Source organism: Muscardinus avellanarius (genome assembly GCF_963383645.1).
Source record: "Muscardinus avellanarius genome assembly, chromosome: 8".
Lineage (NCBI taxonomy): Eukaryota > Metazoa > Chordata > Mammalia > Rodentia > Gliridae > Muscardinus > Muscardinus avellanarius.
This window is the reverse complement of record NC_137794.1, coordinates 50,344,038-50,416,126: the sequence shown is the minus strand read 5'-3', so window position 1 is coordinate 50,416,126 and position 72,089 is coordinate 50,344,038.

Here is a 72,089-nt window from a genome sequence, read left to right as displayed (position 1 = left end):
TTTCAAGTACATAATTCCTTAAAGCATATTCTGTTTGAAACACCCAGAGTTCTGACTAGAATGATTAATCCATTTCTGACAATTCTGCTCTGATACAGTAATATAGTATCTTGAATTCACATATGTAAATTTGGAGACATTTTAAGATTGAGTAAGTAGAAATGAAAACATAATTTGTGCAATCAGTAGTCATAAGCAATCAGTTTCTCCAGGATTTTTGTTGTTTTCCACAGAAGAGTTCTGCTTATAGAGTGCCTGAGTCCTTCATTATTGCCCTTTGACTGCCACAAGATGGACAATGAAGAACTGCCATACTGATAAGTAGATGAATTTTTTTCCAACCTTCTTGCCAGAATTTATTGTTACTTGTATTCTTGATGATAGAAATTCTAACTGGAGTGAGTTGAAATCTCAGTGCAATTTAAATTAACTTTCTGGGTAAATATAATAACATTTGTACCTAAAACTATATATTGGATGATTGTGAATATGGAAAAGCAGGATTCTTAGTTCTCTTAATACGAGTGGTAGATTATCAGTATAATGGGAATAAATGATAGAGACAAGTCTTCGTTAAGATCAACATGAGCAGGATAGCTCATGGAATACTAAATGAAGTCACAAATTATTTCTTGCCTTGACAAAACATTAATAAGGATAATATATATATAATATACATATATATATAATGACAACCATCAGAATTATAACTACCTTTGATAATATCAAAGAATGTTTGCAAACAATTGGTACTTCAAGTGACTTTTCAGAATTTATTAAGTAAAAAGATTATGAGCTAAGCAACTAGGGATCTCCATGATGTTGGGAGCTTCCATGGGCAAATATGATAGGAAAAAATTCAATCGAAATATTAATGGAAAGGATAATAGGGCCATTTACAATACTCAACACATGCCATGGCATCTCAGGGAAACTGGGTGTGTAGGAGTAAATGCTCTACCAGGTTTCATGTCACACTTTAATGAAACACGGATATCAAGCAAAGTAGCAGTCAACATGAGTGCATTTTGCAGATTGAATTGCAGAGGAAATTTGAGTGTCTAGATGTAGTTTACATAACTTAACTGTTTTGCTTTTCTGCTAAATTAACATCTCAATGTCATATATGACAAGTGCTTGTGCCATATCGAAGTAATCTCATGAATATACAACCCCAAGAGAATTTCTTTAAGAGAAGAATGTATTTGAAATGACATAAAAGTTTGTGGAGGAAATGTTTTCTGCTGTGACTTTGTAAAAGCATATATAACTATAGGCAAGGATCTTGACATTATGCTAAGTGAGATTAGTCAGTCACAAAAAATAAGAAATTGGATGTTCTCCCTAATATGCGAAAGCTAGGAGAAATGGGTCATAGGAGAAACTCTAGATGAAGAAGAGATGAGCAAATAAGGCAACCTGAGGGGAGGGGAGGGGGAAAAAGGAAATTCTCTAATGTACATGAAGTACATTAAGAAACACACCATGTTGATCACTAAACCAAGCATAAGAAGGAGGGAGGGGGAGGGAATGGGGTAGGAATTGGGTAAGAGCTAATTGGGTGATGTGTGTATGCATGTCTCCACCATCTTGTATCTCATTAAGATGTATGACTATAATGCACTTATACAAAAAATTTAAAAAAAAGCCGGGCATGGTGGCAGGAGGGTGATGACGCAGGTTCGAAGCCAGCTGCTCTAGCTTCAGAGACCCTATTTCCAAATAAAAATATAAAATAGTTCTGGGAGTGTAGCCCGGAGGTAGAAGGGCTTCCAGGAACCCCAGTACCACCAAAATAATAATAATAATAATAATAATAATAATAATAATAATAATAAATAATAATAATAATAATAATAATAATAATAATAATAATGGCTGGGGATGTAGCTCTGAGGTAGAATAAATAAATAAGTAAATAAATAAATAAATAAATAAATAAATTTAACACTTTGCAGTGGGAAAAAAAAATCTTGTATTAAAAACAAAGATGATAAGCTGATTATTGTGTAATCTGAGTACTTGGGAGGTTGAGACAAAAAAATCTCATGTTTGAGGACAAATTCAGCAAATAGCAAGCCTTATCAACCTAGTGAGACTCTGCTTAAAAAATAAAATAAAATATAGCTTGGAAATAAAATATACCTCATTTTAGTCCTCAGTACACACATACACACACACACACACACACACACACACAACACACACAACACACACACACACACATACACACACACACTAAATAATTAATTAATTAATTAATTAAGGTTATTTAGATGTATATTCATCTTAGTGATTTTTAAAATCTGTTATTTTTATTCTATATCTACTTTGAAAAGGGTGAGCATGATTCTATTTTAAAAAGGATAATAAAATGCTGAATATTTTAGCTTTCTAGACTACTCATTAATGATGGCATAATCAGCATTAAGTTCTATTTTTTATTCTTATGTTATATAATTATTTTATATTATGTAATTCTCTTAACAACCTATAATTAAGTTCACTCTTTCACATACTCATTGGTTTCATATATTACCATAACCATGTTTTTAAATTTCTTTATACTCAATAGTTATTAAATATCTTTTATTTTTATTAAGAACTTTAATATGAATATTTGGGAAAATAGAAATTCACTCACAGCAATTTGAAATAGTCTTATTATCTGTATATAGCAAAGGTTTTATTTTGCTTTAACTTTAAAGCATATGCTAGAAAAGTCAATCTAATGTCTAGTTTTGAAATGAGCTCATAAGCCATTTTGTATTTTTTAAACCATATGGCTTTGTCTTTAAATATAGTTATTTTCAGTAAAAAATTAGTATAATATACATAATATTATACACTAATATTTAAGGCTATAAGAATATGAATTATAAGTTTTTAGAGGTTTATTTATATATTTTCTGCTTAAATAAGTATAATTATATATACAAATGCTGATTTTTAGTTGAATATTTGGTTTTCTAGGAAACAATACACAAAATACAATGTAAATAGAACCTTCATCTATAACCTCCATAATAAAAGTGGAAATGACTAAAAGTGAGTGAGAAACAAAAGGGAAAATAATTTCATACATTTATAATATTTTCAAGAAATCCAATAGTCAAAAGAGCATACAAGAAATCTGGGCATACATACAACTGAATAGCAATTATGCATGAGATGTTAAAATATTCAGAAAGACTTTAGATAGTAGTTTGGGAATGATATTATAAACTCAATAAGGCTATTAAGAACAAAACATTTTGGGTACATACCCAGAAGTGATACTGTTGGATCATATGATAAATTCATTTTCATTCTTCTGAGAATCCTCTACACTGTTTTCCAAAGTGGTTGCACTAAATTGCAATCTCACCAACAATGTATTAGAATTCCTACTTCTCTACATTCTCACCAGTATTTGTTGTTGTTTGTGTTTTGAATGTTTGCCATTCTGGTTGAAGTTAGGTGAAATGTCAGGGTAGTTTTGAATTGCACCTCTCTGATTATTAATGATGTTGAGCATTTTTTATGCATTTATTGGACATTTAAATGTCTTTTTTCATGAAGTGTCTAGTTCACTTACCCATTTTTGATTAAGTTATTTAATTTTTTAGTGCTGAGTTTCTTAAGTTCTCTGTATATTCTAGATATTAGTCCTCTAAAAGAGGAGTAGGTGGCAAAAATCTTCCATTCTGTTGGCTCTCGATTTAGGTTCTTGGCAGTTTCCTTTGCTGTACAGAAGCTCTTCAGTTTAAGGCAATCCCACGTATTTATCCGCCTTTTAGTTTCTTGTGCCTTTGGAGTTTTGTTGCAAAAGTATTTACCTGTGTATATGTGTTGCAGTGTTGGACCTATGCCCTTTTAAAGGAGCCTCAAGGTCTTTGGTCTAATTTCCAAGTCTTTGCTCCATCTTGAATTGACTCTTGTGCAGGGTGAGAAAATAGAGTTTATTTCCATTTTTCTGCATATGATATACCCAAAAGAATAGAAACCAAACTACCAAACTAATACATGCATATCTATGTTCATTGCTACACAATTCACAATTGTCAATCAACAGATGTCCATCAATAGATGAATGGATTACAAATTAGGGGATATATGTACACAATGGAATTTTACTCAGCCATAAAGAAAAACACAATTATGTCATTTATAGGGAAGTTGATGGAACTGGAGAACATTATGCTAAGTAAGATTAGTAAATCACAAAAAATAAGAAATCAAATGCTCTCCTTAATATGTGGAAGCTAGGGAGAAAAGAAGTCATAGGAGGAGCTCTAGATGAAGGAAATACTATAGATGAGCAAATAAGATGACCTAACTGAGAGGGATTTGAGGGGGGAAGAGGGAAATTTTCTAATGTACATGATGTACATTAACAAACATATCAAAGTCAATCACTAAGCTAAACATCAGAAGGAGGTAGGGGGAGGAAATACGGTGGGAATTGGGTAAGGGCTAATTAGGTGATGTGTGCATGTATGCCTCTACCATCTTGTACTCCATTAAAATGTATGACTACAATGCACCAATGAAAAATTTTAAAACAAAAATTTTGAAAAGAATTTTTGTTCTTTCAAATAAATTCAAGAAATCTAAGAAAATTCAAGAAATTCAAGAGATTCAAATAAATTCAAGAAATCCAAATAGTATTTGAAAATACTATTTTAAGTAGAATAACTATTTTAAGTAGAAAATACTATTTATAAGTAGAAAAACTAAATAACAATGAGGAAAACAATAATAAAATAAAACTATTAACAATTAACTGATCAAATAAAGTTGATAAATTGAGACAAAAATGACAAAAACAAGGAGAATACGAGAAACTATATAAATAATAATAATAACAACTTATGTTTCACGCACACTGACTCATTTAATGTGTCCAGCAATCTGCAACATAGAGAGCAGTGTTATTCTCACTTTGCAGAAATGGCTGGCCAGGGTCCCACAGTGAGGCAGAAACTGAGTTCATGGAGTTTGTTTTTAGCATCCTTTTTCTTAACAAGAATGTACTGCACCACTGAATAAACAGACATTGCTTATAAAAAGTGTTAGAAGATAATAATATAAAACAATTCATGCCAATAAATTTTAAATTCTACATATATAGCCTCTTGTGGTCAGTGAATGTAGCATGTATAATTCTAACTTTCATGATAAGACATTTTTCTTTTTTGTGTGGAGGTTATAAAAACCCTTTTTATTTTTATTTTTTATTTTTTTATTTTTTTTATTTTTTTATTTTTATATGCTTTTATTGCTGCAATATAGTGTCACACCATAATGTAAATTATGTTGACAGTGATATACATGTGCACAGCACTTGGTGGTCCCCCTGTCCTGCCTCCTCATCTCCCCCTTTCCCATAGAGTACTGATATTGACATTGAAAATACATAGCTAATGGTAGTAATACCTTCAATGAACCTCACTTCTTCCCCTCCCCTTCCCTTATATCACTTCCCTGGCTCCACTGAGGTTTTCCCCCATTATCTGGAGTCCTTCTGGTATCCCAGTTACTCCCCAGCTTCTGCATATTAGACAAAACATGTGACCCTTCACTTTCTGTTACTGGTTAATCTCACTTAACATAAAGTTCTCCAGGTCCTTCCATTTTCCTGCAGACTACATAATTTTTTTTGTTACTGACTATAATTCCATTGTGTGGATATCTCATAATTTTGTGATTCATTCATCTGTTTTGGGGCACCTAGGTTGGTTCCATAATTTGGTGATTGTGAACTGGGCTGCTATGAATATGGGTATACATATATTACTGTAGTTCTCTGATTTCAACCCCTTTGGAAAAATACCCAGGAGTGGTATAGCCAGATAAAATGGTAGATTCATTCCTAGTTTTCTGAGAAATTGTGCTGCTATCAACATGGGTATGCATATAGTACTGTAATTCTCTAGTTTCAACCCCTTTGGAAAGATACCCGGGAGTGTTATAGCTGCATCATATGGTGAATCCATTCCGTTTTCTGAGAAATATCCACACTGATCTCCATAGCTGCTGAACTAATTTGCAATACCACCAACAGTGTAGAAGACTTAGAATTTTCCCAGGTCCTCACCAACATTTGTTATTTTTTGACTTTTTTAATATAAATTTTTATTGGTGCATTGTAGTCATACTTCTTTTTTTTTCTGATTGTTGTTTGGCCTTTATTTTTTTTTAATTTTATTTTATTGGTGCACTGTAATCATACATCATAGTGGGATACAAACTTTTGTAGACATACATGCACACATCGCCCAGTCAGCCCCCACCCGATCCCCACCCCATTCTCTCCCCATCCCTCCCTCCCATGCTTGGCTTAGTGGTTGATATCTAGTATTATAGCAATTTATCCAAAATTAAAAATGATAATCTCACATAACAGTTTCATTTGTCTGATACCAAGCTTTTGATGTCTTAAAGATAACATTTCAATATTTCTTTTTGCTTTCTTTCTTACCAGAGAATATTTTTTTCTTTTTTTTAGGTGAAACTATCATATATTTATTTTTCAGAAAAAAATCTATCCTGATATGGAATATGGACTCTAGATACCCAAAACAATCTCAAAGCAAAAACAAAGCTAGAAGATGTATATTTTCTGATTTCAAACCATATAAAGCTACAATAATTGAAACAGTGTAGTATTGTTCTAAAGGCAGATATATAGACCATTGGAGTTAAATACAAGCCTAGAGCTGACTTCTTCCCTATATTGTCAAGTTATTTTTGACAAGGTTTCCATGAAGATTTGGTGGTGGAAATAAAAATCTTTTAACTAAATATTGTTGAAAAATAATAATTACATGGAAAAGAATAAAATTGGACCCTTACCTAATCCCACATACAAGTATTAACTCAAACTAGATAAAAGACCTAAATATAAATCTTAAGACTATAAACTTTTAGGAGAAAATCTGGGTCATAAAACCTCACAACATTGAAATTGGCAGTGATTTCTTGGATATGATTTCAATGGCACAGGCAACAGAAGAATATACAAACTCCCTAAAAAATAAAAGAAAATATTGTATATCCAAAGACAATGTAAACAGAGTTAAAAGTTACTAATAGAATTGGATAAAATATTTCCAAATGCTATATCTGAAGGTATATTAATATTCCAACTAGAAATCCTAAAAATTAACAACAATAAAGGCAAACAATACAATTTAGAGATAGGTAAAAGACTAACATAAATAATGAATCTCCACAGATAACCAATCTTAGTTGTCTGTTGGGTGGAAACTCTTGTTTCTCTGGTTCTGGTGAGTGTTACCTATTTCTTCTTTGTAGTTAATCTCTTTGAGTATTTTCTCTAGCGCTGGTTTTGAAGACATAAATTCCTTCAGTTTCTGTTTGTCATGGAAGCTTCTTATTTCTCCATCTAATTTGATAGAAAGTTTTGCTGGATAGGAAATTTTTGGCTGGAAGTTGTTTTCTTTCAGAGTTTGGAATATGTTACTCCAAGCCCTTCTGGCTCTCATGACTTGGTTTGGGAAGTCTGGAGTGATTCTAATTGGTTTGCCTCTGAATGTCACTTGGCCCTTTGTTTTTTTTGCCTTTAAGATTCTCTGCTTGGCTTCCACATTGGTCATTTTGACAATTATATGGCGTGGGGATCCTCTTCTCGGATCCTGTCTAAAGGGAGTTCTATAAGTTTCCTGGATCTGTGTATCAACCTCTTGCTCTATATTTGGAAAATTTTCTGCTATTACTTCCTTGAAGAGATTGTTGATCCCTTTGGTATCACTTTCTTTTCCCTCCTCTATTCCAATTATTCTTAGGTTAGCTCTCTTAAGATGGGCCCATATTTCTTCAATGTCAGATTCCTGCTGTTGGATATCTTTTTCTAGATTAGAAACTATGCATTCATTTTTGGATTGCTCATCTTCTAAGAGCGAGATTCTGTTCTCCATGTGGTCTAATCGGTTGTTTGTGCTTTGAATTGAGGTCTTTACTTCATTAATTGCATCCTTTATCTCTTTTTGGCTCTCTCTGAGTTCTTTTCGAAGCACCTCTATTATTTCTACAGAAATAATATGACCGAGAAATAATATGACCGAGAAAAGCGGGGCTTAAGAGTCCCGCTAACAACCAATCTCCATTACCACAAAAAGAGCGCCTTTCATAGCCAGAAAACACCATCACCAGAAAAACAAAAAAACCACCAGGCTCCAGAGAGAAAGCGGACTGAGAACAGAGCTCAGGGCCACAGAGGAGACACACGCGCCCGAGGACGCGGCAGCAGCGCCATACTGCCGGCGGCAGCGGTGAACTCAGCGGACGGCTACAGCAAGCCGAGGTGAGCCGATGTGGAACAGCCAGGCGGGATCTTTCGGTGCAGACAGCATTTAAAGCTCCCAGTGGCTGAGCTCAGCACATGCTGCAGGGATTCAGAGTGGAAATCAAAACCAGAGAAGAAAAAATACGCCAGCCTCATGGCCGAGGGCGTGGCAGAGGCGCCATATTGCCACCGGCGGCGGCAGCAGCAGTGATTTCACCGAGTCCAGTACAGCTACATCTACGTACTCAAGAACAGTGAGTCAAATTGCGGGCCACAGAGGAGAAATCCCAGTATTGTGCCTCCTGGGACTTGACCCAGTGAGGGAGTGGTGGTGGCAGAGATATCACACCATAGGAGTGCGTGCAACCTGGCACCCCCCATAGGTTAAAGCAGCCTCTATCGACTCCCCCATAGGTTAAAGCAGCCTCTATCGACTCCCTGGGTGGGAGACTCTGTGATACAACCCAGTAAAGGAGTAGTAGGGTCTGAGATAATACAGACTCGAGATCCAGAGCACCTTAAGTGAAGCCATAGTGACCCAAGGGAAGAACCCAGAGAAGGCACAAACCTCCGAAATCATGGGAAAGAGGAATAACACTGAAGTAATGAATGTGCACAACCCCACAACATCAGAACCTGATAAAACAGAAAATCAGAGATTTCTAGAAGATCAAATCAGGAAAATAACTATAAAAACCCTTTTTAAAAAGCAATTTTAAACAAAACAAAAAAGTTTATAAAAGAAAAAAAGATACAGAAAAATAATTAACTTGCTTTATATATCCCCAAAAGAAAATAAAATGAAGGGACAATGCCAACACATTTGACAATAAGGATTTCATTTTAATCTTCTTTTAAATACAAAATACAAGCAAAGGGTACTCATACATAAAACAAAGCTCAGGAGCAGACAAGCAGTCTTGGAAACCCTTCCTTAAAAGCAAAGCAGGAGTTTTTTGTTTCTTTGTCTATGTAGACACATACAGAGACTGGAATATGTAAAAATTATCACAAGACCATCATCACTCGAGTCTACCAATACATGTTGCATCTAAATCACAAATATTGTCAATAAAATTATGTTCACTTCAACTCCATTTCATTTAAATTAAATAAAAAAAAACTTTTAGTTAAAATGGTTACATTCGAATTTTAACTTCCTTATGCTGCATATTTCAGCACTGTTAAGGTATTGCAAGAATGCCCAACATTCTGGATTATGTATCTAGTGATATTTCAGTATGAAGAACGGGATGTATAGGTCTCAGCCTGTGAACTGATTAATACATTTAAGCAGGTTTTTCTCTTTTAACCTTGATGCTCAGAACATAAAATATTAAGGACTAAAATTAAGGAAGATCAGGAGTTTTAGAGCTGGCAAAATGAAGTCTAAAAAATGTATCAAGGCAAACAATTATTAAGAACTTGGCTGCAGCTTAACCTTGCAAGTCTTAGTCTTCCTTTAAATATGAAGCAGATAGTAGGTGTATAAGTTTTGCTGCGACATGTTCATGGTAAACTAAGTAGAGCTCTTATTTACAAATCTTGTAACTAATATTTCTGGAAGAAAAAAAAAGAAAAGAATTCACTAATTTTTAGAAGACAAAGATTTAATTGCCAGACATATGCAAACACACACTCACACATACATCCACACAATACTTCAGGATTTTTTATATATGTTGTTTTAGGGCATTTACTCTGGTTTCTCTTCAAGAAGACATTTTTATGAGCCAGGGTTTTCTTTTTGCCTTCATTCACTTTCTCCAAGCCAGCTGCTAGGATTTAATTCATACATTTGGACAGAATAAATGGTATATTATCAGCTCAGTAGCTCCAGATTCTTCGTGGTAACTGGCCTGCCAAGAGAAGACGAGCTCTTCACTTCTTTCAGCCATGTAGGGTGAAAGGTTTGTCCCTGTGTTCAGCAGGGTCCTGCTGAATATGCTGACCTTTGGGATTTCATTATCAGGAAGCATTTATTGGTTCTGTCCACAGCCTAATCTTCAAAATCAGTACTTATCAGGAATCAGGATGATAAAGGCTTTCCATTTGCCTTTATCTTTATTTATCTTTGAATTTCTTAATGACATGAGGGAATGGAGTGGAAAAGAGGAGAGTTATGTATTGTTCTCAAAATATCAGTATCTGGTGCTTGGAGAGATAGCAGGAAGTAAAAACTTACAGAGTAAAGATAGCACACAGAATACAGAGAGCACACAGAAATGAGATTACCAGCACTTTCCTAGGTTTACCAATGACTCTAACCTTTGGGAACAATGCTCTATCTAACAGAGGCCTTGGCAGTTTGCTCCTGCTGATGTCCTACAGTAAGACTGATTTATCCGGTATCTGCATTCAGCATTAAGTCTTAGGTTCTATGAAACTTTTACCTGCGTCACTGCACCTAAGGATAAATATTAAGTTAGAATAAGGGATGAGACATCAAGACACGCACATCTCTTTTTTTACTTCCTTTATTTTAAAAAGCTAAACAAACACTATCTGTGTGATCTGCCTCTTTCTGCTGTGTTATCAGGATCTGCTCCTAAAAGAGGGGGATATATTTCCTACTATCTCCCTAAACTGTCAGATACATATCTAATTCTTACAGTTATAAATGGCATCTTTTAAGTTTTACCAACAAAGTAAAAGTGCCATTTTGATCTCCCATTTATTCACTCATGGGTTTGGTTTATCAATTTGTTCAGAATTCATATATGGAAGAAAACATATTGATGACTCCAAACTAAAAAAATCTAGTGTATAGGCTGACCTTTGACATAGGAAAAAGAGGTGGAATTGGAAGCACATTAAAAACTATGGGGGAACTAAAAGTTCTCAGTGACCTAGGTAGGGACATTGATTATGTTTAGCCTTTGCTGTATATGGAAGTTTTGCCCCCAGCTGGATGACTATTCCTTTCATCCTCATCAAACTATAGGCACTTCATCCGGACACTATGAATTAACTGCTCCAAATCCTTTTTTCTATTTTATTTTTCTGAAGTTTCTTTAGTATCTATGTCTAGTTTATATATTTTGTCCCTAATTTCAAGTGTCATATCATAAGACATAAAGTCGCCTTTGGTTTTATTAATTATAAAATTCTTGAGCATTTTACAGGCCAGGTGTGGTGGCACACACTTGCAATCCTCGCACTTGGGAGGCTGAGACAGGAGGCTTGCACAGGTTTGAAGCCAGCTTCAGCTACTGAGTGAGGCTCTCAGCAACTTAATGAGACCCTGTTTCCAAATAAATATAAAATAGATCTGGGAGTAGAATGTGGGTAGAAAGCCCCGGGGTTCCACCTCCAGTACCACACACACACACACACACACACACACACACACACACACACACAATTCTTGAGCATTTTAGAAATCCATCCTATAGTCTTTATCATTAAAGAAAGGTTAAATGTATTTTGCAAGTCAAGATTCAAGGAATGAGTCCTGTTTTTATGAAGTAAGCTTATAACTTATCAATACCCTTAAATGACCACAAAAACTCAAGTTAAGAAACAATTAACAAGGCTTATACAAGAAATAATCTGTCTCTAGGAATCAGCTTACCCAGGATATTAAGGAAATTTAATTTAAAAATTAAAAATTACTTTTATGTGTGATTGGATTAAATACAGAAACTTCTACCTTTGAGCTACATCTCCAGATTTATATCTTTTATTTTGAAACAGAATCTCATTAAATTTATGAGGCTGGTTGTGAACCTGCAATCCTCCTATTTCAATCTCCCAGGTACTGAGATTTCAAGCTTGCACATCATGCCTGGTTTAAAAAGTATGCTTACCCCTGAACAGCAACAGTATAAGAATGAAAACAAAAGAAGTTTGATTAAACTAGGAAAACACAGTCTTTGATAGTCTGACAAGATAAAATAGGGAAACACATCCGTGAAGGCCAAGATAGTTTAATATGAAAAAGAAAATGCTCTCTGACCAGTTTTAATGTTGCTTCATGAAATTTTAGTAAAGTGGTGATGGCTGAGTTGTTATTAGTTCAGAAACAGTCCTCAGAGACCCAAAGAGTGTTCTGGGATGACTCCATATGAGACTATGGCAGTCCCTAATAAAAGTGACTTATAAACTATTGCCTAAAAGTTAGGACATGTAAATGATATGGTTAAATAAAATTTGAAAAAATATGAACAAATTGGAGATGAGAATAACATATTCAAGAACTGTTGGATGTGTTCCAAAGTGTCATAGATATTTTGGGTGTACTACTATCATTTGAGTTAATGCTCCAGAAATTTATACTATTTAAATTTTGAAACAAAAACAGCAAATATGAGTCACTAAAAAGGATCCCCAGGTATAATAGTGAGGCCCAGTATGGCAGAGTGAGGTGTTAGTTTGGTGGGAATGCATCTACTAAGTTGATTTATTCATTACTCAGTTAAGTAAAGTATAGGTGGGCAATGTTCGTTTGCACAGGGTATTCTTTTCCTTGGTCCAGTGCTCAATGACATCCTTTTACTTACTTTTAGAAAATCAATAAGAGAAAATCTAGAGATGGGTTAAACATTAAACGTCTGGTCAGACAACAGGAAGCAAAATGAAAAGGGATTGTGTTCAGCAAAAAGTACCTGTGTGATAAATGTTAAGATAAGGTGGAAAAGAGTATCTAAGTAAATTAATTGACCAACTGGCATATGAAAATCTACTTGACATATAAGTCAGATAAGTATGTCAAGTATAATATGACAAACATTTAATTAATGTCAAGTTAAACCCAAAATAAAATATCATGTTGCACTTGTTAGGATGGCTATATTTTATCAAAGAGATAAAAAAGGTTGGCAAGTATATGGAAAAATTAGGATAAAAATGAATAAATCTCAGGACAGCTACTAGGGGAAACAGTATAGATGTTCCTAAAAAATTGAAAAGAGAACTATCACAGGACTCAGCAATTCCATTTCTAAATACATATCCAAATGAAATAAAAGTATTATGTTGAAATTCTATGTGAATTCCTATGTTCATAGCAGCATTAATAGTAAAAGGCAAAATATGGACTCAACCTAAGTAAACATCAATAAATGAGTGGTTGTAGAAAATGTAGTGTGTATTACCCATATGTGTATATATAATTATATATTATGGAATATATATATATATATATATACTCTATATGCACAAATTACATACATATATAAGCATATATAATTATACATATATTATACAACTAAATATATTCCATTACATACATAAATAATAAAATATTGTTCAGCCATAAGTAGGTAAGAAATCCAGTCATTTGTAATAATATAAATTCACCTCAGAGCATAATGCTCAGAAAAATACGATATAAACATGATGAAAAAGAGCCAAAGTAGTTCTGAGCAACAAAAACCATGCAGGTGTAATCACAATACCTGACTTTATTTATTTTTTTGGTGGTACTGGGGGTAGAACCCAAAGGCTTTCTACCTCCGGGCTATACTCCCAGACCTTTTTTTATATTTTTATTTGGAAACAGGGTCTCACTAAGTTGCTGAGACCCTCACTAAGTAGCTGAGGCTGGCTTCGAACCCGTGCGATCCTCCTGTCTCAGCCTCCCAAGCGCAGGGATTACAAATGTGTGCCACCACGCCCGGCTAATATCTGATTTTAAACTATACTACAAAGCCATTGTAATAAAAATAGCATGGTGCTGGCACAAAAACAGATAATAGACCAATGTACAGAATAGAAGACTCAGAAACAAAATCCACGCACTTACAGCCAATTGATTTTTGACAAGGGGACCGAAAACATACACTGGACAAAAGATAACCTGTTCAACAAATGGTGTTGGCAAAACTGGTTAACCATATGCAGAAAATAAAAATAAATCCCACTTTCTCACTCTGCATAAGAGTCAATTCAAGATGGATCAAAGACTTGGAAATTAGACCAGAGACCTTGAGGTTTCTTGAAGAGGACAAAGGTCCAACACTGCAACACATAGGCACAGATAAATGCTTTCTCAACAAGATCCCAAAAGCACAAGAAACTAAAAGGCAAATCAATATTTTGGATTACATGAAACTGAAGAGCTTCTTTACAGCAAAGCAAATTGTCAAGAACCTCAATTGAGAGCCAACATAATGGGAGAAGATATTTGCCAACTACTCCTCTGATAGAGGACTAATACCTAGAATATACAGAGAACTCAAGAAACTCAGCACTAAGAAAACAAATACCTGAATCAAAAAATGGGCAAGTGTATTTAATAGACACTTCATAAAAGAAATTCAAATGGCCAATAAATGCATGAAAAATGCTCAACATCATTGGCGATCAGAGAGATGCAAATCAAAACTACCCTGAGATTTCACCTAACTCCAAATAGAATGGCAATCATTCAAAACACAAACTACAACAAATGCTGGTGAAGATGTGGAGAATTGGGAACTCTAAAACAATGTTGGTGAGATTGCAAATTAGTGCAACCACTTTGGAAAATAGTATGCAGGATCCTCAGAAGGATGGGAACAAATTTACTCTTTGATCCAGCAATACAACTTCTGGGTATCTACCCCAAAGAAAAGAAAACAAACTACTAATCTAATGCATGCGTATCTATGTTCACAGCTGCATAATTCACCATAGCCAAACTATGGAACCAGCCAAGAAGTCCATCAACAGATGAATAAATTACAAAACTGTGGGATGTGTACACAATGGAATTTTACCCAGCCATAAAGAAAAGCACAGTTACATTATTTACAGGGAAATGGATGGAACTGGAGGACATTATGCTAAGTGAGAGTAGTCAATCATAAAAAAGAAGAATTTGAATGTTTCCCTAATATGTGAAAGTTAGGAAGAAATGGTAACAGGAGGAACTCTAGATGAATAAGGAGATTCTATAGAGGAGCAAATAAAGAGAGGGAAGGGAGGGGGAAGCGGGAAACTCTCTAAAGCACATGATGTACTTAAATATATCAAAGTCAATCACTAAGCCAAGCATGGGAAGGAGGCATAGGGAGGGAATAGAGTGGAGATTGGGTAAAGGCTAATTGGGTGATGTATGCATGTATGTGTACACAAGTCTTTTTATCCTATTAAGATGTATGACTTCAATGCACCAATAAAAAAGAATGAAAAAGAAAAGTACTGTATAATTTCACTTACATGTGGAATCTAAAAATGTTGAATGCATAGAAGCAGATGATTTTGTTAATCCAGGGACAGGTTTGGGTGTGAGGAATGAGGGAAATGCTGTTCAAAAGATTTAAAATTTCAATTAGAAGCAATAAATTTAATGAAATTTATTGTACAATATGATGATTAGAATTAATGACAAAATTTTGTATTCTCAAACACTGCTAAGAAAGTAGTTTAATTGTTCTGTCCACAAAAGAAAAAGGAGAAGGATGTGATTTAATTGATATATTAACTAGCTTGATTTACATATACATAGCTTACAGTATATAAATATATTAAGACATCATATTGAATGAATATATATAATTTTTTCAGTTAAATAATTTTAAATAAATTAATTTAAAAGACAGACTGACTTGTGAGAACACTGACTAATACTTTTACTAAAGGCATATCCCAGAAAAAGATGAAGGTGGAGATATTTGAAAACTGATGAAAACGATGTTAACAGGAGCATACAATAGTAGTGTTGATTCTCAAGATCTTGGTACACTGGCTTCAAAAGTGTCAAGTGTCATTTATTTCAGAATCTGGTAACTGACTACCCTGCTGAAACATAGATGAGAGTAAAACTGTTATGTAGTAGGATTAGAATAGTGAGAATCATTGCCAACAGAGGAATAAAATCACCTTTGTCATTAGGAAGAAGCAAATCAATTGAAGTTTATGGAATCCAGGTTAAGCAAGCACTCTACTACTGCTGAGCTACTCTCCAAACTCTAGAAAAATTTTGAATAGCCAAAATATGGTGACCGGAGATAGGAATAAGGCAAATTTCTAAACACTTCAGAAAGTACATAATGACTCAATTACTAGAAATACCACTTGTAGATTTATTTTTTTCTGTAGTTGAATAAATAACCCACCTGCTACATTTCTTACAGGTTAAATATATTATATTAGTAAGTACACTTTGGAACCTTACATAGACTCTAGGAATTTATTGAAGCTGAAGCTCAGGTTAAACTCTCGAAGAAGATTCCACTGAATTAATGTGGTAGCCTTTGGAAACACTAAACACTGTTTCCTGGGGACATAAAATTTGTTGAGTTAATTGTTTACGGCACATAGACTTATTATTTTCTAAATTCGTGATAGTGGTTTGGAGCTATGCTATTCTTGTGTGCTTTATGAACTCTTTGAACTCGATGAGAGTAAAATACATTAAAATTTTGTTTTGAATGAATTGCCTTCTTGAAGACAGTAAAGAATCACCCATTTCCAAGAAAGACAAACCAGGTTACCACTTCTCAAGTAACTTTTGCTCCTCTGGCTAGGTCTGAGTAGAATTATCAGTTGAAAAGACACAATGCAGATATTTTTATACTGAAAGGGAAAATGATTATTATGGTACTGTAGTTTTTTTTTTTTTTGGTGCTACTGGGGTTCCTGGAAGCCCTTCTACCTCCAGGCTACACTCCCAGACCTATTTTATACTTTTTTATTTTTGGACACAGAGTCTCTTAAGCCAGTGCGAATGGCTTCGAACCTGTACGATCCTCCTGTCTCCGCCTCCCAAGAGCGGGGATTACAAGCATGAGCCACCATGCCCCCCCTATGGTACTGTAGATTGAATCCAGGTACACATCCCTGAGCTACACCCCAACTCCTATTTTTTTTTAACTTTGAAAAAAGGTCTCACTAAGTTAGTTGCTTAAGCTAGCCTTGAACATGCTAGCCTTCTGTCATAGCTTCCCAAATACTAGGATCACAGGTATGTGCCTCTACATTAAGAAAAATTGGATTTCATTTTAAATTTTATTTCATTTGGTGAATTGTGTAGTCACACATCTTAATGGAGTAAAAAATGGTAGGGGCATTCATGCATACATGACTAATTTAGCCCCTACCCCATTCCCTCCTTCCTCCTTCCTTTTCATGTTTGGCTCAGAGCAGAAATTATTGTAAATTTTAATGAAGGACTTATAGTTGTATGTGAAATACTGTGTATGTATTTTGACTTTAATATTTCCAATAAAACTTTATCATTGGAAGTAGTTTGTTTTCAAATTTGTTGTCATTCTGTGGTTGATATGTAATTACTAGAGTGTCTCTATTATTACTTGATTTCATTGAAAAACTATAATTAAAAAGAAACATGACTGTGCTTAATTTTTGATGGAGAATACATTCAATAAATTGTCAGTTTGTGGTGCAACATGACCTTTCAATTAGCTTAAGTAATATATCCATTTCTGACACTTATAGCCTCCACTGATCTGAATATATATACTGTGGATATTTTTCTACTATTTACTAGTGGTTTCATGAAGATCCACACAAGCTCAGCAGAGTTTTAAAAGGATGGCTTCAATAAGATGGAAAGTGAAACCACCCTACCACCAACTGTGGATCTCCAGTCCTCAAAGAATGGCTATGTACCAGGCTGCCTATAGACTTAATAGTTAAAATCATAAGCTTTGGCAAAAGAAATTAGGGCATGCATCCTAAAATGCTTTTAATTTTAAAATGCTTATCCAAGAAGCTTAAAAGTAATATTTCAGATTAAACTACAATAAGTCAAAGGTCCTTTGGGAGCAGCTGCTGAAAGAATACTCCAAGAAAATATGTGCATGACTGATAAGTTAATAGAAAGAAGTAAAAATGGTAAAAGGTCAAGAGATAAAATAGAAATAAAAATAGAGCAGGGATAAAGAAACAAAATATAGCCGGGCGTGGTGGCATACGCTTGTAATCCCTGCGCTTGGGAGGCGGAGATAGGAGGATCATGCTGGTTCGAAGCCAGCCTTGCTGGCTTAAGAGACCCTGTTTCCAATTAAAAAATATAAAATGTGTCTGGGAGTATAGCCCGGAGGTAGAAGGGTTTCTAGGATCCCCAGTACCACCAAAAAAAAAAAAAAAAAAAAAAAAGAGAGAGAGAGAGGGAGACAAAATATAAATAAAAAGGTGAACATGGTGTGATTTAAAAATTATAATTATTAAATACTGAAAAACATAACATATTAATGAAAATTTACATTATAAAAATAAAACTATGTGCGGCTTATGTGAGATACATTTTTTCTTTTTCTTTTCTTTTTTTTTTTTTTTTGGTGGTCCTAGGGGTCGAACCCAGGGACATTTTACCTCCAAAGGTAAGAATTTATCTCTAGACTTTTATATAACGCCAATGGTTTATATATCTGCCTTCAGAACAGTACTACACTGTTTCAATTATTGTAGCTTTATATGGTTTGAAATCAGAAAATATACATCTTCTAGCTTTGTTCTTCTTCGAGATTGTTTTGGGTATCTAGAGTCCATATTCCATATCAGGATAGATTTTTTTCTGAAAAATAAATAAATAAATGTATGATAGCTTCACCTAAAAAAAAAAAGAAAAGAAAAAAATATTCTCTGGTAAGAAAGAAAGCAAAAAGAAATATTGAACTGTTATCTTTTAGTCATCAAAAGCTTGGAATCAGACAAACTGTTTTGTGAGATTATCATCGTTAATATTGGATAAATTGCTATAAAACTAGATGTCAACCACTAAGCCAAGCATAGGAAGGAGGGATGGGGAGGGAACAGGGTGGGGATCGGGTAGGGGCTAACTGGCCAATGTGTGCATGTATGTCTACAAAAGTATTTTCTTTATACCATTATGATGTATGAATACATTGCACCAATAAAAAATAAATAAATAAAAAAATAAAAATTAAATTAAATAACATTTTAATCTGTGTAAAATTGAAACTATGACACTTCTAAACTAGTGAGACAAAGTTATAAAAAATATTTATTTACAATATTGAATACTTCTCATAGAGAGAAAAACATGCCCCAAAGTCATTACCAGTCATTTTTTTTTAAACTCACAAACAAGAAATAAAATAACTTCTTCACAAATAAATGTAAGAAAACAGAAAAGTGAATACTTAATTCTTTTGACAAGGCCAGGATAACTTTGATTTTAAAACATCAAAAGAATATCCCAGGGAAAATGTATAGACATATATGTATGTATACATACATACATACATATACATTTCCCTGAATAAATATTCTAATATATATGTATAATATAATATATATGTATAGAATATTTATTCTAATATATGTATATAAATATATATATATATATTTATCCAAAAAAAATCTATTTTTCTGTCATCTATCTGCATCCTAGAGAACTTGTAATATGTGTACAGAAATAAATTAGAAAGATGTTCTGAAAAGACCAACATAATTGAAAATAATTAACTTAATTTTCACAAAAAAGTAAAATATAACCCACTGTAGGGGTGCACATCTCTCTACCTGAAATGTTGAGGAAAAAGAAATGCAAGTTTGATGCCAACCTGAGCATTTTAGTGAAACAAATTTCTGCAAAAGGATTGAGGTTTAGTTCAGTGGTAGAGCATTTGCTTCACATGTGCAAGATCCTGGGTTCAGTTCTCACTACTACAAAAATTAATTAGCTAAATAAATAAATAAAGCATAGAAACAAAGAAAATACAGAGATAATTTTTTTTTTTTTTTTTTTTTTTTTTTTTTTTTTTGGTGGTACTGGGGTTCCTGGAAGCCCTTCTACCTCCGGGCTACACTCCCAGACCTATTTTTACATTTTTTTTTGGAAACAGGGTCTCCTAAGCCAGCGCGCACGGCTGGCTTCGAACCTGCGCGATCCTCCTGTTTCTGCCTCCCAAGCGCGGGGATTACAAGCGTGCGCCACCACGCCCGGCCAGAGATAAATTTTAAATGTGCAATAAAAGTCATAAATTGAAATTTTTTTTTTTTTTTTTTTTTTTTTGGTGGTACTGGGGTTCCTGGAAGCCCTTCTACTTCCGGGCTACACTCCCAGACCTATTTTTACATTTTTATTTGGAAACAGGGTCTCCTAAGCCAGCGCGCGGGGCTGGCTTCGAACCTGCGCGATCCTCCTGTTTCTGCCTCCCAAGCGCGGGGATTACAAGCGTGCGCCACCACGCCCGGCCATAAATTGAAATTTATAAAATATATTGTTGTATGTTAAAATGCCTCAGAAGCTTAATGTTGATGCAGAAAAGTATGTTGCTAAATACATAAAGCATGACACTCCTATTAATTCTGAAAACACAAAAATTTCTTTTAGTCAATAATAATTATAAATTACATAAAATACTGATAAGAACACATAAACAGCTTAGTTGTCACTTATGTTGGTTAAAGAGAAATGAAATGAAAAATTATGGCTAATGATAAATGAGAAAATGCAGGAAAGAAAAAGGGAACCAAAGAATATGTTTTATAAACAGAAAATATTCTGGTAGGTATCAATACATCAATAATACCTTTATGTATAAATTGTCTAAATACACTAATAAAATATATGTACTGCTATGTTGGTGATGAAAAATTTGAGTTAATTTTGAGTTTTCTACAGGAATGTCATGTTAAAGATAAAGGTAGAGATACATTTAAGGTAAATTTTTTCCTGGAATAGAACAATTATCTTAGAGTGAATTTCAGAACAAAGAAAATTATTAAGGGTGAAGGGGGGGGTCTCGTTTCATGAAGCAAGATATCAGGATGATGCAGCTGCATGCTACAGAATGCCAACATCGTTCACAAACCAAGAGAAGACAGGGTGAAGACATGGAGCATAATGATAAAAAGAGTCAAGTCATCAAAAAGACATAACAATCCTTATTGGATATACATCTTACATCAAAGTACCTGAGATAAAATCATATAGAACTTAAAGAATATATAGAATTATATGCAAAAATAAATAAGGCTATGTTGAAGCAGGAATGTGGTACACATCTATAATCTCAGTACTTAGGAGTTTGACATAGGAGGGTTGCAGGTTCAGCAAATTAGAGAGGCTCTCAGGGATTTAGCAATATCTTGTTAATAATAATAATAATAATAATAATAATAATAATAATGATAGTTGTAATAGGACTGGAGGTATGGCTTAGAGATAGAGCACCCCTGAGTTCAGTTTCCAGTACCACAAGAAAAATAAAAGGTGTGTTGAAGTATTTAGAATGAGACTTTATTCTCTATTTGGAGACAGGCACATTACACAGTTAATCAGATTTTTAAACAAATTCATTAAGGTGCATCCTAATTAATTATAATTGGTTTCATCAAAAAGAAAAATTTTGCCGGGTGTGGTGGCGCATGCTTGTAATCCCCACGCTTGGGAGGCAGAGACAGGAGGATCGTGCAGGTTCGAAGCCAGCCAAGCCCGCTGGCTTAGGAGACCCTGTTTCCAAATAAAAGTATAAAAAATAGGTCTGGGAGTGTAGCCTGGAGGTAGAAGGGCTTCCAGGAACCCCAGTACCACCAAAATAATAATAATAATAATAATAATAATAATAATAATAGTAATAAATTTTGACACAGAATCTCACATATAGAGAATGTCATAAGAACATGAAACAAGAGATCAGATTGATGCAGGTACAAGCTAAAGATTGTTAACTTTGCTATCAAACCAATAGATGACAAGGTGGAGACATGGAGCAGAAGAAAGCTCTTACAGCTCTTAGAAGGAAGGAATCTTGCCTTTGCAGAAATATAAGCTCAAGGTCTGTGAGATAATTAAATGTTTTTTATACCAACCAATTTGTGGTACTTTGTTGTAGCAGCCCTACAAAACCAATACTGACATCTTTATGTGGAAAACTACAACATATCTCTATATACATACTGAATAACCAAAACCCAAAGATCTGATACTGCAAAACTTTGGTGAGAGAACAAAAGTGCTATTGCTGGTAATGAAGCAAAATGGTATAGCCACTTTGTAAAATAATTTGGCAGCTTCTTGCAAAACTAAAAATTAGTCTTGTTAAATTATTTAGTAATTATACTCCTAGATAATTTTATAATTTGATATTTTATGTTCACACAAAAACTTACATGTCAATGTTTATGACAACATTATTATTCCTAATTAATAATTTCCTTAAAGTGGAAGCAACCAAGACATCCTTCAATAAGTGAAAATTCATCCATTCAGTGGAATGCTATCTAGCAATGACAAGCAGTACAAAAAGACATGGATAAATCTTAAGTGCATCCTCTTTATGAAAAAAAGAGTTCAAAATTATTTCAACTATATGACATTGTGGAAAGTGCAAAACTAAAAAGACTGCATAATAATGAGTAATTGCTTGGAGATTGTGGAAAAAAGGGAGGCTGATTAGATGAAGTATTTAAAATTTGGGGGCATTAAAATTGTTCTTAATGATACTGCAATGATGGATATGTGACCTTTCATGTCGACAAAGTAGAATTTTATAGTACAGATAATTCATCCTAGCAATTGCAACGTAAAAAATAAATCATTTTGAAGGTCAAAGGATCTTAGAAAAACTAGGATCATGACAAAATAGTCTAGTTACATAATATGAACTATTAGGTAACATCAACAAAGGGGGTAGGGTGAGAAAATACTGATCTAAGTAAGTTTGGAAATGAAGAGAATCTGTAAGACCAAAGGCAAAATGATCTACATGCAAACAGTGTACTCCTGTTGAAGTTGCTTCACACAGCAGTGTGAATGAACAATTCTGCCACTGCTTTACTAGCATACCAAAATTGAACAATGCAGTAGGAGCAAGACTTCTCACTGTTGGAGTGGGAGATTATAAATAAGAAAGGAGAGGAGGCCAGATGATCCATTTGGACTAATGTTATTGATGTCAGTATGAACACATGTTTAGCTTAATAAAGATACATATACTTATGTATTTACAGTATATTATAATATATTAATATGCTGAAAATAGACACATATTTATTTTCTTGCTTGATCACAGGAAAGTACCTAAGAAAACATGATAATTATGTATAATGTAGCATCCTATATGGTATTATGGAATACATAAACAAAAAAAAGACACATAGACCAAGGAAGAAGTATGGAAGACCCAGCAATCCACACACTCACAGACAACTAATTTTTTTACAAAGGGGCCAAAAACATACACTGCAAAAAAAATAATCTCTTCAACAAATGATGTTGGCAAAACTGGTTAACCGTATGCAGAAAAATGGAAATAAACTTTATCGCCCTGACAAGAGTCAATTCAAGATGGATCAAAGACCTGGAAATTAGACCAGACACTTCACAGCTACTTGAAGAGGGCATAAGTCCAACACTTCAACACATAGGTATGGGTAAAACTTTCTCAAAAAGACCCCAAAGACACAGGAAATAAAAATGAGGATCAATATGTGAGTTGCATTAAACTGAAGAGTTTCTGTGAAGCAAAGGAAACGATCAAGGACCTAAACAGAGGGATGACAGAATAGGAGAAGATTTTTGCCAGCAGCTACTTTAAAAGAGAACTAATATCTAGAATACAGAGAGAATTCACAAAATTCAGTGGCAAAAAACAAATAACCCAATAAAAAATGGTCAAGTAAACTAAATAGACACTGCAAAAAAATGAAATACAGCTGGGTGTGGTGACACAGGTTTGTAATCTCAGCATTTGGGAGGCTGAGACAGGAGGACTGCATTTCATGGACAGCCTAAGCTACTTAGTGAGGCCCTTTGCAACTCAGTGAGACCTTGTTTCAAAATAAAGAAAAAAATAGGGCTGGGGGTGTAGTTCAGAGTTAGAATGTCCCTGGGTTACATCCCCAATACTTCAAAAAATACAAATAAATGTATAAAAAAATGTCCAATGTCATTAGCAATCAGAGAGATGTAAATCAAAACTATTTTGAGATTTCACCTAACCCCAATTAGGATGGTCATCATTAAAAGTACAAACAATAAATGTTGGTGAAGATATGGAGAAGCAAAAGCTCTAATACATTGTTGATGGTATTGCAAATTTGTGCAAACGCTTTGGAAAATAGTGTGTAGACTCCTCAGAAGAATAGAAATGAACTTAAATGATCCAGCAATATCACTCCTGGGTATCCACCCCAAAGAATAGAAACAAAATTATCATATCAATGTAAGCAAATTTATGTTTGCAGTAGCACAATTCACAATTACAAACCCTGGAACCAGCTGAGATGTCCATCAACAGATCAATAGATTACAAAACTATGAGATATGTACACAGTAGAACTTTACTCAGCCATAAAAAACAAATTATGCCATTTGCAGAAAAATAGAGGTAACATTTGCTAAACTGATTAGTCAGTCACAAAATTAAAAAAAATACATATTCTTCTTATTATGCAGAAGCATGGAAGAAAAAACATAGGAGTGGCTCCAGAAAAAGGAGGAGAACCCTTAGATGAGTGAAGAAGGCAACCTAACTGAGGAGGCTGGGAGAGAGAAGAGGAAGACACCTCAATGGACATGATACATACACAAACTTATCAAAGTCAATCACTATACTGAGCATGAAAAGGAGGGAAGGGGGAAAGAGTAGGGCAGGGATGGGGATAGGGCTAAATGAGTGCTGTGTGCATGTATGCCTCTACCACCCTGAATTTCATAGAGATATATGATTAAAGTGCACCAATAAAAATGAACAATGAAAGAAAAACAACTGAAAGTAAAAGCAAAAAAGGTAAGTAAACTATGGACTTAATGTGTTAATATTGGTTCATTATAACAAATATACTATACTAATGTGAGATGTCAATGGGAGAGACTGAATTTGAATTTTATGTGAATGCTCTATACTATTCTCTTAACTTAGTTTTTCTCTAAGTGTTTAAAATTTCTTTAAAAATGTTATTTTTTTTAATTATAAAAGTAAGTTGGAAGAATACAGGAGTCAGTTTGAAAGTTATTCTAATTGCCAAAATTTGAAACAATTCAAATGGCAGTAATAGTAGTAATTAATTTTATGTGAGTACAGACTGATATAAGTGAACAATCAAGTACATAAATATGATGAAGAGGAGAGAAAATTTTTTCTTACAGTAGAATTTTAACTTGGAGCAATGGAAACAGAAAATCACCATTGTGCAATGACCATAGGAATAATTGTCTCAGGCAAAAATCATTGATGGTACTGAAACTACTAGATAAAAGCATAATGAGAAAAAGGACTTTTTGCATAGTCTCATTTTTATCTCCCTACATAACCTTAATTAAATGATCAAAGTTTACTTCACCAGTACTATGACATATTGATATTGTCTATTTCCTACTATGTTGCTGAGAAGGAAATGATGACAAATTTGTGATATCAATGCTAATAATTCATAATTAAAATCTAATAATAAGAAAATATAAAAATAATTACAATTTTATGAATATTCTATAAAATAACATGGCAATACTCTTCAAAATTATCCTGAAAATAATATGGCAATACTCTTCAAAAGTGTCCTGAAAGATCATGAAAAGCAATGAATGGCCTAGGAATGATGACTAATTGGCTTTGGCAAAGCAGCCACCCTGCATCTGAACTTAGCTTGACTTAGCTAAAACTTGCCTTATAAGTTCCATTGTGCTTTAACCTGCAAGTGTTGAGTAAACTTCATGACACTGAGGAAAGACACATTGTATGTGATGTAATTCATTAGTCTCAGGACCTTGAAGTCTGTTGCTCACAAAGGCATACATATTTAGTCATCACACCATTAAAATGTACAACTTTTTCAAATTTAACCCAAGGACCAATCTAGGATAGCAAATTGTGTTTAATTTTCATGACTCCTTAGTCTTCTCTAACCTGGGATAATTCCTAGGCCATTCATTGCTTTTCATGATCTTACAGGCCCCCTTTTATACCATTTAGAGACCTTTAAGGTTAAATATCTATTCCTGATTATCCCGTCATGTTCTACCCCTGTTTTAGGTAGAGACTTTTTAACCAAAATTGGGGCTGAATTTTCATTTAATTTCCACACGGCTTCTGTTTCCTCTAATACACTTTTAATGGCTGCAGCTACAGTTGATGACCAGGAAGCCAAAGCTTCCCTTTCAATAGATTTGGTTGATCCTATAGTATGGGATACCAGCACCCCAGCTGTGGCAACCCACCACATCCTGGTCCAGATTGTCCTATGTGACCCCACTATTTTCCTTGCCAGCTCCCAGTTTCCCACATCTCTCCTTCACCAATGTGGGCTTAAACCCATTATTTCTCATCTCCTGGCCCAGGGACTGCTTATACCTACTAATTTGCCTTATAATATTCCCATTCTCCCAGTTAAAAAGCCTAATGGGATTTATCGTTTATTCCAGGATCTCTGTTTAATTGATGATGTGATGGTCCCAATCCACCCAGTTGTCCCTAATCCCTATACCCTCTTATCTCAGATTCCCCCCAGTACCACCTACTTTTAAGTTCTCTACTTAAAGGATGTGTTTTATACAGTTTCTCGGCATCCTGAGTCGTACCCCATTCTTGCCTTCACTTGGGAGGACCCCAATACCCAGGTTGCTCAACAACTAACCTGGACCATCCTTCCTCAGGGTTTCTGAAACAGTCCACAGCTCTTTGGACAGGCTCTAGCTCAGGACCTCCCCCTGTGCCCCTTGGAGCCTAGTTCTCTGTTACAGTATGTGGATGCCCTTTTACTTTGTAGTCCCTCCCTGGAAGTGTCCAAACGTCACACTGCCCTTCTCCCTAATTCCTTACAGTCTGATAATGGACCAGCTTTTATTTCTAAGGTTACTCAACAGGTGGCACAAGCTCTTGGGATTTCATGGAAGCTCCACATCCCATATCGACCGCAGTTATCAGGAAAGCAGGTCCACTTGTTTACATACTATGGTGCTCTTCTTCAGATGCCATACTGCCATAACTCTTCATTAGCTAAAGTCTCCTCGAGCACATATCACCAAGCTGTCCAGGGTAACCTCTGTCTCATGCCGCAGCCATACTCCCACTTGCCCACTTCTGGAGGACCCGACCACTACTGGCCGAGGAGCCCACTTACGACGCCCCTTGACATCTGGAAGTAGTTTAAGATTCAAATCTCTGCCCATTATCACCAAAAGGCCGATGACAAGTCGGATCCCTCCCCCTTCTTGTGGAGGCGGAACCCTAGAGAAGGAGGAGGAGACTCTGCTAGGCAATAATATCGTGAAGCAGGCAATGTCGTGAGAGGGGCAGCGTTCCCACGCATAGTCCCACCTCCAAGACATAAACCTTAAAAAGAGAGGCATTTCCTCTCCAGCCTCAGAGAGGTCTGGCAGGTCTCCAGGGGCAGTCCAGCCCCTATCCCCGAGAGGACCACATTACAATTCTTTCCATGCACCCTGGTCTCTCCCGTCTTTTTACCATGCGAACCTAACAATGACGTAAGTCCGTCATAGGTTAGAAGGCATTTTATGATCCAAGGCTCCGTTATCAGCTGCAACACCGGCATGCAGGTCTGAGTCCTATGCTGAAATGTCCAGACAAGTTGTTTGAGCTGTCTGAGCTATATGCTCACATATCTAAACAGGTTGTTTATGAGTTTCTGAAAGTATTTCATATCTTAGATACTATGCATTTCCCCTAAAATTTATATGCTGAAAGTCTAATCCCCAGTCCATCTGGATTTTGAATAAAGGTATTTCTAAAATAAATAAGGTCATATGGTTAGGGCCCTTCTATGGTTAAATATAGAATGTCCCTTGAAGAGCTCATGCATTAATGTTGTATTGACATAATTAATCCATGATAAAATGAGTGTCTGTTGTTTAACCCTCCCAGCCTGTGATATTTAGTTTTGGTAAATATGCATAGTTTCTAATATTGCATTGGTCTATTTGCTATCTCGATGAATTTATTGTGATTGTACCATATATTAACATTTTGGAGAAACTACTTGGAGTACTATTTTAGTTAACTTTTGTGCTTTTAGATAATTTTTAAAATAACTAGTCTCATAACATTTATAAATGGAGCAATTGATCCCATCCACAAAACTGTCCCTCATATACTCACTTCAGACAAAGAGGGAAGTCACTGAAAACCAGTTGATAAATTATACTTTTGTTAAAAAAAAATCAGATTCTTATACTTTTCTCTTCAAAAGTCAGATCGCCATCAGTGAATAATATCCAGGTAAGAAATGAATGTCTAGTTTCTACAAAATAATATGTCTAGTCATCTATGGAGATGATAATAACTGCACCTTAGGGTGACAATTCATTGGACGATCCAAGGAAAGTAAATGCATGGCACTAGGCCAACACATAAGCATTCAATGAGTGTCAGGCATTAATGTCATTGTTTATTGTTAATATTTACATTATTATGGTCATTTAATTAATTATGCAATTATTTCTTAAAATATTATTTCTGTTAACTTCATTCAAATGTAAGTGCACATTTTTATGTAAAAATAAACCCTTTCATTTTTAGAAAATATCATGTTTTGTTCTATATGATAAAGGAAAATAGTTTTTCTGACAATACAGAATGTAACCACTTTATGTTTCTACTACTATCTAAATGTAGCTTTTTTCTTAAACATTTCTTGAAACAATTCTTGTTGACAACATATACAATTTTCACTGCAGTCTTTTCACTATTGTATTACTAAAGTAATACCTCAGTTGTTCAAAGGTAAATAAAAACATGGCGGTGCATACTATCAGTTTATGCAAATTACTAGATACTTTCAGGAATCTTGGATTTATCTATACATTAATTACTCAATTAAAGGAATGAGATTAAAATACTCACTTTTTTCCATGGCCATTGCCAAACATCTGTGTTTTAGCCAGCAGGTGAGTTTTGTTCTGCTCTGTTTCCATTCTGGAAGGTTCATCTCTCTGGTGAATTGCAACACTGGCACAAAATGCTAAGTACTGTATGCACATGTATATATGGTTATTTACATAATACAAAAATACCAGTATTAATACCAGTATTTGATGTAAAAACATAAACAAAAATAACTTGAAGCTATATATATAATTCAGTCATATATACATATTTCTTTTTTTTGTGTATGGTACTGGGGGTGGAACACAGAGGCTTTCTACCTCCGGGCTATACTCCCAGACCTGTTTTGTATTTTATTTGGAAACAGAATCTCACTAAGGTGCTGAGAGCCTCACTAAGTAGCCGAGGCTGGCTTCAAACCTGTGCGATCCTCTGTCTTAGGCTCCCAAGCGCCGGGATTACAAGCGTGCGCCACCACGCTTGGCTATATAAACATATTTCCGTCAAATATAAAGTGTAAGTATACATGAGTATATATAAGTATAAAAGTAGAAAATATAAATTGAATAATGTAATTGTAGCAAGAATCAAATTTAGTGAAAATATACAATTTAAATATATTTTTCTATTATAAAATTAGTAGCTAATAAATTCCCCAAATAAATATATAAAATGAGAAGATAATTTAACATCAACTTGAAAATTAAGTACTATTTTTAAACAAACAAGTGGATTTTTAAAAACAGTGCAGTAACATCGCCATGGTTGAGTTGAAGTATCTTTGCGAGCATTTTTCCCCAGCTGATGAGAAATCTCTTTATGAGCCCATAGCATAATGTTGCTAAATTTAGTGTGAGTTCATTGCAGGCTCAAACCTTCTAGGCTCAGCATTCTTATGGTTTCTGCCTCTTCAGTAGCTAGCAACATAGGCATGTGTTATTGCACCCAGCCATTCAAGCTACATGTGTAACAGGGGAAAAATTTTCTTTACAACTTTCCATGAATTTTAAGAGAGAATTCCTAGTAGCTCCAGGCCCTCGTTCATTCAGCGCTATCTTGGGCATTGTACAGCAAGTTTGGAGGTTGAAGCTGAAGTAAAATTGAATTGCTTTGCATAATTATTGTGGTGAGGAAGGTTTGAAATTACAAAAATAGAAAACCTTTACTCTAACCCCTGTGGGCAGAGAAAAGAGCAATGTCCATTAGCAAGGCGAGTAGGAAAGAGGGGACTTGGGAGAACAGATATGACTGTTTAATGTTTCAAATTGGTTTGCTTTCCTGCGTGGTCAAGAAAAACAAATGTGACTAAAGCCAGGGAACATGACATATAAATTATTTGTTTAAACCCCAGGTTTAAAACATTAAAGCTGAATTTTGTAGTCATGCCATTTGTTCTCATTGATGGAGCATCTAGTCTGAGCCTATTGGCACTGTGAACTGTGAATCACAAGTTTGTTCATGAATTATTAATAAACTTTTTTAGCAAACAAATTTTCCAAATGTGTTTATATATAATTTTTTCCAAATATACTTTCATATATGTTTTTATGTATGTATATAAAGTCACTCTGAAAGTTACTGAGGGATGGTTTTCTTAAAAAGATTTGAAGCTTTTTTTTTGCCTCCTTTTCTCTTTTTGAACATTTCAGTCAGCTTCAGACTAAAGGTGTGTGTTTCCCAAAATTCATAGGTGGAAATCTACTTTCCAAAAATGGCATTAAGAAGTTGATCCCTTGATTTGATTAGTTCACAATGACATCACTAAGGGGAATAGTGTCCTTTTAAAAGACACCCTAGGGAACTCCCTTGCCTCGTCTGCCATTTCAGAACTCAGAAAACAGCTGACTATGAACCAGACATGGGCTCCCACCAACTTTGAATTTGCCACAGCCCTTATCTTGGACTCCAGGTATCCAAAATTATGAGAAATAAAGTTACTTTCATGCCACAGGGTAGATAGTATTCTCTTAAAACAGCTTAAAAGGTTTACAACATAATCCAAAGGCCATTAGGAGATACTAATAAAACAAAGAGTACATGCTGAGGAGGGTATTTCTGAGAAAGGATGCCATCTGGACATGAGGGACAACAAAGGAAGTGGCTATGTGGGTTAGGAGGGTGCCCATGAGTGAAGGTGACCTGCTATGTGGTTCAGGGGCCCCAGTGGGCAATGAGGATGTCCACAGAATAATGGCCCATCTCTGACAGTCAGAAACCAAAATGAATGATGAAAACATCCAGCTGAGAGCAGTTCCAGAGAAAATCTGCAGGGGGGAGGGCAATTGCAAGGGGGCCCCAGGAGGTAGGTGCAATCATTTGAGCATCTGCCTAGAAGGTTACCAACTCCTAATATAAAATCTGCGCAGAGTGAGGAGCATTTTTATTGCTGGTGAGCTGCTCCGAGAGAGAGATTGTGACCAGGAAGGATATGTCACAATCAACTCAGGGAAGTGTGACTGGGTAGCACATTGGTTATATGCTTGTAAGATACCCACGGAAAGAATTTAGTGTCCTGAAGTAAAAAGAAAAGAAAGTTCTTTAATATTTATGACAATAATTTAGTATTTTGGATCAGATCATATTGCTTTTTTACATTTAATATATTTACATTTTAATAATTTATGTATTCTTTAAATAATGATAATCCATTTTTTACAATTAAATAGTTTTTCTTTATCATCACAATAAGCCTTTTTTACAATTTTTATTTTATAAGTGAAAAAGGTAAGATCTGGAGAAACGGAAGTCACAATCTCCTCAAAGAAATCAATAAGAGAGGCAGATAAACAGAATTAAGTGCCATTCTTTTCCAAGTGTATTAGCAGAGCTGTTGCTTATTTTCAACAAAGGTGTCATATAGGAGGCATATATGAATTCTGCAAAAGATTTTAAATATATTCTGTAAGAAGCTGGAAGTTTTTCTTCAAAATAAATGTTTGGGTAAGCACTCTAAATGAATCAAATAAAAGAGCTGTTTTAGTTGACGTACGGAGGTTTCTGATCCTCACCATCTGCAATCTATCTAAGAAGCTGTTAAAATGCTTGGCTCCACCATCAGAATGAGTTTTCTAGGGTGGAACCCTGGCCTCAGATTTTAAAAGTCTCACAGAGGATTCCCTGTGCACCCAGGATGAGTTTTGCTGCAGTTGTTGGTGGGAGCACTGTTAGGTTACCGCTGAAATGGGAGTCTGGAAGATGGTTAAGGGAGCAGTCTTAGAGGATGAGAAAGAAGGTGCGACTAACAAAATTGCCCTGAATGTGGAGGTCAGCTTTCAAGAAGCTCTTGTAGATTGAATTTGTGGTGTCTAGTATCTTCTAAAAGAACCAAAAATATGTTGACAAAACACATCATCAAGGCATCTTCAAATCATGACTGTGTGTGTGTGTGTGCGCGCGCGCGTGCGCGCGCGCGTCTTCAAACTCTTATGCTTGAGTTTGAAAGTAAAACACATTTTTATATGTGTAAAGGCAGATAAATAAATGAGTAAAGGACCTGACAATTATAAAAGATAAACATGGAGTTAAGTGCAATGTGATTACTTCATGGCAAAAACAAAACGTTTGATAATCTTGGATAAGTAATATTTTTGTCTTGAGTAAGTAATATTTTTACAAGTCTAGGAAAATTACATTTAGACGAATGAACAAAAAAGTTATGCCTGTTTTATTCTCAACTTTGCATTTAATTAAACTTTGATTTTGAGTGAGATTATATAATATCAATTAACCATTTTCTAAAAGATTATAAAAAACAAATTCACAAGAAACTAAAAGATTAAAAGCATTGTTTTTAGAATCAGATAAGCTTGGCTTGAATTACAAGATATAACTGTACCATTTCAAAACTGCATACGCTTGAAGAAAAATTTAATATTTCTGATAACAGTGTTTTTATCTTTAAAATGTGTATAGCACATAGCACTTAGCTCTGGATTGCTGCAGAGATTACTGGTAACTGAAGTATATGAAGTATTTCAAATAGTTTCTAAAACATAGTCATCTCCAATAAGTATTATGCTATTATTATACTAATGTCAAGTAGAGAATTTTTTTTTTTTTTTTTTTGCGGGTCTGGGGATGGAACCCAGGGGCTTTCGACCTCCGAGCTACACCCCCTGCCCTATTTTTTATTCTTTATTTTGAAACCGGGTCTCACTGAGTTACAGAGGGCCTCACTAAGTAGCTGAGGCTGGCTGCAAACCTTGATCCTCCGGTCTCAGCCTCCCGAATGCTGGGATTACAAGCGTGAGCCACCATGCCAGGCTTCAAGTAGAGAATTTTGAGGGAGAACACGGGATACTGAGTAAAAATATACTGCTAAATGACTAGAATGTGCTAATTGAGTCAAGAAAGCAAAATTAAGTTGAAAGAAATCAGAGCCTTTAATTGAGTGATCTTATAAATTCTAGAGACAAATCATACTATTTTCATTTTATTTTTCTTGAATTTTTAGAGAATTATAAAAATGAACTGGGCAGGTTGGTGCATTTCTGTAATCCCAGTACTTGGGAAGCTGAGATAGGAGGATCACAGGTTCAGGGACAGCCTGAGATAGGAGGATCACGGGTTCAGGGACAGACAGAAATTAGTGAGACTCTCAGTAACCTAGGGAGATCCTGTTTCAAAATAAAAAGTTCTGGGGGTGTTGCTTGGAGCTTCAGTGTGCCAGGATTCAATCTTCAGTACCCTTTTCCAACCCCAAGAAAAGAGAGTTACCATTAGTAGTACAAAATTTTTAAGAACCCTATAACCTATGAAGTTTGGAGAAAATTGTTTTTTTATTATGTAAAATAGGGAAATCTTCTAGATATCTTTGGGAAATAGACTGCCTGTGAATTTTCCTTGCCAAATTCATAATATTTTCATTAGTGGATGATATTTGTGATGCTAAAAAGTTTATATTGGCACTAAACTTAATATAAAAATATTGACTATTCTAATTTTGATTTTTATTGCCTCATCACTGTTTTGTTTGTGTATTTTTAGCACAATTCTATACTGAGTGTTTGTGTGGGTTTAGCACACCATTACATGATGGTGAACAAAACAGGCATAGTTTTTTTCCCCTCATGAGCTGGTAGTCTAATGGTTAAATAAATGTTAGAAAATTTAAAAACACATGCTAACAAAATGAGAATAGTTAACATTCCTGCCTCTAGAGGTTGTTGTCTTTTTTCCCTCCTCAGAGATAAAAAATACCACTGAGGACCTTTATGAGTCTAGCTTATTCAATCCTATCTAGAAATCTGATACAAAAGATTCATCTATATTGCACAAGTGAATTCATGATTCTAGAGCTCACTAAAAGGTCCAAAAATATAGCCACCATTCTGTCTATACCTCATTACTCATTTAAGTAAGTGGTATGGTATAGAGTCACTCAACTAAGAAAGAGGCTGTCCAAGCAGTTTTGATATATAGATGTTTGAACCTTACATTTTGGTCAGAACTGATGATTTTCTAAACAAGAAAGATCTTCATGTGCTAATATTAGGAAGGCTGGTGAGAAAGGTAAGAGAAAATAACTAGTTTGTATGCTATGAAAGTTTAATAAAACTACTCATTTCCTAAGGTAAGATCTGGATGTTTAATGTCAAAGTGATGTCAAAGAAAAAAAAAAAACAAACTGGATAAAGTTAAACAGTCAAGAAAACTATATTCCGGACTATTGCAATAAGGATAAGAATTAGAACTTAGCTCTGCTGAAACAAAAATGGGAGGATTTTTTTAAGAGTTGGAGAGGAAAGGATCTTAGGGGTTGTGAAAATGTCAAGAGGGTTTCAAAAGATTTACATTTCAAAGGAAAGCTGAAAAGGTTACAATTAAAAGTTTTCTAAAGCAAATGCTCTAACATACCAAAGGTTCTGGGCACAGGGCAGAAAATTTGGTTAGGCTAAGAAAAAGAGTAATGTTCTTTAGTGACAATGATAGAGAAGTGTTTTTAATAGCAAAAATGCCTTCCTTTCTTGGGATTCTATAAAGAGACTGTCTTAAATCCTGATGGAAGGAAAGTAATTTTGTGATTGTGGTTTAGAACTTAATTAGGTCATCCACCCTTAAAGAATTTTTAACTGCCAGAATCATACCGCCAAACTCCAGAAGATAGTTGTTCCCCTTATAACCACTTTGTTAGGTCCTCGACCCCCATGGGACAGGGGCGGGGCTGACCCGCCTCCTTACCCTGCAAGTTCCCACGGAAAGCCACTCCCCTTTGATAAAAAGGGGAACGCGGCGATCTCGAGACACACAGAGAAGCCACACACAGAAGAAGCCTGTGGGACGGAGAGATTTTCTACATCCGTGGAAGGCTCTCTTCCACGCCCTCTCCCACCCCCAACCCGCACCCGCGACACGGGGGTGGGGAGGGAGCTGCCTGGGACCGATGGGCCGGTCTAATAAAGACTTATGCCGCCTGCATGGCCGATCTCGCGTGTCCGGTGGACCTCTCTCTCGCCATCAAACACACTTAATCTTTGAAAGAGATTCATGTGAAAAAGACCATTCAAAATGATTTCATTTCAATGAATAAGATTCTAAAAGTATATATTGTATGTGAAAGTTTGAATTTCAAAACATATATTATTTTATCAAGTGTGTATACCCTGCCCAACTTAAAAAAAATCTTTTTTTAATCCAATAATTAAAAATGAAATTTGGTGCCGGGTGTGGTGGTACATGCTTGTAATCCCAGCATTTGGGAGGCTGAGACAGGAAGATGGAGGTTCATGGCCAGCCTCAGCTACTTAGTGAGGTCCTTTACAACTCAGTGAGATCCTGTTTCAAAATAAAGAATAAGAATAAGGTTGGGAGTACTGCTCTGAGGTAGAATCCCCCTGGGTTCCATCTCCATTACTGCAAAAAAAAAAAAAAAAAAAAAAGAAATTTGGTAAGTAAGAAAAATATATCACAGTGGCAAGCATAAAGAAATCAAATAACAACACTTTTACACTGTTGGTGGGAATGCAAACTAGTTCAGCTGCTATGGAGATCAGTGTGGAGATTTCTTAGAAAACTGGGAATAGTTCCACCATATGATGTGGCTATATCATTCCTGGGTATCTTTTCACAGGAGTTGAAATCAGAGAACTACAGTAACATATGCATGCCCATGTTCATAGCAGTGCAATTTGTAATAACCAAAATATGGAGCCAACCTAGGTCTCCATCAACAGATGAATGGATTGAAAAATTATAAAAAATACACACAATGGAATTCTACTCAGCTATAAAGAAGAAAATCATGCCATTTGCAAGAAGATGGAAAGACCTGGAAAACATTGTTAAGTGAGATCAGCCAACCACAGAAAGAAAAGGGACATATGTTTTCTCTAATATGCCCAAACTAGGGAGTATTAGAAATACTAGAGGGGGTATGGCAGCGGCACCATATTGCCACCGGCGGCAGCAGCAGTGAATTCAACGAGTCCAGTACCGCTACATCTGCGTACTCAAGAACAGTGAGTCAAATTGCGGGCCACAGAGGAGAAATCCCAGTACTGTACTCCCTGGGACTTGACCCAGTGGGGGAGTGGCAGTGGCAGAGATATCACACCATAGGAGTACGTGCAACCTGGCACCCCCCATAGTTTATTTATTTTTTTTATTTTATTTTATTTTATTTTTTGGTGGTACTGGGGTTCCTGGAAGCCCTTCTACCTCTGGGCTACACTCCCAGACCTATTTTTTATATTTTTATTTGGAAACAGGGTCTCTTAAGCCAGCACGGCTGACTTCGAACCTGCGCGATCCTCCTGTCTCCGCCTCCCAAGCGCGGGGATTATAGGCGTGCGCCACCACGCCCGGCGACCCCCCATAGTTTAAAGCAGCCTCTATCGACTCCCTGAGTCAGAGACTCTGAGATACAACCCAGTAAAGAAGTAGTGGGGTCTGATATACTATAGACTCGATTTCCAGAGCACCTTAAGTGAAGCCGTAGTGACCCAGGGAAGAACCCAGAGAAGGTACAAACCTCTGAAATCATGGGAAAGAGGAATAACACTGGAACAATGAATGCCGACAACCCCACAACATCAGAACCTGATAAAACAGAAATTCAGAGATTTCTAGAAGATCAAATCAGGAAAATAACTGTAGAAATAATAGAGGTGCTTCGAAAAGAACTCAGAGAGAGCCAAAAAGAGATAAAGGATGCAATTAATGAAGTAAAGGCCTCAATTCAAAGCACAAACAACCGATTAGACCATATGGAGAATAGAATCTCGCTCTTAGAAGATGATCATTCCAAAAATGAATGCATAGTTTCTAATCTAGAAAAAAATATCCAACAGCAGGAATCTGACATTGAAGAAATATGGGCCCATTTTAAGAGAGCTAACCTAAGAATAATTGGAATAGAGGAGGGAAAAGAAAGTGAAACCAAAGGGATCAACAATCTCTTCAAGGAAGTAATAGCAAAAAATTTTCCAAACATAGAGCAAGAGGTTGATACACAGATCCAGGAAACTTATAGAACTCCCTTTAGACAGGATCGGAGAAGAGGATCCCCACGCCACATAATTGTCATAATGACCAATATGGAAGCCAAGCAGAGAATCTTAAAGGCAACAAAAACAAAGGGCCAAGTGACATTCAGAGGCAAACCAATTAGAATCACTCCAGACTTCCCAAACCAAGTCATGAGAGCCAGAAGGGCTTGGAGTAACATATTCCAAACTCTGAAAGAAAACAACTTCCAGCCAAAAATTTCCTACCCAGCAAAACTTTCTATCAAATTAGATGGAGAAATAAGAAGCTTCCATGCCAAACAGAAACTGAAGGAATTTATGTCTTCAAAACCAGCACTAGAGAAAATACTCAAAGAGATTAACTACAAAGAAGAAATAGGTAACACACACCAGAACCAGAGAAACAAGATTTTCCATCCAATAGACAACTAAGATTGGTTATCTGTGGAGATTCATTATTTATGTTAGTCTTTTACCTATCTCTAAATGGTATTGTTTGCCTTTATTGTTGTTAATTTTTAGGATTTCTAGTTGGAATATTAATATACCTTCAGATACAGCATTTGGAAATATTTTATCCCATTCTATTAGTAACTGTTAACTCTGTTTACATTGTCTTTGGATATACAATTTTTTTTTATTTTTTATGGAGTTTGTATACTCTTCTGTTGCCTGTGCCATTGAAATCATATCCAAGAAATCACTGCCAATTTCAATGTTGTGAGGTTTTATGACCCAGATTTTCTCCTAAAAGTTTATAGTCTTAAGATTTATATTTAGGTCTTTTATCTATTTTGAGTTAATACTTGTATATGGGATTAGGTAAGGGTCTAATTTTATTCTTTTCCATGTAATTATTATTTTTCAACAATATTTAGTTAAAAGATTATTATTTCTACCACCAAATGTTCGTGGAAACCTTGTCAAAAATAACTTGACAATATAGGGAAGAATTTAGCTCTAGGCTTGTATTTAACTCCGATGGTTTATATATCTGCCTTTAGAACAGTACTACACTGTTTCAATTATTGTAGCTTTATATGGTTTGAAATCAGAAAATATATATCTTCTAGCTTTGTTCTTTTTCAAGATCGTTTTGGGTATCTAGAATCCATATTCCATATTAGGATAGATTTTTTTCTGAAAAATAAATATATAAATATATGATAGTTTCACCTAAAAATAGAAAAAAATATTCTCTGGTAAGAAAGAAAGCAAAAAGAAATATTGAAATGTTATCTTTAAGTCATCAAAAGCTTGGTATCAGACAAATGAAAACTGTTATGTGAGAGTATCATTTTTAATTTTGGATAAATTGCTATAATACCAGATGTCAACCACTTAGCCAAGCATGGGAAGGAGGGATGGGGAGAAAATGGGGTGGGGATCGGGTGGGGGCTAACTGGGCGATATGTGCATGTATGTCCACAAAAGTTTGTATCCCGCTATGATGTATGAATACAGTGCACCAAAAAAAAAAAAAAAAAAGAAAAAAGAAATACTAGAGGGACTCCAGGTAATGGAGGGGAAACCTTAGCAATGCTAGAATGGAAGGGTAGGAGAGGAAGAAGGCTGATGTTGATTAATGGAGGAGTTATATCCGAATATATGTAAAAGTATGAATGTAGCATGGTTAAACTGGACACTAATTGTTGGGAAGGGGGAAGGTGAAGTGAGGGAGGAGGGCACCAGGCACAGTCTGAATGTATGCCATTTTCAATATGATCCACATAAAAAGTAAAAAAAAGAAAAATATATAACATGTAATTTATGTCTCAAAATTAATCCCATTAAGACCCTGCAAATAATTCAGCAAGTGGGATAAATATCCACAGAAGTGCTTCTTAGCCTTATGTATATAATAAGGTCACACTTGTAACTTTTACAATCTACAAAAGTAGCTGGGTGTGGTTGCATATTTTGGTAATTCTAGTAATATGGAGGCTGAGACAGGAGGTTTACAAGTTTGAGGTCAGTCTCAGTAACTTAGAAAAGATCTGAGCAACTTACCTAGACCCTGTTTCAAAAGTAAAAAGAGTAAACATGAATTGAACATCATATGTTACCCCATTATTGTGTATAATTTTTATGTTTTTGTTCATCAGTTAAAAACCAAAATATTAAAAGAAATAAATGAGTACTCTTAGGAATGCAATTTATTCATATGGAAAATGAAAAAAAATTAAAAAAGTAGAGGTGTAGCTTTGAGGTAGAATGCCCCTGCATTCAATCCCTAGTCACCCAAAAAATAATGATAGAAAAAAATAACATCACAAATGTAAGCTTTTCCTGACAGACCTTCAGTATGAAAATAGCTAAATGGTGTATTGTTTTACAAAATGCTTCTAAGTATGGCCAGCTGACCAGATCTCCTAAGAGACTTTAAGAAATGTGGAACCTCAGACTTTTCATGCGCTGCATCAGAATCTGCACTGTAATAAGGACTCCATGTTCATCAGGACAGGAAAGTCTGAGACGCACTTGCAGGGAGAAAGAACACTGTAGCACTGTTTTTCTTGAAGCAGTCAGACACTCATGGTAGGGACATGGTTCAATTGAGGCACGTGGCACACTCTGTATGTGCTGCTGAGACAAGTAAAACTGAAAAATCTATCTATAACCTTTTTTCTAAATGATGAGTTTGATATTATATTGCATTTTATTCTACATTGGGAATGTTGTTTTTTTTTTATCAGTGTACTATATTTAAAGGTGATTATGGACTTCATCGTGTTATTGCTGAGCATGTATGTAATATTAATTTGGTAGGTTTTATTCTCCAGTACTTTCTTTCTCCTGCCCTGACCCACTTCTTCTACTTTAGTGGGCTTTCCTTCATTTTCAGAGGGTCCCCTTTTATATTCCTTTAATTTCTCTAGCTTCTACCTATGAGAAAAAAAATACACAACCCTGACTTACTGAGTCTGGTTTATTTCATTCATCATTATGTTCACCAGTTCCAACCATTTACTAGCAATTGGCATAATTTTATTCTTCATGGCTGAGTAAAACTTCATTATGTAAATATATGTATACAGACTACAGTTTCTTCATCAGTTCATCTGCTGACAGACACCTTGGCTGATTTCATAAACTGGCTATTGTAAATTGTGCTGCTACAAACATGGATATTCATGTAATGTATTGCTATAGCATTCTGACTTCAGTTCTTTTGGCTAAATAAGGAGAAGTGGAGTTGGGTGTGGTGGGTGGTGCAGAACTGTACCACCCAGTATTAGGAAGGATAAAATAGGAGGACTGCAGGTTCAGTCTAGTGCATGGTAATTTGGTGAGACCCCATTTCAAAAAAAAAAAAGTAAAACAAAACAAAACAGAATAAAGCAAAATAAAAACTTACAAGTCCCGCTAACAATCCAACTCTACTACCTCAAAACCAGCGCCTTTCAGAGCCAGAAAACACCACAGCAAAGAAATAAAAATGGTAAATACAAGGGACAGAGAAAAAGGGCTGGAAAAACAAGACACCGGAAAAAAACCAGCCCGAAGTGCCGCGCCCGCGCGGCGCGGAGCAGCCGGAGCAGCCGGAGCGGCCTGAGCCGCAGCGCGGATTGGGGGGAGCCGCGGAGCGGAGCGGCCTGAGCAGCTGGAGCAGCCAGAGCCGCGGCGCGGAACGGCCGGAGTGGCCAGAGTGGCCAGACCCGCGGTACAGAGCAGCTGGAGTCGCGGTTTCGAGCAGCTGAGCAGAGCAGCCAGAGCAGCCGAGCGGAGCGGCCAGAACAGCCGGAGCAGTCAGAGCTGCAGCGCGGATCGGCTGGAGCGGCGGCGCGGAGTGGCCGGAGCCGCGGAGTGGAGCGGCTGGAGCAGCCGGAGCAGAGTGGCCAGAACAGCTGAGCAGAGTGGCCAGAACAGCTGAGCGGAGCGGCCAGAACAGCCGGAGCAGCCAGGGCCGCGTCGCGGAACGGCCGGAGCGGCCGAAGTGGCCAGACCCACGGTGCAGAGCAGCCAGAGCCACGGTGCAGAGCGGCCGGAGCAGCCGGAGCGGCCAGAACCGTGGTGCGGAGCAGCCAGAGCCACGGCGCAGAGCGGCGCGGCCTACATCTCCCCTAGCAACACCAGGATCCAGAGAGGAGGGAGACTCAAAACAGAGCTCAAATCCAGAGAGGAGGTACTCTGGCCTCGCGGCCTAGGATGCAGAAGCAGCGTCTTACTGCTGGCGGCAGCGGCGAGTTCACCGGACAGCCCTAGACCAACCCACTCAACCAGCCACCAGGCGCCTGAGAGGAGGGGTGGACAGCGAGCCGAGGTGAGCAGGTGTCGGGGCCCACTCGGCTGGACTGAGATGGCACCCAGGCTTGTTGCCAGCGTGGATTCAAGATGGCGCCTAGGCTTGCAGCCAAGTCATGAGACTCACAAGATGGACATTTCCTTGAGCATGCGCAGTGTGCCATGCTACGTGCCTGCAGAATGATCAGTGACGCTTACCACCAGCCTGCCTATGAGAAAGTCAGAAGTGTGCATGCCCTAACTGTGAAAGCTTGGGGTTGGTAGGAAATAGAAGGAGGGATTATGATGCTGATATATATTGTGTATGCATTGTCAGACATATTAGAAGAGACATATTAAGAGACATGTTAAGGATCCATTAAAGAAGAATTCATATTTCAGCTGAAAAGGTGTCTGTGTCGTTCTCTAAGCCCCTGCGGGTCGGAGTCTTGGGGGACGATAAGTGGCGCCGAAACCCGGGAAAAAGAAAAACAACGTAACAAAAAGTCTGCAGGTAAGTAACAAAATAAGATAAAGCTCACAGATGAGCGAGGCTCGCGGATAAGCGAGGGACATAAGATAAAGCTCACAGATGAGCGAGGCTCGCGGATAAGCGAGGGACAGCTGTCAAAAGTTCGCAGATAAAATGCGACGATAAGTTTGATAAGTTCGGATGAGATTCCGACGATAAGTTCGCAGATAAATGCGACGATAAGTTCGCGGTAGATGCGACGATAAGCTCGGAGGTAAATCCGACAATAAGGGGTGTAGGAGTTTATAACAAAGTAAAAATTTATCATGGGGTCTAAGGTTGCTACCATGAAGGTCAAAGAGGCTCTTTGTAACATTCTGTCTAAGGGAGGAGTGAAAGTGAAAGCAGCCACTTTAGAAAATTTTCTTAGCACAATTAAAGCAGTAGCCCCATGGTTCCTGGAGGAAGGATATGTGAATATTTCTCAATGGAAGCGCCTCGGTCAGGATCTTCTTAAGGCCGATGCAGAAGGGGCTCTCCCACCTGGGACATTGGCTATTTGGAGTTTAATTAAAGCATGCCTGGCGGATAAAACAGGAAGGTATAGTCAAGTTCTGGCTGAAGGCTATAATGCTTTAGAGGAAGCAAAAGAAGAAATTTCAGAGCAAGGTCAGCAGGCAGATTCTCACAGGGACGAGGAATCCTCTGAAAGCGACTCCCCCGATTCCTCCGAGGAACAAGAGGCATGGCCTGTTCCACCAGAGAGAGATAAGGAGGAAGAAGCCTTGTTAGAATCTTGGCGCAGGTTCCAAATGTCTTGTCACAGTAAAAAGAAACATCTTGAACCTTCTGCTCCTCCCCCTCCCTCTCCTAGTCCGCCACCATATCTTACTGAGAAAGGAAAGTCTGATAGGCGGAAGACATCTGAGGCTAGTCCGTGGACATAGATTTTGCCTACGCCAGGAGCATTTCCTGTGTTTCTTGACCAGAATCAGCAAAGGTATCATGAGCCATTAGATTGGAAGGTTGTTCAAAGATTAAAAGAAGCTGTGTCCACATATGGAGTGCAGGCTTCATTTACCCTGTCACTGGAAAGCTCTACAATCTATTAGGAGAGAATTTGCCTCTTCCATGATTTATCATTATATGGATGATATTTTATTATGTGCTAAAACCCCAAAAATTTTGGATGATATGCTTATAAAACTATATCATGTCTTAAGCAATGGAATTTAATTATAGCTCCAGAAAAAATACAACAAAGAAATGTTAAACAATATCTTGGCACCAAATTAGAAGATACTATTATTCATCCTCTTAAGGTTAGCTTGAGGGTGGACAATTTACAAACTTTAAATGATTTTCAAAAACTTTTAGGGGATATAAATTGGATTCGACCATATTGCAGGCTTAGTAATGCTGATCTTAAACCTTTGTTTGATTTGCTAAAAGGGGATTCAGATTTATTTTCTTCACGATCTTTAACACCTGAGGCACGAGCATGTATTCAACTTGTAGAGGAAAGATTATCTGAAGCACAAGTAGATCGTATAGATTATCAGAAAAAATTGCTGTTATGCATTCTTACCACAGATCTCACACCCACTGGAGTGTTGTGGCAAGAGGGTCCCATAATGTGGATACACCTCCCTCATTCTCCTAAAAATGTATTGCCATGGTATCCAGCCTGTGTTGCACAAATAATTATTAAGGCATTAAAGGCAACTTTGACTGCATTTGGGATGCAGCCTGATCTTATCATCACTCCATATACTAAAGAACAGCTTGCCACTCTAGCTGCCACCAATTCTGATTGGGCCATTGTTCATGTGATGGCTACAGGACAATTTGATAATCATTATCCACAACATCCATGGCTCAGATTTGTTTTGGCTCATCCTATTATTTTTCCAAAAATCACTCGATCTGCACCGATTGCTGGAGCGCCAAATATTTTTACAGATGGATCCAAAGGAGGTATGGGCGTGATATTCAAAGAAGGCTCAGATCCACAAACTTTTCTTTTTCCCCATTCATCAGCACAGGCAATAGAGATTTTGACAGTGATTCAAGTATTTCTGCTCTATGATTCCACTCCATTCAATTTAATTTCGGATAGCTTATATGTGGTACAAGCACTTAATAGCCTTGAATGTGTAGGACATATTAAGGGACAATCTACTATTCTTCTATTATTGGCTAAGTTACAACAATATATTTGGAACCGAAAATGTTCCTTCTATGCAACCCACATACGAGCTCATTCAGGACTTCCTGGACCGCTTGCTGAAGGCAATGCTATTGCAGATTTTCATACTCGAACTGTACTTATTTTTTCAAATGAAGACAAAGTTTTACAGGCTCAAGAATTTCACAATAAATTTCATGTAAATTCCCAAACGCTGAGACTAAAATTTAAACTCACTAAAGAACAAGCTCGACGCATTGTATTGCAATGCAAAAATTGTTTGACATTATTGCCACAGCCTACTACAGGAGTAAATCCTCGAGGTCTGCGACCTCTTCACCTATGGCAAATGGATGTCACGCATGTTCTTGAATTTGGCTCTCTTAAATATGTACATGTTTCCGTGGATACATGTTCTGGAATCATCTTTGCCTCTGCTCATACTGGAGAAAAGGCTCAACATATAATTTCCCATTGTCTGCAAGCTTTTGCTGCCTGGGGCATCCCTCACCAAATTAAAACTGATAATGGACCTGCTTATGTTTCTCAAAGATTTTCTCATTTTTGTACCCAAATGGCTATACAATTAAATCATGGATTACCATATAATCCACAGGGCCAAGGCATAGTAGAACGAGCCCATGCCACTATTAAATCTGCTTTAATAAAACAAAAAGGGGGAATAGGGTCTCAATGGAGCACACCAAAAGATAAACTAAATCTTATATTATTTATTCTAAATTTTTTAACGTTGGACGCCAATGGATGAACAGCAGCGGAAAGACATTACAGGCCTCATGAGCGCTATGCAGGGCAAGCAATGTGGAAAGATATTCTTACAGGAGCATGGAATGGTCCAGATCCAGTGCTAACGTGGGCTCGAGGGTCAGTGTGTGTTTTCCCACAGGACAAAGACTCGCCAATTTGGGTTCCTGAAAGATTGGTGTGCCATGTACAGGAACCAATGGAAGATGCCAAGCAACAAATGGATATGGCTAACTCTGTTGGTAATGTTCAACATTGGAATGGGTGAAAAAGATCTTTGGGGAATTATTTCTGCTTTCCCTCTTCCTTTGCCTGTGTCCACCACTGCCACCATTTTTCCTCGGTTCTTTACGACCAATAGTTCCTTAAATTTGCCCTGGATTCCCTTTAATGAAGAAATTAGGCCTTATGCATTCTTCAATATAACTTTAAGTGGTAGTTTATGTTTTTATGCTAATAAAATTTTGAATGATACCTATGATAGTACTAATCCATGTGTGCAGTTATATAATCAAACTATGGGAAAATTTCAGCCATTTAATGATTCCAGTCCCATAGGAAATGTTACTGTCTTGGAAGGATATGCTCCTTTAGCATTTTCTAAATATGAACATCCTGAAAATAAAACAGCTCCTTTGCAGCCGCGGTGGGCTCCAAAATGTTATAGCCCACGTAGCTGGCCATTTAAATGGACTGATTGCCAAGACTCTAAGGTAGTCTGGGCCTCTTCAGGCTATGATTTAAGTTTTTCTCCAGGCATATCTACTATGCGCAATCATACTTGGGCAGGATATAATTATACATATCAAAATCCTATACAGTATAAGCCACCCAATCCTTTTAATATTTGGCTTCTCTGTGGGATAGCAGGAGGCTGTACTGATATAACAGCTATGTCTATGATTTTAGGGGGAACTGTAAAAAATTGCAGCTATTCTCAGAATTTTTCCAATACTTTTGAAAATAGCGTCAAAGTAAGTTGTTCAATGGGACCACAACTCCCGTTTGGACCCACTCCTGTTTGTGTAACTACTCCATTTTTTTGGCTTGTTTCTAATAGTTCCTTGATTAATGATAGTCTAGGTTGTTTTATTGATACCTGTTTTCTAACTTTCTGCTGGAATGCTTCTATGCACCCTTGGGCAGTAGTAATGCGACTGCCTATAGCAGTCCCTTGGCCAGTAAGAGTGGATGTAAATTCCCTTCCAGTTTTGCTGAACCGAGAAAAGAGAGATTTTGGAATTTCTGCTCTTATTGCTGTAATTGTGGCCTCTGTGACCGCGGCAGTTGCAGCTACTGCCGCTTTGGCAACATCTATAAATACTGCAGCCACTATGAATGCCCTATCCTCACATGCGGCTACTGCCATGGCTCAGCAAGCTCAAATAAATGGACAACTTAAAGCTGGCATATTAATGGTAAATCAAAGAGTAGACCTGTTACAAGAACAGGTTGACATTCTAGGGCAAATGGCCATGGTACCATGTATTCATAAATTGTCTGGATTATGTATAACGTATGTGCAGTATCAGAATTTCTCCCATGCAGGTAATTTGTCTCGGCAATTAAGCAAGATGCTTCTAGGGAATTGGAGCCGTGAATTTGAACACACCATGATTGAGCTCCGAGCGTCCATCACTGCAATTAATTCTACCCGTGTAGAAGTCGCCACAGTACAACAATGGATGGACTTGATACATGGAACTTTGGGTTTCTTAAAAGATTGGGGTGGTATGGCATTCTGGGCATTCTTGCTGGTGGTAGCATGCTGTTTCCTGGTTGGATATATCAGGCGAACTCGACAACGCACACTGCAACAACAACGCATATTGGTGCAAGCTATGGCAGCCCTTGAAGCTGGCTCATCTCCCCACGTATGGCTCAGTATGCTGGATCGGTAGTCAGTGACGGGTAAGATCTTCCCCGGGACCTTTCAACCTAAGACAGGGAAACAATCATGCTATTGTTCTCCTAATGACGGGTAAGACTGGTCCTTGAGGGTCGACGACCTAAGACAGGCACGATCCCGAGCCTTATTTTAATAAAACAAAAAGGGGGAGATGTCGGGGCCCACTCGGCTGGACCGAGATGGCACCCAGGCTTGTTGCCAGCGTGGATTCAAGATGGCGCCTAGGCTTGCAGCCAAGTCATGAGACTCACAAGATGGACGTCTCCTTGAGCATGCGCAGTGTGCCATGCTAAGTGCCTGCAGAATGATCAGTGACGCTTACCACCAGCCTGCCTATGAGAAAGTCAGAAGTGTGCATGCCCTAACTGTGAAAGCTTGGGGTTGGTAGGAAATAGAAGGAGGGATTATGATGCTGATATATATTGTGTATGCATTGTCAGACATATTAGAAGAGACATATTAAGAGACATGTTAAGGATCCATTAAAGAAGAATTCATATTTCAGCTGAAAAGGTGTCTGTGTCGTTCTCTAAGCCCCTGCGGGTCGGAGTCTTGGGGGACGATAAGCAGGTGCTGAACAGCCGGGTGGCAGTCAGCAGTTTTGTTGGTGCAGGGAACATCTAAAGCTCCCAAGGGCTGGGCGCAGCACAACTGGCAAGGACTCAGAGCAGAGTTCAAAACCAGAGAAGAAATACGCCGCATCAAGGCCGAAGGCGTGGCAGTGGTGCCATATTGCCAGTGGCGGCAGCAGCGAATCCACCGAGTTCACTACAGCTCCATCAGCGCACTCAACAACCGTGAGTCAAATTGCGGCCCCTAGGGGAGAAATTCCAGTACTGCACTCCCAGGGACTTGCGCAGATAGTCTCCCTGGGTCGGAGATTTTAGCAGTGCAGCCCAGTGGGGGAGTGGCAGTGGCAGAGATATCATACCATAGTCACAACTCCCCACTGGAGAACGCCCAACTTGGCACCCCTCACGGTCTAAGCAGATTGATTGACTCCCTGGGTCTGAGACTTTGTGATACAACACAGTAAAGGAGTAGTGGTGACTGAGATACCATAGACTAGAGATCCAGAGCATCTTAAGTGAACTCGTAGTGACTCAGGGAAGAACCCAGAGAAGGCACAAACTTCCAAAATCATGGGAAAGAGAAATAACAATGGAGCAGTGAATGTCAACAACACCACAACATCAGAATCTGATAACACAGAAACCCAAAGATCTCTAGAAGATCAAATTAGGAAAATAACTTTAGAAATAAAAGAGGACTTTCGAAAAGAATTTAGAGAGAGTCAAAAAGAGATAAAGGATGCAATTAATGAAGTAAAGGCCTCAATTCAAAGTATAAACAACAGATTAGACCACATGGAGAATAGAATCTCGCTTCTTGAAGATGATCATTCTAAAAATGAACGCATAGTTTCTAATTTAGAAAAAAAAACACGACAGCAGGAATCTGACATCGAAGAAATATGGGCCCATTTCAAGAGAGCTAACCTAAGAATAATTGGAATAGAGGAGGGAAAAGAAGGTGAAACCAAAGGGATCAACAATCTCTTCAAGGAAGTAATAGCAGAAAATTTTCCAAACATAGAGCAAGAGGTCGATACACAGGTCCAGGAAACTTATAGAACTCCCTTTAGACAGGATCAGAGAAGAGGATCCCCATGCCACATAATTGTCAAAATGACTAATGTGGAAGCCAAGGAGAGAATCTTAAAGGCAACAAAAACAAAAGGCCATGTGACATACAGAAGCAAACCAATTAGAATCACTCCAGACTTCCCAAACCAAGTTATGAAAGCCAGAAGGGCTTGGAGTAACATATTCCAAACTCTGAAAGAAAACAACTTCCAGCCAAAAATTTCCTACCCAGCAAAACTATCCATCAAATTAGATGGGGAAATAAAAAGCTTCCATGACAAACAGCAACTGAAGGAATTTATGTCTTCAAAACCAGCGCTAGAGAAAATACTCAAGGAGATTAACTGCAAAGAGGAAATGGGTAATTCACGCCAGAACCAAAGAAACAAGAATTCCCATCCAGCAGACAACTAAGCAAAGAAGAATAAACAGTATCTCAAACAGAAATAAGATCTTAACATGTTGGGAATTAAAAATTATCTCTCTATAATCACACTGAATGTAAACGGCCTCAACTCCCCAATAAAAAGACATAAAGTGGCAAAATGGATTAAAAGCCAGAATCCATCCATCTGCTGCTTACAAGAAACACACCTCACAAGTAAAGATATGAACAAACTCAAGGTAAAGGGCTGGAGCAAGGTAATCCATGCTAATGGTACTCGAAGACAAGCAGGAGTAGCAACTATGATATCAGACAAGTTAGACCTCAAACCCAAACTTATTAGAAGAGACAAAGAAGGTCACATTTTACTGGTAAAAGGAATAGTCCAGCAAGAGGAAATAACAATAATCAACATCTATGCCCCAAACATAGGGGCAGCTACTTTCATAAATCAAACTCTTTGTGACATGAAGCCACACATAAATCCCAACACAATAATACTGGGAGACTTCAACACACCTCTCACAATACTAGACCGATCTTCCAGACAAAGGGTCAGTAAAGATGTCTCAGAAATAAAGAACACCATTAACCAAATGGACCTTTTGGACACATATAGAATATTTCACCCAACTACAGCAGAGTTTACATTTTTCTCAGCTGCTCACGGAACCTTCTCCAAAATAGATCACATCCTGGGACACAAAATGAGCACTAGCAAATTTAAAAAATGTTACATACTTCCCTGTGTCATTTCAGACCATAATGGAATGAAACTAGAAATCAACTATACGAAGACCCAGAGAAACAACATAAACATGTGGAGACTGAACACCACACTTCTGAATGAAGAATGGGTCATAGAAGATGTAAGAGGTGAAATGAAGAAATTTCTAGAAACAAATGAAAATAAAGAAGCAACATATCAAAACCTCTGGGACACTTTGAAGGCAGTATTAAGAGGAAAATTTATAGCACTGAGTGCTCACATAAGAAAAACAGAAAATCTTCAAATAAATAGCCTTATGACACACCTCAAAGCCCTTGAAAAGCAGGAACAATTGAACCCCAAAGCCAGCAGAAGACGGGAAATTATTAAAATTAGAGCAGAAATTAACAAAATAGAGAATAAAAAAACAATACAGAAAATCAACAAAACCAAAAGCTGGTTTCTTGAAAAAATTAACAAGATTGATAAACCACTAGCCAACCTAACTAAAAAAAAGAGAGAATCAACCCAAATTATGAAGATAAGGGATGAAAAAGGAGACATTACTACTGACAGCGTAGAAATCCAGAGTATTATCAGAAACTACTTTGAAAAACTATACTCCAACAAAATGGAAAATCTGGAGGAAATCGACAACTTCCTAGATAAATACAACCTTCCTAAACTGAGTCAAGAAGATATAGAACACTTAAACCAACCAATAACAATCAAAGAGATTGAAATAGCAATAAAGAGCTTACCATCAAAGGAAAGCCCAGGACCAGATGGTTTCCCAAGTGAATTCTATAAAACCTTTATAGGAGAACTAATCCCAATACTACTCAAACTATTTCGGGAAATAGAAAAAACCGGGACTCTCCCAAATACATTCTATGAAGCCAACATCACACTAATACCCAAACCGAATAAAGACAGTTCAAGGAAGGAAAACTACAGGCCTATATCTCTGATGAACTTGGATGCAAAACTATTAAACAAAATACTAGCAACACGCATTCAAAACCACATCAAGAAAATCATTCACCATGACCAGGTAGGGTTCATCCCAGGGATGCAAGGCTGGTTCAATATACGAAAAACAATCCATGTAATTCATCATATAAACAGAATCAAAGACAAAAACCACATGATCATCTCAATAGATGCTGAAAAAGCATTTGATAAAATTCAACATCCATTTATGATAAAAACACTGCAGAGAATTGGAATAGAAGGAACATATCTCAACATTATTAAGGCAATCTACAATAAGCCCACTGCCAACATCATATTAAATGGGGAAAAACTTCAAGAATTTCCCCTAAAAACTGGAACGAGACAAGGATGTCCACTATCACCACTTCTCTTCAATATAGTACTAGAGACTCTAGCCAGAGCAATAAGGCAAGAAAAGGAAATCAAAGGAGTACAAATAGGAAAAGAAGAACTTAAGCTTTCACTATTTGCAGATGACATGATACTATATTTAGAAAACCCAACAAACTCAACCAAAAGGCTTATAGAACTGATCAACAAATTCAGCAAGGTATCTGGATACAAAATCAATCTTAAAAAATCAGAAGCTTTCCTGTACACCAACCATAAATCCACTGAAAAAGAAATTCAGAAAACACTTCCACTCAGGATCTCCCACAAAAAAATAAAATACCTAGGAATAAACTTGACCAAGGAAGTAAAAGATCTCTACAAAGAAAATTATAAAACACTGAAAAAAGAAATCGAAGAAGATCTTAGAAGATGGAAAGACCTTCCATGTTCATGGATTGGCAGAATTAATATCATTAAAATGGCCATCCTCCCAAAAGTGATCTACAGATTTAATGCAATGCCCATTAAACTACCAAGATCATTCCTCACAGACATAGAAAAATCAGTCCTTAAATTTATCTGGAATAACAAAAAGCCCAGAATAGCCAAGGTAGTTCTCAGCAACAAAAACCACGCAGGAGGAATCACAATACCTGACTTTAAACTATACTACAAAGCCATTGTAATAAAAACAGCATGGTACTGGCAAAAGAACAGATATATAGACCAATGGAGCAGAATAGAAGACCCAGAAACAAGTCCACACATTTTCAGCCAATTGATTTTTGACAAAGGGGCCAAAAACATACACTGGAAAAAAAAGATAGCCTCTTCAACAAATGGTGTTGGCAAAACTGGTTAACCATATGCAGAAAATTGGATGTCAATCCCACTTTTTCACCCTGTACAAAAGTCAACTCACGATGGATCAAAGACTTGGAAATTAAACCAGAGACCTTGAAGCTCCTTGAAGAGGGCATAGGTTCAACACTACAACACATAGGCACAGACAAAAATTTCCTCAACAAGACCCCAAAGGCACAACAAATTAAAAGGAGAATCAATACATGGGATTGCATGAAACTGAAGAGCTTCTGTTCAGCAAAGGAAACTATCAAGAACCTCAATTGAGAGCCAACAGAATGGGAGAAGATTTTTGCCACCTACACCACTGATAGAGGACTTATATCTAGAATATACAGAGAACTCAAGAAACTCAACACTAAGAAAACAAAGCATCCAATAACAAAATGGGCAAATGAACTAAATAGACACTTCACAAAAGAAGAAATTCAAATGGCCAATAAATGCATGAAAAAATGCTCAACATCACTGGCAATCAGAGAGAGGCAAATCAAAACTACCCTGAGATTTCACCTAACTCCAACTAGAATGGCCATCATCCAAAACACAAACAACAACAGATGCTGGCGAGGATGTGGAGAAGTGGGAACTCTAAGACATTGTTGGTGGGATTGCAAATTAGTGCAACCACTTTGGAAAACAGTATGGAGAATCCTCAGAAGAATGGGAACAAATCTTCCATTTGATCCAGCAATACCACTGTTCAAAAGAAAAGAAACCAAACTACCAAACTAATGCATGTGTATCTATGTTCATAGCTGCACAATTCACCATAGCCAAACTATGGAACCAGCCAAGATGTCCATCAACAGATGAATGGATTACAAAACTGTGGGATATGTACACAATGGAATTTTACTCAGCCATCAAAAAAAACTCAATTACATCATTTTCAGGGAAATGGATGGAACTGGAGGACATTATGCTAAGTGAGATTAGTCAGGCACAAAAAATAAGAAATCAGATGCTTTCCCTAATATGTGAGAGTTAGGGAGAAATGGATCATAGGAGGAACTCTTGGAAGAGGATCAGTAACTTTTAACTCTGTTTACATTGTCTTTGGATATACAATATTTTTTTTTTATTTTTTAGGAAGTTTATTTACTCTTTTGTTGCCTGTGCCATTGAAATCATATCCAAGAATTCACTTCCAATTTCAATGTTGTGAGGTTTTATGACCCAGATTTTCTTCTAAAAGCTTATAGTATTAAGATCTATATTTAGGTCTTTTATCTATTTTGAGTTAATATTTGTATATGTGTTAGGTAAGGGTCCAATTTTATTCTTTTTCATTTATTATTATTTTTCAACAATATTTAGTTAAAAGACTAGTATTTCCTCCACCAAAAGTTCATGGAAACCTTGTCAAAAATAACTTGACAATGTATGGAAGAATTTATCTCTAGGCTTTTATTTAGCTCCAATGGTTTATATATCTGCCTTTAGAACAGTACTACACTGTTTCAATTATTGTAGCCTTATATGGTTTGAAATCAGAAAATATACATTATCTAGCTTTGTTCTCCTTTGAGACTGTTTTGGGTATCTAGAGTCCATACTCCATATAAGGATAGATTTTTTCTGAAAAATAAAGAAATAAATGTATGATAGTTTCACCTAAAAAAAAAAAAAGAAAAAAATATTCTCTGGTAAGAAAGAAAGCAAAAAGAAATATTGAAATGTTATATTTAAGTCATCAAAAGTTTGGTACCAGACAAATGAAACTGTTATGTGAGATTATCAATGTTAATACTGTATAAATTGCTATAATACTAGATGTCAACCAGTAAGCCAAGCGTGGGAAGGAGGGATGGGGAGGGAATGGGGTGGGGATCGTGGTAGGGGCTAACTGGGCGAGATGTGCATGTATGTCTACAAAAGTATTTTCTTTATACCACTATGATGTATGAATACATTGCACCAATAAAAAATAAATTAAAAAAAAAGAAAAAAAAATAAAGCAAAATAAAAAAGGCTGCCACTACCATCAATCCTGAGTCTCTCTCTCTCTCTCTTCTCTCTCTCTCTCTCTCTCTCTCTCTCTCTCTCTCTCTCTCTCTCTCTCTCACACACACACACACACACACACACACACACACACACACACAATGGTATAGCTGGGTCATCTATTAACAGTGTATAAGTATTCTTGTTTTAGTTATTGTTTTCATTCTTGACAATATCCATTTTTAATGGGGTGAGATGAAATCTGAATATAGATTTGATTTGCACTTCCATGATTGCTAAAGATGTTGAACAGTTTTTCATATATTTGTTGTTTTTGTTTTTTCTTTTGATAAATGTTTAGTTAAATTGCTCATTGATTGATTGGCTTGTTCTTTTGGTATTTTTTGAGTTGTTTTGTATTCTAGAATTAATAATCTCTCTGAAGAGTACCTATCAAAGGTTTTTCTTCCATCCATGTTCTCTCTCTATGCTCTTTTTTTTCCCTCAGCTGTGAAAAAAGATTTTAATTTGATGCAATCTTCTGTAGTTTAGATGTAAAATGCCCCTATCTTCAACTCCCAGTACCATACAGGGGGAAAAGAAAAACCTGCTAGCTCAAAAATAAGAGAAAGAATAGATAGAATTGCCTTCTTCTAGTAATTGCAAGTCTGTGCTCTAATTTCTAGGTCTTTGATCCATCTTGAGTTTATTCTTGCACAGAGTGAGATACTGGAGTGTAATTCCAATCATTTATAAATAAATAACACTAGTTCCCCCAACATAATTATGTAAAAAGGCTGTCTTTTCTTCAATGTATGCTGTTTAGTACAATTGTCAAAAATCAACTAGATAAGAGGTTTTGTTTCTGTGGTTTTTTTTTTTCTATTTCATAGGTCAAGGTATCTTCTGTTTATGTGCTAGTACCATACTGTTTTTATTGCTATAGCTCTGTAGTATAATTTGAAATCAGATATGTGATGCCTCCATTATGGTTCATATCACTAAGAATTAGTTTACCTATTATGGTTCTTTTGTTTTTCCATATGAGCTTTAGGATTGATTTTTCTAGACCTGTGAAGAATGACATTGTTATTTTAAGAGGGATTTCATTGAATCTGTAGATCACTTTTGATAGAATGAATATTTTTATAATATTTATTTTGACTATTAAAGAACATGAAAAGTCTTTTCATATTTTAAGATATTTAATAACTTTCTTTAGTGTTTTATAATTTCACTGTAGAGGACTTTTACCTCCTTGTTAAGTTTATTCCTAAGTACTTTCTTTTTTTAGGCTATTGTGAATAAAATTAACAGTAGAAAAAATAACCCAATCAAAAAATGGAAAATTGAACTGAATAGACACCTTTAAAAAGTACATATGGCCAATAAATGTATGAAGAAATATTCAACATTATCAGCAATTAGAGGAAGGCCAAGACAGAAAGATGTCAGGTTGGAGGTAAGTCTCAGCAACTTAGTGAGATTCTGTTTCAAAATAAAAATAAATAAATAAATAATAAATAAATAAATAAATAAATAAATAAATAAAATAAGGCTGGGTGTTGTAATTAAAAAATGTAATGCCCCTGGGTTCAATCCCCAGTACAAAACAAAACAAAACATCCTAAAGGAACTGAACAGAACAACAACAACAAAAAAAAACCCAAACAAATAAAACGATGGTCAATAGTTAAAGGTTTTTTGTTTTGTTTTGTTTTTTGGTGGTGGTACTGGGGTTCCTCGAAGCTCTTCTACCTTTGGGCTACACTCCCAGACCTATTTTATACTTTTTATTTGGAAACAGGGTCTCTTAAACCAGTGAGGCTGGCTCCGAACAAGCACGATCCTCCTGTCTCACCTCCAAGTGCGGGGATTACAAGCGTGCGCCACCACGCCCTGCTAGTTAAAGGTTTTATTGAAAAAGGTAATTAGCATTCAAGATCAAATGTGTAACTTTAAAAGTAAGTTAGAAAGTACCAGGAAGAATCAAGTGGAAGTACTAGAATTGAACCAAACATCTACAGTGATGTCTTCACGGGCTCATCTGTAGATACTGTTACAGGAGACTCAGTCTCCCCGTCTTCAGTTTCCCCCTGATTCCCAAGACAGGATTTCCAGAGGCCAAAATCAGAGACAGGTTTCTTTATTTATTTACTGGCAAATGGCTCAGTTGACAAACTCATGGAAATGAGCCTCGCACAAAGGGCTCACATGATTTTTATACCGTTGCTCTCTCGTTTTGGAGAGGGGAGGAGTAAGTTTGACATTTATTATACCTAGCAAGGCACTTACATTACATACCATCCTTGAGCTCATTCAGGTCTTTTAATTGGCTCTCTTTTGTTTACATTAGGAAGAGCTCCTGGATCATGACTGGGTTACCTAAGGAATAGCTCCCTTATTTTTCAGAAGTATCTGCTCACTTGCTTGTGAGCAACTAAGGGAAGGGGTTGGAGAACTCTTACTCTTTCCCATCTTAGGTCTAAACTCCTGACAATATTTCTAAGGCCCTGAATGGTGTCCTACCTCAATACCATGCAGACAAAGGAAGAATTTGTGAATAGCAAGATAAATTACCCAAACTGAAACACAAGAGAAACTATGGCCTTGAACTAGTTTTAGAATTTTATTTTATCTTAGTTGCAAAGGCAGGAATAATTGACATCAGCTTTAGGAGGCAGTTATCTGAAGAGAATGCATCACTAATGGATGATTTTTAGGATTTTTTAATAAAATTGATATTAATTAATTGATTAGAAAAACTTATATTCTAGTGTTTCCTATTGAACAATATGGAGAGTTTTAAAAACAGTATTTCTATCTAGAATTCTAATTGCTGACTTGGCCTGAGATTAAATAAAAGCCATACTTAGATGAAAGTTTTAAATATATTTTTTCAAGTTTGGCATGTGATCTGATCTTGTTGCTTGTTGTTTTTATTGACAACTATTTATATATATGTGTGTGTGTATATATATATATATACACACACACATACACACACACACACACACACACACACACACACACACATATATATATATATATATATATATATATCAGTGTAACATGTTGAAAAGTAGAAAAAGTGGAATTAGATTTGATCAACCCAATCTTCTAATTTCTAAAAATATCAATTTCTTGTGCTGAATATCTCTATCACTCTGAATATTATTAAGATGTGTGATTCCTGCAAATATAAGTATATTTAAATTTACATATAAATTTAAATTTACATATAAATTTAAATATATAGATTTAAATTTAAATATAAGTATATTTAAATATGCTAAAAGGCCATGTTTTGACACATTAATATAAGCCAGAATGCGTGTTCACTGTAATAACATTTTTTTTTCTGAATTACAACTGTGGGGAAACAGTGCTATGGTTAGTCAGCCTCACTTCATGAAGTTAAGACCCTCCCAAGTTATAATCAAATGATTTTTAGGATTCTCCTCCCTATCACCATCTATCACTGACTCAGGCAAAAAACATTAATTTCTGTACCGAGTAATTTCTACTGTAAACTTAAAAATAAATTAAATGTGAGAAGAAACAGGAAATGATATTGTATTCATTCCTGTGATGCAGCTTAATGTGTAGCTTCTTAATTCTGCAAATATTGTAGGAGTAAGTTGCAGGAGAATATAAACCATCTACTACAAAAAAATCTCATCCCAAGATAGTCTCTGCTTTTATGACTATGATTATTTTCGTCAGAAACTATGTAATCGGCAATAATTTGCTTACTAATCTAATTAAGCTATGAACAAATGGTGCAAGAAATTGTTGAGGATTCTGGGTAGAGCCTTGGGCCCTTTTTGATCGATATTGTTTATGGTACTAAGCACATTATTCCAAGCCATTATTTTATGGTTTGGATGGAAAGAATGGAAAAAATCACTTTTTCAGTAGTTAAATTGCCTAAATTCCCAAAAAGCCAACTAGTGATTTAACAAAAAGTGTTTAAGGTGTGATCATAATGAAAGAAAGAAAGAAAGAAAGAAAGAAAGAAAGAAAGAAAGAAAGAAAGAAAGAAAGAAAGAAAGAAAGAAAGAGAGAAGTTAGCTAGCTGGAAAACTAGCAATGAGATGTGCCTTCTCTGAGCTTGCCCTCCTAAATTCTGACTTTCGTGGCCTCAAGTTATTTCTTCTTAACTTTATCTGAAGGCTCACATTCCTACCTGTCTTCTTTCTGAGACTAAATGGGTTCTGAGTTGGAAGAAAATAATAGAATCTGGTCTCAGAAGCCAGTTGCCTTGGTATCAAACTTCATTTCTTTTCTCTCATTCTTAAAATGTACACATTTCTAAAACAAATATCATTATATATCTAGCAAAGAAAAGTGTATTTCTTCAGACCACAGGACAGGCTATTTTGAATCAAACCCTTTCAGAAAATCTTGGATTCTTGATCATCATATATATTTATTTATTTATTATTTTTTATGGGTTTTGGGGATGGAACCCAGGGGCATTCAACCTCCAAGCTACACCCCCTGCCCTATTTTTATTTTTTTATTTTGAAACCTGGTCTCACTGAGTTGCAGAGTGCCTCACTAAGTAGCTGAGGCTGTCTGTGAACTACGATCCTCTGGTCTCAGCCTCCCGAATGCTGGGATTACAAGCATGCACCACCACACCTGGCTGATCATCATATTTATGATTTTTTTCCTAGAATATCTGTAGATAATGCCTTGTATTTATGGCCTTTTTCAACTTCACCCCACCTGTACACTATTTCATAATCTATGAATTTATTAGACCATCCAATAAATATATCTGGGAGTTATATTATTTACACACTACAGTTTTGGGTTCATGAGTAATGCCCCTCAAATGCTTCCATTTAATTTTTCCAAAACTGTTAAATGTATTGCATTTCATATATACTCTTACTTTTTAACAATTATTTCTATTTATTTATATATTTTCAGTCATGAGGGTATAAACTCCACAAAAATTGAATATTCAATCTATTATTCTAGCTGTTCTCACCACAGCTCCTGGACTAGATCTTTTCAATAAGTATTTGAGGAATGAATTTGATAGTGGCAAGATGTTTCATATTCATCCTTAATTCTTCATATTCAGATATATAGAAGTTTTAGTACTTGTTGACTGGATGAAGAATGAATTAGTTTTGTGCCCTAATTTTTCATTTTTTTTAACAAAGAATCATTCAACTTTTTAGAAAATATTTCTTCAGATCATCTTTTGAGTGTCTACCGTGTTGTTTCAGAGTCTCATATTTATCTCTGATACAGTTTTTAATCAGGCCTGCCTGCATATCCTACTTGAATTTTGTCTCCTAATATTACTTTCTCTTTTAGTGACCTATACTTCTTAGCTTACTTGTTGAGATTTTTATAGCTAATTATTTATGTTCTGTGTTATCACATACTGACCAAGTCCAAGTACGATAGCCTATTTTCTTCCTGTGCTAAAACTCCTGGACTCAGATGGATATCTTGCCCAGAGTTTTACCACTAGGACTTGAGTTTAAATAAGGCTGCATATTATATAAATTTTCTACAGAAGATTTTGATTGGGTTATTTCTACATTCTTATTGTTCTCAGTGTTTCAACTCAAGTTCTTTTATCCCTTTTATTTCATTTGGAATGTCTATCATTCCCATAACCAGGTGGAGGCTAGTGGATACAAATTCTCTAATTTTTTCTCTCACTGTCATTTTATTTTTTGTTATTGGGGCATAGAAATCATGCATCTTAATGAGGCATAGGATGGTAGAGGCACACATGTACACATCACTCATTTAGTCCTTCCCCAATTTTCAAACCATTCCCTTCCCTTCCTTCTTCTCATATTTGGCTTCATGATTGACTTTGATATGTTTGTGAATGTACATCATGTACATTAGGGAATTTCCGTCTTCCCCCTCAGTTAGGTCACCTTCTTTACTCATCTAAGGTTTCTCCTTCTTCATCTAGAGTTTCTCCTATGACCCATTTTCTCCCTAGCTTCTGCATATCAGGGAGGGCATCCAATTTTTTACTTTTTGTCACTGACTAATTTCACTTAGCATAATGTTCTCCAGTTCCATCCATTTTTCCTGCAAATATCATAATTTTGTTCTTTATTGTTGAGTAAAATTCCACTGTGTACATATCACATAGTTTTATAATCCATTTATATGTCCATGGACATCTTGGCTGGTTCCATAGTTTGGCAATTGTGAATTGTGTAACTATGAACATAGAAGTGCATGTATTAGTTTGGTAGTTTGGTTTCTATTCTTTTGGCTAGATACTCAGTAGTGGTATTGCTGGATTATATGGAAGTTTTGTTCTCATTCTTTTGAGGATTCTCCATACTGTTTTCCAAAGTGGTTGCACTAATTTGCAATCTCACCAAAAATATGTTAGAGTTCCCACCTCTCCACACTCTTACCAAAATATGTTGTTTGTGGTTTTTTTTTTTTTTTTTTGGTACTGGGGTTCCTGGAAGCCCTTCTACCTCCGGGCTACACTCCCAGATCTATTTTTACATTTTTATTTGGAAACAGGGTCTCCTAAGCCAGCGGCGTGACTGGCTTCGAACCTGCGCGATCCTCCTGTCTCTGCCTCCCAAGGGGGATTACAAGCGTGCGCCACCACGCCCGGCATTGTTTGTGTTTTTAATGATTGTGATTTTAACTGTGGTTAGGTAAAATCTCAGAGTAATAAATCAGAGTTTTGATTTGCATCTTTCTGATTGCTTATGATGTTGAACTTTTTTTATACATTTAATTGCCATTTGTATTTCTTCTTTTGTGAAGTGTCTAGCTTACTTTATTAGTTTATTTATTTTTTTTAGTAGTGAGTTTCTTGAATTTTCTCTATATTCTAGATATTAGTTCAGAGTAGCTACTGGAAAAAATTTTCTTCCATTCTGTTGCTCTCTGTTGAGATTCTTGGTAGTTTCCTTTGCTTCACAGAAGCTCTTCAGTTTAATGCAATTCCACATATTGATCCTTCTTTTAATTTTTGTGCCTTTGGGGTCTTGTTGATAAAGTATTTACTTGTGCCGTTTTGTTGAAGTATTGGACCTATGTCCTCTTCAAGGAGCTGCAAAATCTCTGGTCTAATTTTTCGGTTTTTGATTCATCTTGAATTGACTCATATGCAGGCTGAGAAAAGGGGGTTTACGTCCATTTTTCTGCATATGCTTAATCAGTTTTGCCAACAACAGCAGAAAAGACTGTCTTTTTTCCAGAGTATATTTTTGGCTACTTTGTCAAAAATCAAATGATTGTAAATGCACAAATTTGTTTCTGAGTCTTCCATTCTGGTCTGTTGGTGTATGTGTCTATTTTGTGCCAGTACCATGTTGTTTTTATTACTATGGCTTTGCACTCAGAATATCCCTCCAAAAAAAAAAAAAACTAGGAATAAACCTAACTAAGGATATAAAAGATCTCTACAAGAAAAATTATAAAACAGTAAAAAAATTGAAGAAGACCTTAGAAGGTGGAAAGACCTTCCATCAGCTTAGATAGGCAGAATAAATAATAAAATGGCCATTGTTACAAAAGTGATCTACAGTTTTAATGCAATACTCGTTAAATTACAAAGGTCCTTACTTGCAGACATAGAAAAATGAGTCCTTAAATTCATTTGAAACAACAACAAAACCCAGAATAGCCAAAGTAGTTCTCAGCAACAAGAACCATGCAGGAGGCATCATAATACCTGAGTTCACTGTCATTTTAGAATCTAGCTTAATATGTCATTTATAATTAGTTATATACTACATTGATAAAATTCAAACTGAGTAATACAATATGGTACTATAATAAGAAATAAAATAAGACAGAAAAATTTAAAAGTTTATTATATGTTTACTTATCTCAAATACATGAATAATTTACAAATCTATAGTCTTGGTAACATCTAGTGTATTAAATCAGACTTGAGATATGAAATTAAACACATGTGAGATTTCTGAAACATTTAGGTCTTTTAAATTGACTATACTATTAATTTTAGATTTGTATTATTATAAGCTTTTAATTAAAATTTTACCATGATGAACTTAAATGTGAATTCTCATTTGCTACTGTTATATAATAGATTTACTATATATTTTCTTATGTACAGTAACTAAAGTATCTTGTTTTACATTTGCAAAAGTCTATTTAATGTCAAAATTGTACTATGAGATAAGCATATTATCTCCATTTCAAACTTATGAAGCTGAGAGATACTAATTTGTTCAAGGAATCAAAAACCCAGCTAGTGTCTCCTTTCTATGTTTTTTTTTTCAAAATAAATACTCAATCCCCTTTCTCATAGTTTATAAATATTTGAATGGCTAAGCTTTGGCCCGCTGTTAAATGCAGAACTCTTTAGATTTTACTGGTAGGTCAAAACCTGATACTACTTTAGGCTTAGTTTGAATCCATTTGGCTCTTGGCTTGCTTAAATTACTCAAAATTGTTTTCTACATGATCTCTGAATTATTATAAATCATAATTAAGACTACCTACAAGACTACTGTCACAACCAAATTGACCATTAGATTTAAAAGCGATGAAGAATACATCTAGACCCAGCTTGGTTAAGTGATGCGCTGACAATACTTAATTCATCGAGAGTGGTGATTTGGAAATGCAATTTACCTAATATATGACACACTTCTACACACGATGTTGGAAGAAATGGAAATATTAACAAATTTTTTTGCAGTATTGTGGATGTAACCCAGGGGCATTCTATCTCTGAATTATACCCTCAGCCCTATTTTTAACTCTTTATTTTGAAACAAGGTCTCACTAAGTTGCAACAAGCTTCAGTAGCTGATGATGGCCAAGAACCGGGATCCTCCTGTCTCAGCCTCCCAAATGCTGGGATTACAAGTGTGTGCCACTACACCTAGCTGGAAATATTAATAATCTTAAATACTGCTCCAGGTGCTCCACATCACTGTTGCCGACCATCTCTGCCAGCAGGTGTCAGCACCATATGTGTTTACCCACATTTTTATTAGCCTATGAGATGCCACATAAATAAAGACAAAGCAAGGAAGAAGATGTAAAACTCATGAGGCAAATTTACTTTAATTACAATACATATAGTGCTTTGATAGGGATTTTCTAATGAACAAATTTGATAACTAATGTTCAAATTGTACTTCTGTGACTTGCCATATATATATATATATATATATATATATATATATATAATGTGTGTGTGTGTGTATGCATTTAACTCTCACTGTGTAAAAGCACATTTATAAATAAGAATAGAAGAAAAGAAAAAAAGTGATAGATTTTGAATTGTTCATCAGTGGGAATTTTGATATATGGTATTTACAAATAAAAAATAAAACCAAAAATAACTTAGTCAATATCTACAAACTTCGTGCTATAGTTGAAACTTTAACCAACTACTTAACATATAGGTAATTCTCTCATTTATTAAAATATTAACTATAATTTTACTCATACATATAATAAGGATTTGACCAAATGAAGTAACACATATGAAGTATACTGGCCTTATTATTTGTTCTTAATGATCCCAAGACTTCAGCAATATTTGTAAAATATACTATGAGATAATAGTGTGTTGAGGGTGCCAGCAGAATAAATTGGATATAAATATTATATTTAGAAAAATAAAAATCATTTTTGTCTTAAAGAATAAATGAATACTATGTGTTTTCTGACTTTAGCAAATATTACTTTTTTGTTTCTAATAGAGAATATTTACTGATGTAAATAAATACTTAATATTCTTATATAGCTCCATTTCCTCAGCATTGCCATAATTACACAGAAGATCCTGGAGAAATAATTTGACATTAACTTTTAATGAAATTTAAAAGAATATGGCATTAAAGCAAGACATTATGGGAGATAACATGAAATATATCATTTCCTAAAAATTACTAGATTTAGAAATAACTAATTGAACTTCTTAAATGTGAGTACCTATCTAAACTTTTCAAAAGGAATTATAGAAGCTAAACAGACTAGTGTGAGTGGGTGTCTCTCTACATGTGGATGTAATTGAAAAGCATTTTATAAAGCACTTTATATAAGTGATTTTTTAATAAAAGTGTAATAGTTTTCAATTATTACTAAAACCTGGAAGTTCATGAAAAAATAAAATCTTTAGAACTGAGAAAGTAAGTGAAATTCTGAAGGTTAATTTCTGATATTAAAACAATGGCCTGGATCAAATTTCATATAGAACTTAATTGTATCTTAATTACTTTTTGCCATTTATGAATCAATGAATCACACTAATGAAAATTATGACATAAAATATTAATTTTTATAAGACAAATTATTTGTATGAAATATATGAGTATGTTTGATGTACTCTACCTAATAGTTTTGAGAATCTATAGAACAATTATAATTATATTTCTTGGAATAAAACTTTATAATGATGTGCTTCCAAGAAATAGACTATATCCAAAAGAAGAATTGAGACATAAATGGTCACTGGGTGACCCACATGAAGAGCTATTTCAAATGTCAAAGTTTCAGGAAGGGGAGAAAATACACATTTGTTGTAATATGTGTCATAGTGCCATCAGGTGAATAAAATTAAATTGTAAGGAAGTAGAAGGTGGGACTGTATGAGTGCATGAAGTAAAAAAAAGGAAGGAATACTTTGAATTAGAGGGTAAATTTACTCTACCAGTGGAACAGAGACACCAGAAAACTAAAATGCAGGCGTGTTCTGCATGTAATGTCCCTCTAGTTTTCTTTTTTTAGATTTAATTAATTAATTAATTTTGGTGGTACTGGGGATGGAACCCAGAGGCCTTCTACCTCTGGGCTAGACTCGAAGACCTATTTTATATTTTATTTGGAAACAGGGTCTCTTAAGCTAGCCTCACCTGGCTTCGAACCAGCGCTATCCTCCCGTCTCAGCCTCTCAAGCGTGGGGATTACTAATGTGCGCCACAATGCCTGGCTCCCTCTAGTTTTCTTAACCAATTAATAACTTTATTCAAGCATTCAGTTCTTTTTTTCTTGTAGTTTTAAACCTTAATTTTTTATTATGCATTATAATTATACAGAACAGTGGGATTTTTAGTAATATATTCATATATGCACAGAGTACATTTTTTTTCTGAATTTAATTGTTCCGTGTACTCTTCAACCCTTTGACATGCAGATACAGCACTATGAAAGAATGGTCTCAATAATTTCATGGGGAAAACTAAACACACACATAGATGGATAAATTTGGATTTCTATTTTATACTATAAATAAAATTAACTCAAAATAAATTCAAAACAATTTTAGAATTCTGATTATATTTTATTATTTTTATTTATTTACTTTTTTTTGCAGTACTGGGGATTGAACCCAGGGACATTCTACCTCCAAGCTATATTCCAAGTCCTATTTTTTATTCTTTATTTTGAAACAGGGTCTCATTAAATTGCAGAGGGCTCTAAGTAAGTAGCAGAGGCTCTCCATAAACTGCATTTCTTCTGTTTCAGCCTAAAAAGTACTGGGATTACAAGTATTCACCAATACACCCAGCTTAAAATTCTAACTATATAATTGCTAGAACAAAACATTGGGGAAAAGCCTTTTTGAAATTGACCGAGGAAATGTTATTTTGTATATGGCCTCAAAACATAGCAAAAAACAGAGAGATGGGATTATATTAGACCCAAAGTCTTCTGCACAGCAAAAGAAATCATTACCAGACTTAAGAAACAATATACAGAGTGAAAAAATATTAGCAAAATATTTAAAGTACTTATACAACTCAGTGGTAAAATAAAAACAAAAACAAAAATAAAATAAAGCCTTGTTTAAAAATAGGCAAAGAACCTGAAAAGATATTACTCTAAAAACACATGTACAAATAACTCAGGTATATAAAAGGGCACCCAATACCACTACTCATCAGAAAAATGAAAATGAAAATTTCAATGGAACATTACTTCTTATATTTTGAATATTTTCAAAATCAAAATACATGACAAATGTTGGTTTAGATATTAAGAAAGGAAACCTTTTGCAAACTGTTGGTGAGAATGTAAACTGCTGGAACAATAATAGAAAATATTGTGAAGGTTCCTTTAAAAATGACTACAATATGATTCAGCAGTTCCACTTCTAGGTATACATACAAAGGAAATAAAATTTGGCTTTTATACAGTTTTTAAAAATTAATTACATTTGTTTTATCTGACATATAAAATAAAATATTTCCCCTCAAACATTTATTTCACTATGATGAAAGCTTCCAAAATCCTTTCTTCTAGCCTCTTTAAAGGGAAGCACAATATTATTATCAATAGTCATCTTACAATAGCACACCAGAGCCTTTTGCTGTGATCTAGCTACAACTTAGAATCTACTGGTAAACCTTTCTCCATTTCTCCCTTCCCCTCCTCTTCCTTTGTTGGTTAATTACCATTTTTCTCTTAATATTTATGAGATGATTATGATGATAATGATTGGATTTCATGTATGAGAGGGATAACGTGGTGCCTCTCTTTTTGTGCCTGATTTATTTCACCTAGCATAAATGACCTCCTGTTTCATCCATTATACTAAAATGAGAAGATTCTGCTTTTTTAAAGGCTGACTAAAATGCCAATGTTTATATGTAGCACATTTTTATTCATTCTTCAATTGATGAATATTTAGGTTTTCTCAATTTCTTGGCTGATGAGAATTGTGCTACAAATAAACATGGGTGTATAGATTTTTTGAGGGGGAGGGTACTAGGGATTGAACCCAGGGGCATTCAACCTCTGAACTACAACCTCTTATCTTTTTATTCTTTATATTAAACCAGTATTTTACTAAGTTGCTACTGGCTTTGCTACATTGCTGATAATGTCCTAAAATTGTAATTTTCCTGTCTCAGACTTGCAAACTACCAGGATTACTGGCATGTAGCACCACGTTCAGTGAAGATGTCTTTTAATTTACTTCAAAACCATCAATAGCCCACTATTTCTTAAATCACATTTTCATTGATGTTTGATCAGATGGTTAATATCACTCTATGTTTGCATTCATTTCTCTAAGTGATGTATTTGTGTTTTCATCAACATTCCCCACAACTCTTAAAGCTACTGATAATTTCATACATTATTATTATCATTTTTTTTTTTTTTTTTTGGTGGTACTGGGGTTGCCGGAGCCAGCCGACAAGAGTATAGGTTCTGAAGTGAGGCATGAGGATGAAGAGTTTTTAACCCTAACGTGGGGGAGCCGCCAGCCTACTATCTCTACTGTTCGACCCCTGTTCGTGGGTCATTATTTCCTACGGGTCGACGACAATGCCTGTGTCAGTATTCTCTATTGCGCAGACACTCCTGGCCAACACAGCTTCTGGGTCAATCTCGTCTTTATTGTGCTGACCCCGGGTTTGTTTTTCCAGAGGTATTTATACACAGCTACAGGTCAATCAACATTCTCGTGCTACCACCACCAGAATACAATAAAGACCAATACAAAACACATATTACAGATAGGTCAATCAGTACCCTTGTGTCATCACCACCTGATCTTCTCTCAGACCTTTTTGAACTTTCCATAATCCCAAACCTTGTTGACTCTGGGCGAAAGACAATCAGCTGAGGTAGAGATACCAATCCAGGGGAAGGCCTTAATGGCTCCCAACATGGGGTTCCTGGAAACCCTCCTCTGGGCTACACTCCCAGACCTATTTTTTATATTTTTATTTGGAAACAGGGTCTCTTAAGCCAGTGAGGCTGGCTTCGAACCTGCGTGATCCTCCTGTTTTTGCCTCCCAAGCGCGGGGATTACAAGTGTGCGCCACCATGCCCGACCTACATTATTATTTTTTTATATATTTTTATTGGTGCATTGTAGTCAAACATCACAATAGAATACATGACTTGTGAGAGTATACAAGCACACATCATCCAATTAGCCCCTATCCCCTCCCTGTCCCATTCCCTCCCCCTCCCTCGATCCCATGCTTGATTTGGTGATTAAAATTGATTCATTTGTTTACGTATATCCTGCATTTTGAAGAGATTCCATCTTCCCCCATCCCATCCCCTCTGATTGGTCACCTTAATTGCTCTTCCATGGGGCCCTTTCTTCAACTAGATCTCCTCCCATTACCTATTTCTTCCTAGTTTTTGCATATTAGGAAAAGCATCTGAATTTCTATTTTCTGTATGTTTCTCTATGCTGCATTGCAAGTTTCGATCCTGCTCCTGAAGGTCTCAGTGCCGGCCTGGTGCCCCGGTAGACTCTGATCCTGGCCTTGCTGATTGAAGCACCAGCCTTGCCTCATGGCAGGCCCCAATCCCACCTCATTGACTCTGGCTCTGGCCTCACCCCTCGGCAGGGTCCGATCTTGGCCTTGCTGGTCCCGTCACTGGCCTAACTCCTTACCAGGCTCCATTCCCGGCCTTGGAGGCCCCAGCACCGGCCTTGCCTCACAGCAGGCTCTGATCCCAGTCTCGCTGGCCCCAGCACAGGCCTCACCCCTCAGCAGACTCCAATCCTGGCTTCAGAGGCCCCAGCACTGGCCTTGCCTCATGGCAGGCTCCAGTCCCAGTCTTGCTGGCCCCTGCAATGGCCTAATTCCTCGGCAGGCTCCAATCCCGGCCTTGTAGGCCTCAGCATCGGCCTTGCCTCATGGCAGGCTTCAATCCCGGCCACACTAGCCCTGGCTCTGTACTCACCCCTCAGCAGGCTCCAATCCCAGCCTAAGAGGCCCCAGCACCAGCCTTGCTGAACGGTAGGCCCTGATTCTGGTGTCACTGGCCCCAGCACTGGCCTCACCCCTCGGCAGGCTCTGATCCCGGCCTCAGAGGTCCCAGCTCCAGCCTTGCCACACAACAGGCTCTGATCCTGGCCTCGCTGGCCCCTGCATTGGCCTCACCCCTCGGCAGGCTTTGATCCCAGCCTCTGAGGTTCCAGCACCGGCCTTGCCTCACAGCAGGTCCCAATCCTGGCGAGGTTGGCCCCGGCACTGGTCTCATCACTCGGCAGGCTCCTATCCCGACCTCAGAGACCCTAGTACCGGCCTTTCCTCACGGCGGGCCCCAATCCCAGCCAGGCTGGCCCCGGTGCCGGTCTCACCCCTCGGCAGGCTCCAGTTCCAGCCTCAGATGCCCTAGTACCAGCTTTGCCTCAAGGCAGGCCCCGATCCTGGCCTCACTGGCCCCAGCACCAGCCTCAACCCTCAGCAGGCTCTGATCCTGACCTTAGAGGCCTCAGCCTCGGCCTTGCCTCATGGCTTGCTCTGATACCGGCATTGGTGGCTCTGGGATTGGCCTCACCCCTTGGCAGGCTCAGATCTCAGCCTTAGAGGCCCCAGCACTGGCCTTGCCTCATGGAAGGCCTCGGTTCTGGCCTTTCTAGCCCCAGCACCGGCCTAATCTCTCAGCAGGCTCTGATCCCAGCCTCGAAGGCACCTGCCCCAGCCTTGCCTCACAGCAGGCTCTGATCCTGGCTTTGCTGGCCCTGGCATTGGCCTCACCCCTCGCAGGCTCCAATCCTGGCCTTGGAGGCCCCAGCACTGGCCTTGCCTCATGGCAGTCTCTGATCCCAGACTTGCTGGCCCCAGCACTGGCCTAACTTCTTGGCAGGCTCTGATCCTGGCCTTAGAGGCCCAAGCACCAGCTTTGCCTCACAACAGGCTTTGATCCCGGTCTCACTGGCCCTGGCATCAGCCTCAGCCCTTGGTGGGCTCTGTTCCCGGCCTCAGACAGAGGACCCAACCCCGGCCTTGCCTCACAGCAGGCTCTAAACCAGGCTTCCCTGCCCCAAGAAATGCTTATTCTGTTCAGCTGCTGCCATCTTCCATCCCCATATATTATTATTATTATTATTATTATTATTATTATTATTATTATTAGCGGTACTGAGGATGGAACCTAGGGGCATTCTACTTCTGAGCAATACTCCCAGCCCTATTTTTTTTTTCTTTATTTTGAAACAGGGTCCCACTGAGTTGCAAAGGGCCTCACTAGGTAGCTGAGGCTGTCCTTGAACCACAATCCTTCTTTCTCAGCCTCCCAAATGCTGGGATTATAAGCATGTGCCACCATGCCCAGCATAAATTGTTTTGAATGAAATTTTAACAAAAAAGTATATGTAGTGCAGATGATATGTACTAATGTGGATTTAGATTAAAGCAAATATGTTGAAGTGGTGCTTTCTTCTGAATGCTTTACTATCATATCTCATTTTCTTTTACAAAATTTGACCAGATTTTCAATGGGGGCACACAGTAAGTTTTTTTCAATATTTAAGCTGGAAAAATCCCAGAACTTTATTTTTAAGAATAACCAGTTTGTCTATGAACATAGACATGCATGCATTAGTTTGGTAGTTTGATTTCCATTCTTTTGATTAGATACCCAGAAGTGGTATTGCTGCACAATTCACAATTGTCAAACTATGGAACAAGCCAAGATACCCATCAACAGATGAATGGATTATAAAACTATGGGTTATACACACAATGGAATTTTTCTCATCCATAAAGAAGAACAAAGTTATGTCATTTGTGGGGAAATGGATGGAATTGGAGAACATTTTGCTAAGTGAGATAAGTCAGTCAAAGTAAAACATCAGATGGTCTTCCTAATATGTGGAAACTAGGGAGAAAATAGGTCATAGAAGCAACTCTGGATGAAGAGGAAGAAACCTTATATGAGTAAAAAAGGTGATCTAAATGAGGGGGATGCAACGTGGGGTGAGGAAAATTTCCTAATATACATGATGTAAATTTACAAACATATCAAAATCAATCACTAGCCAGGCGTGGTGGCGCAAGCTTGTAATCCCAGCATTAGGGAGGCTGAGACCGGAGGATCATGGATCGCAGACAGCCTCAGCTACTTAGTGAAGTCCTCTTAGTGAAGTCTTCTGCAACTTAGTGAGACCCTGTTTCAAAATAAAGAATAAAAAATAGGGCAGAGGGTGTAGATCGAAGGTAGAATGCCCCTGGGTTTTATCCCCAGACACACACACACACACACACACACACACACACACACGAATCAATCACTAAGCCAAACATGAGAAAGAGGGAAGGAGGAGGGAATGAAGAGGGAATTGGGGAAGGGCTAAATGAGTGATGTGTGCATGTATCCCTTTACCATCTTGTACCCTATTAAGATATAGGACTACAATTAAAAAATTAATAAAAGCATCACCAGTTTGAAAACACATACAACTATAGTTTTATACAAATCAACATATCAAGTACTAAGATAATACAGTGCACTCCTATTTTTATTTCTCATTATAACCTATAATTATATATTATATGTACTATATATTGTTATATTTCATATTTATCATATTTTATTACACTTCTCTCTTAGATGAATATACAACTCAATCAAATGCCACATTTCTATGAAAAATGTGAAATAATCACACATTACTGGGGTAATATTGGAAAGAATGACAATGTTTTTATTCATTATTTTTGTATTTTAAAATAGACATAATAGTAAAATTCTGCAAATTTAATATACAAAACTATAGTTTGTCTTATTTTTTCATCACAGAATATAATTATCACCTCTAATCTCCAATGTGTCATGTATTAAAATTTTAATACAGGCAAATACAAAAAAAAATTAAAGGTGCAGCAAGGTTTATTTCTGGTGAATTTAAGGTTCTTTCTGATATTTCTAGAGTTGCTCCTCAGTTCAGAGGCATAAAATACAGACCAGTCAATTAGCTTATCTCTGGTTATCACCTGCCTAGGCTAGTGTTTGCTGACCTCCATGCCTTTCAACACTGACATCATTTTATCCTCTCAACCTCTTCTCAATTATTCCTATAAGATGCCCAGTCAGAGCTCTAAAATCTCAGTTTGTCCTCTTAAAATGAAAATGAGGCCTACTTGTGCTTCTATACTTCTATGGCACTCTCTGGAGGGAATGAAATGCTTGTGAATATGTTCCTGCTTTATGCTGATGTGGGAATTTGGAGATCTCTATCAGATTCACTCTGTCATAAACTATCTCAGTAGCATTTTTTCTTTTGGCATTTTTTTGCATTCTGTGGAGTAAAATGATACCAAGAAACTCACATGTGTCATAAGAAGCAAAGCCAAAGTCCCCTATTCTCATATCAAGACATGTTTGATGGTCCCCTCATACTTGAGATGACAAGACTTAGAATGCCTTCCAAGAGGCCACAGCCACATTTACCCTGTCGTCCTACTTCTGACTTTTTCTTGAGTCCATTG